This window comes from Sander vitreus, chromosome 10 (assembly GCF_031162955.1).
Source record: "Sander vitreus isolate 19-12246 chromosome 10, sanVit1, whole genome shotgun sequence".
NCBI classification, from domain to species: Eukaryota; Metazoa; Chordata; class Actinopteri; order Perciformes; family Percidae; genus Sander; species Sander vitreus.
The window spans coordinates 16,398,585-16,459,532 of record NC_135864.1 but is presented as its reverse complement, the minus strand read 5'-3'; the positions used below and the strand labels follow the sequence as shown (position 1 = coordinate 16,459,532).

The following is a 60,948-nucleotide window of genomic DNA, read 5'->3' as shown; positions in this document are numbered from 1 at the left end:
CATATGTCGATTTTATGCCGGTCAAATGCACTCGGGCGCCGCATGATTTACATCGCGCAACAGCAACACCACACGTGCACATGCAGGGTTTCCGCTGTATGCATGTAGCAGCAGCGCACTGCCGCTCCATCAGCTGTTTATGAAATGTCATACAGTCGTAATTATACACGGCTCGAACAGTCAACCGCTCTCTCTCTCCCCTCTGAAAAACTGGAACATAAATCGCACTCACGCGGGTCCCGTGAAATCTGACAACTACAGTTTATCGGAAAATAGCGTTGGGCACACTGACCTGAGACGCTGTAAACAAAACAAATAAAAAAGAGACGCTGTAGTCCTCCGACACGCTGTATTAACGTTACCGTTTACGCTTTCCAGGTTAGTGGGGATGCATACCGCTCAAAACCAACATTAAAAACGTAGTAATATTTAAAGAGTTTAGTTTTGTTGTTAAACTGTAAAATGAGCGGTGACGTTAAATCATCTGTTTCAGGTAACGGCACTCTAGGGTACCGTCTATTTGCTGGATTGTTCCGAGGTAACCACAGGTAGCTAACGTTAGCAGAAAAAGCCTGTTGACAGCAACGGTATTGTTCATATTTATGCACAATGACACATGAAGCAAACTTGCTAAAAAATGAATTATACCTACACACTGTTTTCAGGTAACGTTACTGTTGACGTTCAAACAGGCCTGTGTGTGTGTTTTGGGAAATATCTTTATACTGCATTAAGGCAATATTTATTTTATTTTTATTTGTTATTTATATATTATTTTATTGCCATTACCTGTTTTCCCCATTTTCATACATACAGAAGTTTAGTTTGCTAAATGTATCAAATTTTTTTTGTTGGATATTGGATGTGAAAAGAAGGAAATGGTTCTTCCATAACATTGCACTTTAGATGTGTGTGAATTTCCCACACCAGGAGTAATTTATATAGTTGTATTTTATAGCGATCGATTATCTATTTAAAAAATGTTCTATGTTCTATGCAAAATGTAACATTTTCTATTAAAGAAAAGATAAAATATTATTATTATAATATTATGATACTGTTATAGGTGTGCTCCTTGCCAGTGTATGCTCATATAGGCCTATATGTGGCCTACAGATGATCACCTGCACATAAATGTAATAAGATAACATTGTATGTTTCAAGCCATTTGTCATTATTAATATGCATAAATGAATTGTTATCTGCTGCATAGCTAACATATCAGGTAGATTAAATCTGAACCCTAAATGTATCTAAACTTCGTCATAGGTCAAAGTCTAGATGCCAAATATAATCTCATATTCCTCATTTATAAAAAAAACAACAAAAAAACAACTCTTGACTGAGCTATGCTTAGGCTATATATAAACTATTTGGGTATGGTTAAACTTGCATTAACTGTTGCTGTTGTGTTTTTTGGGGACAGGAGAAAACAAGTTGTGAACACAACTAAAACATATCACCTTTTAAATTGATTTGGCAAACTTTAGAAAACAGTTACTTCATATATTCACATATTTGCTCTCCTTTTTACCGGTTTTTGGTCTCTACCAACTTAAAAATATCTGGCCCTTTAGCTGCTAGATGCTCCACTATGTTTACCCGCTGGTCTCCAAAGGTTTCTGTCTGTGTGGTGCTGAGCAGGTAATGTCCAGTGGAGGTTTTTCGCTGAAAACAACTGCCTGCCGCAGATGGATACGACACTATAATGAGAGTGAAACAAAACCATAAAGTTGTGAACCAGACAGCTAAACAATGAGCTGAAACTCACAGTAAATCTCTGTAAAGCCGAGGGAAGCTGCAGATTCAAGTGATTCTCTGTAGGTTCATCACTACGAGTGACCCCTTTCATTGTTATATTGTTTTTAAATTGTCATTTGATAACATTGTTGATTATAGCCGCTTAAAGTAAAGGTGAGGGGCATGGATTAAATTAACATATGGTTACAAGTAACCAACATTGAGTGTAGGTTGTAGACTAGATGTTGAGGTGACACTTTTTAAACCCCACCATGCCCTCCGTTTTATGATGGTTTAACAATGACATGTTACCTCCATCTTTGTGATTTAATTATTCTGAGAATTGCAACAGGTTGCTTGTGAGGAAAACATGTGTTGTGATTAGATAATTACAGTTAGTTGTACAGTTGTGTTATACAACTAGGAAATTATAATACTGCACAGAAGAAAAAAACATGAAATCACTGCATCATTGATGTTTAAATTCACCGGTCTTTACTAGCACAAAACATTATCACATTGTTCACATTACCTACAATGCAGTGCAGCAGTACAACTGAAACAACAGAAATAAATACAGAATCATAGGCTATAGAAAGTAAGAGAAATAAATAATAAGAGGTGCATAAACTAAAATACTATAATACAAAAAAAGAAATACTATACAAGAGTATTTGAAGACAAATGACATGGTAAAGTGAGTAAATGTGGGAATGTAGATAAATAATGGGATTATTTTGGCAAAATATAAATCGTTTTTGGCCCTTTGGAAAGCCTGACCTTTGAAACAAAACTATTGATATGGGTCTTCTTAAGAGAAAATGTTAAATATGCCACCTAGTGGTTGAAATATAATACACCACTACTGTTACAAGGATTTGATAAATACAGTCTTCAAAAGCCTTTTGACTGACTTTTTTTTAACCTGTATTTATTTTATTTAGAGAGGAAGCCTCTATTTTGCAGGAACGCCCTGATCACATTCACACATTCATACCTGGAAGCTGCCCAGTACAACCACACACCGATCTGCAGCAGTGTTTTAGGTTAGAAGTCAAAGAGCAGGACTTGTCTCCTTGCACCTCAGGGGTGGTACTAAGGGGACAAGTGTTGCTATTTCATTTTGCTCACCCAGATTTATCCTGTCTGTCTGGGGGATTGAACCGACGTCCCGGTCACAAGTTGCTTCTCTAACCTTTAGGCCACCCCTGCCCCAATATTGATTATTGATTACTCTTTAAATTACATTATAATTACTTAAACTGTATTTGCAACATGATAGGGCTAGTTTCAGTAATGTTTTTTTCAGGTAGCAGTTTAAGAGATTGCTCACATTAAAACGTATTAACACAAGTGTTACAGAAACATGGCTTGTAGGTTAAGGCTTTGTGAAAGCGGTGTTTTGCCTCAAACACAGGATGTGATCCCACTGTTCCTGGTTGCTTGAATGCAATTGTTGTTGTATTGCAGAGGAAGGAACTTATCAGGAGTTTCCTTTAAAAGAGGAAAGTGCCCCCTTCCTTTCTGGAGAGGCAAACATTTTTGTGCTGAAAGAGTGACACAGGAGAAGAAAATGTTGGAGCAGTCCAGCACAGTTGGGATGTGTAAATTATTGGATTACATGCGGTTCGCCTCGATTGGCCATCCATTTTAGAAGATAATTCCAATGTTTGAATGCTGAGGACTAACAGTTAGAATCGGTTTCTCAGGTAAGAAGAGAACTTACTGATTATTATGTAAATTGACTCGTATGAGGGTATTGCCAGAAAGAGATTTTACTTTAACCAGTAGCATAACTCTGGTCAGTATTCTGGATATGGTATGTCCTTGGTTACGTTCAGATGCGTCTAAATGTTTATGCTATAGATTCAGGAGGTACAGTAACCTTGTCTGCCAGTTCAGCCATAAATGGAACACTAAACGTAATTTCTCATACATTTTCAATTTGTCCCCCCTGACCTCCAAAGTGAGCAACATTTTTGCAAAGCATTTTGTGAGTCGTTTCTGCACTTTGGTCATGGACATATCAGGTCAGGGATGTTACAGCGAGGAATTAGACAGTCTTACATTTGATAATACTAGTCTAGGCCTATTTTATACTGCTCTGAAATTTCAAAATGCCATTTGTGTGTGTACAGTATTTATGAGTTGTACATGCTGTGCAAGTGCCGGTGAGCATCTGTTAGTGTGTGTGGTTGATTTTGTCATTGCATTTTATTTGCTGAGCTATATACTTTTGTTAATTTGTTAGAATGTGGACAATGTTCAATTATATTTGAAATATCACTACCCCCCATCCTAACCCAGCATTAAATTTGACATGCAAGGGCTTTCTTTCATCTTTCCAAGAAGCATTTAGTTGATATTTATGCTAAGATATTTTATTCGTAGCTGAGGGTTGGAGGGTGTTCCCCTTAATGCTTGTATCCCACATACTCCACATAATAACCTTGTCAATAAAATGTAAAATTAGTTTTCTTGGCTTTTTATTGATTTCATATATATATAAGGCTAGCAATCCATATAGTTTATAACAATACAACAGACATTTAACTTACAGCTTGATTGCTTGTGCAAGTAAAAAAATATCTACCTGTCTTGCACACTCAAAGAATGGCCGTCTAGGCACGTAGGTATGTTCACTGGGGAGGCAGATGTTGGATGATAATGTGGTTTACCACACCAATCTGACATCTGACATCTCATGTGTCATGCGGAGTGCAGCCAGATGGTGTCCTTGACTCCTGCAAGAATAAGAGGTTACCCAGTGTAATGGCTTGTTACTATACATTAGATCATATCTCACTCTAATAGGCCTTTATTATTATGATACACCTAGACCTCCTAGACATGAAGATAGTCATTAAAATACACAATTTATTCTATGTATAATAGGAGTTTCATTTAGACTCCATTTTCATGTATTAGTAGATAATGCATTGAAGCTATTTAGGATTTGTATAACATTGTTTAGTTTCTGGGTTTTCACTGATGAGATAAATTTAAGGAAAATCACCCTTTTTGCTTCCTTTCATTTTTCATAATGAATGTGTTTGGGGTATAATGCAGCAAAGATGATTTTTTTGTAAAACTGCTTTCAGATTATATTTGATTTAAAAGGCCTCCTGGACTAAAATAAATGCATTTGGGAGACATGAGATTTTCTCTTCAATGACAAAAACAGGATATTTTAAAGACTCTGCTTTTATCAGTTTACGCATGCAGTTAATGCTACCTGCTGTGGTATTGACTTTTAGTGATTAATGACTGTGTTAAAATATTAGTAGTGGTTAGTAAGGGATAAAACCGAAACCAAGAAACTACATAATTTGATTGTTTAGTCACAAAATTAACCCCAGCCTCAGCAATAACGGGGGCAGTGGTGGCCTAAAGGTTAAATAAGGGAACTTGTGACCGGGAGATTGTCAGTTCAATCGCCAGACCGACAGGATAAAAGATGGGTGGGGAAAGTGAAAGAGCAGTGCTTGTCCCTCTCTCATTACCACCACTGAGGTGCCCTTGAGCAAGGCCCTTAACTCCAACCGCTCCAGTGGAGCTACTCAGTGGCCAGCAGATCAGACTGTGGTTGTACCAGGCAGCTTCCAGGTATGAATGTGGAACTGTGTGAATGTGACAGTTCGTCGGTGCAAATGAGAATTTGTTCTTAATCGGCTTACCTGGATAAATAAAGGTAACAAAATAATAATAATAATATGGACAATAATATTCCTTGTCATGATTCTGTTCAGTCCAATAACATTATTATTTACATATTTATGCCTGTAGTAAAAGGTGTCCCATTCTAGTTGTAGAACAGCAGAGTGTTATTAGTAACACCACAATTGTATGTACATTTAAAGATAATGTATTTCATGTTATTATGGCACTTAGTGGTTATAGCATCATATAGTGCACCACCATAAAAATGAAAAACATACTCAAAATTGTGATCAATAAATACTGTACATCCAAAGGCCTTGCTGCTTTTAAGTAATAGAAAGCATTTATTGATGACATTATAGATGATCACTATGTCCGTCGTGAAACAGGAAATGTCAAAAGGTAAAGGTCTGAGGCACGGCAAATCAAGATGGCTTCCCTTACAGACAAAGGAAACCCTAGAGCCACTAAACCGTTGATGTGGTAGATACACAAAGTCAAAACGTATAGAAACTCCTTTAATTATCAGAATTCCCAGCAGGGACCAGTTGCTTTCCGCTGGTCCTTTTGTGCTAGCTAATAATATAATGCAATGTAAAGTATTTTTATATGCAGAGAAAGCTCTTATTAATAATTCAGTGTTTTGCCTCTTGACTGTGAAATACTATGTGAAGCTCATCCACTCTCATTCTATCATTAGCATAAACATGGATATAAACAAAGGATGATCTACACACTTCATGCAATCTTTCAACTTCCTGTAGTTTCTACCATAGAGTTGATTTGAATGTGTATATCTTAACATTACAGGAGTTGTGGGAAAATCCTTGTCTCTGTAGTAATCATAATCTTAGTCTCTAGTGTGTTGTTTGGCATGTGTGAAGAACACAAAGACTTAAAGTAAAAGTCAGGTTAAAGGCTAGTTTGCTGTAAGACACTTACAGTGTATGACTTTGTCAATGAGGCATAAGCATTTGTGAGTGGAAATAAAAAGTACATTTCATCCTTGGCCTTTAATATGTTATTTATAATTGGAGAATGGAGGCAATGTGCTGTCTGTGAGTGGAAGATATTTAAATATCTTTTAAAGGTCAGATTAATGCCTGTCTCCATCAAATAACATGGGCAGTTATGGTTTAGGTAGCTAGTAATGGACATAATAGCTGGTTGCTTCCACTCATCCAAACCTGCAGTGGGAGGTTTGTGGAGGTGGATGAGAGATTGTACAATATTGAATTCCAGCAGTTTGAGTGCAAGGTCCTCCTCTCACCTTGTCATAGATATGGAAATTAGGAGCGAGTAGCCTACAGAAAGACCGTTCTGAAATTTTATTTTCATCTTTTCACAGGAATAAAAGTTCATTGCAATTTACAGATATAGAATCATGTAAACATAGTGTCAATAGGGAGCTCCGGTGCTGGACATTAACATTGATTGAGTTAATCCAATTTAGAAATCCATAAATCCTGACCAGATGCTATGCAGCATCAGGCAGGTAGGATAAGCCTTGTTGTGTTTTACAATTTTTCATGGTTAACAATCCATTTCTAAATCCAATTACCACCTGCCCTATGGGCATATAGACCTTCCTTTGACAACTGGATCAAAGTAAAGTACTTAAAACACCTAGATCCAATAGTGTAGACATAATACCATACAGCAGGGGTTTTCAACCTTTTTGGATATTGGGACCAGCAATCTGGCAAAGAGTGTTGTGTGGGTGGCGTTCTTTAAAAAAATGAATATTCAAATGTATCAGAGACAAGATTTCTTCCACTTCAAAGTCCATTCTCAGTGTTTGTGCAGGCATTGAATTTCAACATTTTTGGCTTCTAACCTCTCCTGCACAATTTTTTTCTTCAATTTTTACTGTCTTTTTATACTTGTGTAGTGTATATGTGCAATTAATAAACTAATCTGAACATCACTTGCAGAGGTGAGCACAGAGAAAATGTTCCCCTTCATATAGCCTACATCATTCTGCATAGTGAATGATGGCTCTTGTCAGAAAACATCTTTGCAGCCCGGTAACCTACACTATGTGGTCGTGGCCCGGCAGTTGACACACACTGCCCTACAACATACCACCATACTCTTTTCATATGCTGGTGATGTCATCAGCATTGATCAAATGTCCCCAAATTACCTGGTGTGCTGTTCCACTGTCCCTTTGCCTTTGAAGTATTAGTTAAGGTGTGGTATCTGAATTACCTGAAAGTATTAACCTTATGCAGAAGCAGGATCTATTTTTGAAATGCAAAAGGTAGTTTTCTAAAGCCCTGACTGGAGAAGAGGCAGCTTACTGACCTTGAAGGTTCATCAGTATGTAGTTTTTCACTTGTAATTGCACGGGGCTTTCAAGACAGTGACTGAAGGAGAATATTTTTTTCTGCATGGCTACATACACTGAGACATTCCCCCATGGGATTCTGGTTGATGTGAGAATAGCAGACTGCACAGATGTGTGTTAGTGTGGGATAGATTTCACTTGCCTTGAAGAGTGTGTTTTGGTTATTTATGAGAGTTATTAAGGTATCCTGCTTTTTCTTTTTCTTTTTAGATGAACATGCATGTTTATCTACATACATTAATGGATTACATCTTCCTATACAGTAATAGTCCTGATAGTACAGTGTAGTTTGTAGTCTTCCTCTTTCCCTGCTTGAGCAAGCAGTGATTTACTTTGCTAAGGTGTAACCTCATCATCCTGGCTTCATGATATCCCACCTCCCCCTCGCTGCAAGAGCAGGCAGCCCTGTTATCATACGCACAAACATACACAAGGATACAGAACAGCAGCAGAGGGGACTGGGCAGGGCTTGGGAGATTTTCTCATTTTTATTTCTTGAGTATATATGTCTATCTCTCAGATTGTGTGTGTGCAGAGGAGAGACAAGCAGAGAGGGAGAGAGAGAGAAAGCGAAACAGGGGAGACGAAGGGGAGGGAGTGTGGATCATGCATGTGCATTAACTCAGCTCCAGCGGCACAGCAGCAGCAGCAGCAGCAGCAGCAAACAAATACATCAGCAGCACAGGAGGGAAAGAGAGAGAGAAAGACAGAGAGGGAGAGTTGGAGGGAGGGTAGTAGTCTCAGGCACAGTAACAAAAGCTGCAGAGGACTGCTTTCCATCTCCACTAAAAGAACAACGGAGGAGTAATAGAAGGAGGAGGGGGTGGTCATGATAGTAGTGAGACAATAACGGAAGAGAAGAGGCACATTGTAGTCAGTGAGGACTGAAATCAAGGCTCTTATCTTCTCTGCTCTCCATGTTTTTGGGGAGTCAACGTACCATTACCTTCGTCTCCAAACCCAGAGGAGGATGTCTGTGTCAGGGAAGAAGGAATTTGACGTAAAGCAGATCCTCAGGCTCCGCTGGCGCTGGTTCAGCCATTCATCCCAAAGCTCGGCTGGCAGTGGAGGCGGCGGTGGGGTGGGAGGCTACATCCAGCAGGATGGCCTGGACCACAGAGGGACGCCTGTCCAGGGCCGGCTGAAGAGTCACTCAAAGGAAAGAGGCGTTGGAGGACTACGGAAGACTAACAGCCCGGTCCGCAGCATCTTGGCACCAACGCCAGGGCCCACACCCGTCTATGTCAGAGCGGGTCAACAATCATGGCACCACCAGCAGAACACCATCCAGGGTCTCCAGGTCAACGAGGAATTTCCAAAGAGCAGCTCATCACCCGGCACCACAAGGAAAGAGGACGCCATCACTGGCCAGGAAGATGTAAAGAAGAACAGCACAGAGGAACCTGCAGACATTGAGGCCAGAGAGAGGTATGACTGTCTGGAGACATTAGATTCTTAAGAGACACAGATTTATTATGTGGCGTCAAATCAGTCACCTTGCATAGCATATGCTCAATTAGCGGAAACCAGATTATGGGATGCTATTTTGGAAAGGCATGGCACCGTTACGTTTCATAGTGAAATTGTAGCTGCTAGATAAAATCTGCATCAAACTGAGAAAGTCTGACGCCTGAGGCAGCACCCCAGGATTAAAAAGTAAGAATGTTTTGTTGTGATCAGGAAAAATGAGCACAACCCTGATTTAAACAGTGTTGCTTACTTAGCACCTAACACCCATGCTTAAAATCAGTTTTCAACATTTCTGAGACTAAATACATACATATATGAAGAGTGTATATATAGCTTTTTCACTTCATTCAATATTTGTACTTACACCCTGCATGTACATCCTTTTAATTAAGCTAAGATTAAATTATCTGCACAACTATCATATTCCAATTTACCTGACACCATTGCTCACCTGGGGACAGCTCACTCTCATTGTCCACAGCATGTTAGGCAGGATAAGCCAATAAAGCATCCTTTTAATTATTCAGTGGGCCGAAAGCGGAAGGCTTTTTTAGCTCCCTTGTCTGTGTTGTGGTCCAGATTACATGCACTGTATGACTTTGCCTGATTCCTCCAGAGTATTTAGTTTTTACACATTACACTAATGCATTCTTCCATAGAGTTAAAAGTGAATGGCGGGAAAGAACCATCACATCACGTAACACGTACTGGACCTATAAAAAGAGTAAGCAGAGTAATCACATGAATTATCTAGACTGCCACTACAACCACTTTATAAGCCAAAAGCTATCATAGGTAGTGGCTGGCACAGGTTATTTAATTTATTTTCTACTAATATCTTTTCACAAACTCTGATGCAAAACTCAGAACCCAGGTTGTTTTTTTCCCCCTTCAATGTGATGATACGTCTTCCTTCAGGAAAGAATGTGTGTGTGTGTGTGTGTGTGTGTGTGTGTGTGTTTGTGTGTGTTTGTGTGTGTTTGTGTGTGTGCATGCGTGCATGTGTGCTGTTTGGCAGAACACTAAAAGCACCTCACATCAAGGATGAAAAGACCAAGTTTCTCTTTTATCTTGTCTATGACATTCTAAGGTGATTGGTCCTTTCCTGCGTGCTTTTGTTCCATGCACCAGGTGATGAAATGAACAATGAAAGTGAACCTGTCCCTTTGTTTTGAGAAAAAGCTACCATGGTTAAACAGGTAATTCTAAATACACAATCTCTGTCTACAGCCAACAATGTGTCAATGTAGATTAAATGAATGCCACGTGCATTGGCCGGTCAAGTTCCCTGAACAGAACATGAATTATTCTTAAGAGTTAAGATACAGATTTGGAATCAGCTCGACGTTCTGCTCTTCGTGTTGGTATAATTGGCAGATGTTCATGTTTGGGGGTCCCAGAATATGAAAAGTGTATGCATAAAAGATGTGCCTCTCTGGGTCTTAAGGGGGACCTTGAGTTCATGCTGGCCATGTAAAATACAGCACAGCCATCATATTTTGACAATGATACTGAAATATTAAAATGGTTCTGCTCTGGTGGATCGTAAAATATATCCTTGGCTCAGCTGTACTTGGTTGTAGTGATCCATTTATCAAATTGATAATCAGCGATGGAATCTGACATACAACATTTTTAATGATTTTATTATTTTTCCCCCTCAAACTGCGACCACCCAAACGACAAGAACAGTTCCATCACTTCCTCCTTTTATATAAATAAATGAATCCCTGTCAGCACCTGTTGTACATAATTATTAAATCAAGGAATTGTGTTTTCTGATCCTGCAGTGGCTCAAATAGCAAGAAAGGCTGGAAAAATGAGTTTGACCTAAGCAGTTATCAGATAAATACACTTGTGTGTGGCATGGGGCCACTTTTCAATCAAGTTTGTACATAACTCGATAACTGTAAAGGACTAGTTGCTGGAATGTTTGGACAAGCACTGCATCTGTAGCTGTACAAAGTTGCACAATGAATTAGGCCAGTGACTGTGTGACACTTTATGGCTTGCATGTTCTTTGGCGGCTAAACAGATGTGTGGATGTCACTGAGATATGCACATTCATTTACTCCACCAGCTGGGTGGCCTTATTACGTCTCACATCATAAATCCTTGACACGTAATTTGTCACAATCCCTCAGGCTGAATGAAGAACTGAGTTCTGCTTGCTGTGAAAAATACAAAAGTTTTAGCCGTTCCCCTGTAGCTGGAAAATATATGTCAGTCATGTTATGGTACAAGTCCCTCAGTGATTAGTTTCATTCACACAATGTCTACAAAAAATCCTTCCCATCACTTTATTCCATTCTTTCATTGATTTGGTTTCTCACTTTTGTTATTAATATTCAAGATTGCTGTCAAACTAAACTAACTGACAAAGTAGATTTTAAGAATTGATTATTGTTTAGTATTAATATTAATAATACCAATATTAATATTAAAATCATAAATGTATATGTTCACATTATATCATGGGTATGCATGTGTTAGGAAGATTCTTGGAAACATTAACATTGAGCTGATGAAACAGATCTTTGTCTTTATAGTTTATGTAGTTAATGAAGTTTTGTAGTGCATTCTAGAAACCTGCCTGGGTGCCATGAGTACCAAAGATAATTAAAAAAGTCAGTGACTAATTTTTTCTCTCCATTTTATTGAATCTTTTTTTTTTTTAATCAGGAGTAAAAGACTCTTTGAGATCAAAACTCTTTTTTTCAAGAGTGTCCTGGCCACGAGCAGCACAAATAACAGACATAAAATTGCAGGCGTATAACAATTTAAAATTGAGACACAACAAAGTACAGAATTATAAGATATCAAAAGACATTCTTCAATAATCAAAACATCTACAGCCAGATGTGCAGGCTTCTAAGTCTTTTTTCCATCACTTTAAATGTGTTCAATGAAACCAGCCCCTGAAGATTCAGGTGGTTTTGCAACTGATTCCAAATGCTCTTCTTCCCAGTTCAGTATGGACAGTTGGAAGAAAAAAGTCCTGGGAGCGAAGGCAATAGCTGATCTATGTTGGTATGATTATTCTCTTTCTGTTAGCTTTTATTTTGGATTAAGTTAACCTTTCTCTTCTGATTGACTGGTACGAATCTACAGAGTTGTTAAATCAAATGTAGTGAAATAAGTAGCAGATAATACCATGTTGTTTTCCACCCTTGCTCCTAATGCGCTATAGTAATCTATATACTGTATATTTGTTGTGTCCTCATGACTCTCATCCAAATTACCTCTCCCCATCATTGGCAGAGAATATATGACAGAAGTTAACCTGAATGGAATGGAAACCCTGACCTCTCCCACATAAACACTAACAGAGGCTTGAGTCAGCGGGCTGTAAGTTTGAATGATATCTCAATTCCCTCTCCTCCTTGGAAAAGAAATACCACCACCTCTACCCATGTCAACAGCAGTAATTCAGATAGTTGTTGGATGCTTCATAACACCACAAGGCTTATAGGTTCTCGGTCTGCGTGTGACATCCAGCGGAGGCGTCCTTAGGAAGCTGTAAATTGCAAAATACAGTATATCTGTTGTAATCTCAAAATGACGGGTGCAGGAGATTTTGTGATTGCATATAAATGATTCTGAGCGTTCTTTAACTTTGCCAAATCAGCATTCTGTACACAACAAGGCCATCTCAGATGGAAGCCAGAGTTTTTGTTAGCTCCTCCTTATCCTTTTGCAGAAGGCGGCATAAAGAGATACAGCAGCATTATATGCTGGACACATTCCTCATTTCTGTTCAAATTCGGAAATGAACCTAATTCAAAGAAAAATAATCCCTGAGACAGATTTCAATGAATTTTACACGGGCACTATAAGTAGGGGCCATGATTTTGTTCATCAGTGTCCTGAGGCACTCACCTCCAGTAATTTGCTTTAAAAAAGAATCATAGAGGCATGGACAAATATGATCAAGCTCAACATGTGATCTTGTGGAGAAAAAAATAAACCAAATCCTATCCAACAGCAGGAAGTAGGTTTTACTGTAATATGCATGATTAGAATATATAATAACATTTGGGAAAATAAAAACATTTTGCCCTGTTTTAGGGTCCCCCCAATTAACATTAAAATATTACATAAGACTTTTAAGTCTTAAGGTTTTAAGCCCACCAATCTAGATAGGTTGCAAAAGCATATGATATCAAAAGATCTAGATCTATAAATATCTAATATATACAGTAGACCAAATGCAACCCACTGCTTTAATAATGTGGATTAATCTGTTTAACCACTAACATGGTATGTAAATAAATTACAGACATCCCAACAGTCATACACTATGCGAGTTAACCTGCCATCAGCAAAGCAGTGAGGAGCTTTCTGCTAAGATCTGCACATTTTTCACTTACAGGACGCCCCCAACACACACATACACACACAGTTTACACCAAATTCCTCAGAATTACAATGTGGAGCTCAGCATTGTAATCACAGTTAATATATGAACAGGCAAATCTCAACATGGAATTAAGATTTAACACACCATTAAAATATACCATACATGTACCTTTTTTAATGCAGTTGCAGTATTAATATGCTGTGCTTAACAACAGGAAACATGTAATCTCTATTTTGAAATATATTCATCTCCTGGCACATTATTCTTCAGTGGCTCCAAGCAGATATTTCACTTACAGTATGTGCGCGAGTCAATTATGGAGATTTTCATTATTAAACGAACAGATATTTCTACTGATGATTTTCCATTTTCACTGTGCTAGATTTAACTCCTCTTGGTGCAGTTTCTTAATATTCAAAACAGGAATTGGTATGCCACCTGAGATGTTCATTGGCTTTTTGCAGACATTCTGCAAAATGATGACTTCTCCACCATCACTTCTTTACAACGTGTGCGGTTTTGGAGAAAGCTGAGTGGAAAAGCTATAAGGATGCAATATTTCATTTCTGTTACTAGCAGTGGCAATTTTCCACTCCACTCTCTAACATAAAGGGCCCATATTCGGAGCAGATTTCAAAAGACATGGTTCCTGGATGCAGCTCCATTTCCTTCATCATTATCAATATTAAGTATGTCCGGTATAACAATGGCATCAGAAGAAGAATGTCTGTTGCAAGGCCTCGGTGAGATAGTTAAATGCAGAGAGGAAAATCTATTTCTTATCATCTCAGCCTCACTGCCGGGATCAAGTTATTACAGTCAGTGTATATATTTCTCTCTACACAAAGCCGAATGACAGTAATACCGACTGTCAAAGCCGAGGCATAAAGATTTCATGGAATATATAGACTTGGCACGTACTGCATGAGGCTTTGTCGGAGTTGTTGGATTCTCAACCCAACCCAAGCTTCTCAGAAGCCTTCTGGGGCAAATGGCTTTTATAATTCATTTTGAAAGAGACATTTCCCATTTGGCCCAGGCAGGCACGACTTTCCCTCTTGTAGAGGGATGGAGTTGACAGTTGGAATAAGACTGAGATTTTCAGTTAACGTGTCTGACTCATAACCTTTACAGCTAGGGGCTAATCCTGGCTGACGGAAGCACATCTTGAATCGTCCAACCATTCATTTAAGAGGGCAGTTTCTGTTCTATTATTGTTAAAGAGTGTCTTTTATTTAAATCAGCACTGTATCTTGTGCTCAAAAGTCACATATGGACATTTAGTAGGACAGCCTTAAAACAGGCTCCTAACCATACAGCCTCTGCCTTACCTGAATAGCTCGTTAGAGTTTTTTGAATATGGTCCGTCAGTCACATTGTGGTGTGATATCTTTGGGACGGTGTTAGGGGCAAATGACGAGACTTCAGATGATGTGTGCTCACTAAAGAATGACATCATGTGTACTGTAGTATAAGGTGGGATGGGAAAAAGAAGCCCTATATTTTATTCTGTTATATTCTCTTCTTATTCATATAGGCTAATTTACCTTCTTACTGTTCTTCTCAATTCAAGGTGGCACATAAATAGTTTGTAGATCACAAAATAAATCTATAGACCCTGTTAGGGTCTGTGACTCTCGATGAATTGCTTAGTAATATGTGATGTACAGCAATGTCCCTACAGCAGTTTCTCTGGAGTAAGGTGTTCTGGGGCTTTAGTGCCTCAATAAAATTGGGCTTTACCTCTGATGATCCAACCCTCTACTGAAAGCGAAATATACCTCACAGAGAAATTTACTGCTCCCTGGAATGTGATAGCAAAGCAATTAGTGTCGGAGAGATTGGTAGGCATGAAAAATCCTTACAGCATGCCTTGGTGCCAATACAAAGGCAATGCATCTCAGTTTTATGGCCCCATTGCTTATTCAGTCTTGTTTGGTGTTCCTCTCCAAGACTCCAGAGTCAGTGGGGAATTATTGTGACAGGGCAATAAATTACTCTCGCATTTAGCATAAAGTCTCCCAATAAAGATTGGACTGTAGGATACTGCAGTGACCGGAGGGCACTATAAACAATTCCCAGAGGCTAAATGTTGTTGCTTTTGGTAATCAAAGAGGAGAAAGTCACACACTCGGCTAAAAAACTTTCTAATAGTGTGTTAATCAGGACATCGATAAGAGCCATCACCCCCTCCATCCTTCCTGTGTTATCAATCTTAGTATGTGCCAATACATTGTGCTGTCAAGCATTACATAGTTTTCTGTTCATTTGTATTGACAAACCTGAAACTGTACCAGTTTATGCAGCTCTCATATCAGCATATGAGTGGTAATGAGTGGGGATGTAAAGTGTTGATTTAAATAGTGCTGACATTTTTTCTTAAGCACAATCAGTCTTTACACAGCCGCAGGACCGTGAGATGACAGTAAATTCCCTCAGAGAGGCGGTTTGGGTCTGTTTATGTAGCGTAACAAACAACCCTAAATGTCAATGAGTGGACTTGCTCTGTGAAGGACACCAAAGTGTCTGGGATGTATTATATGCCACAAGTCTGAGGGATTACTTGGGTGCCTGTAGAACAGCATGTAATCTAGCAGCCCATGGGGACAGGGACTCAGCCTCGCCACAATGCTGTGAGGAACAGGCTTGTTCACTTGATAAGTCCCTGTCTTTAGAAAACCAACGTGCTCACACAGATATGCAGATGCACACAGGAACAAAGGCATGCACACATACAGACACAGGGAAATTCTGTCTGGAAAGCTGTTGCATAGATTGTGGCGTTCACTTGGCCCAGTTGGACTGCAGCGTTGCGTTATCGACTTATGTACGGAGTTTAGTCCATAACCGTTTTAATTTCAGCTTAGAGTGGCAAGTAAGATGCAGATACACCACAGGGAATAGAGGATTCAGGAGTCTCGTGTGTCCAAATAAGCTTATTTGTGTCCTCAATAATTTGTTGCCTATCTTTCTGTGTGCAGCTTTTTGATTATTTGTATTTCAAACTTATGATAGTGGACAGGGAGAGGCAACAGTTGGGGAAATTACTAAATCAGTTTAATGGGGGTTGCGGTAGCTCCGTCAGTAGGGAGTTGGGTTAGGAAATGGAGGGTTGCTGGTTCAAGTCCACATATGGACCAAAGTGTGGTGGTGGACTGGTAGCTGAAGAGCTGCTACATTAAAATGTCCTGGTTTATTTCACCTGAAGTGTCTAGTTCCATGAAGTCCCCATCAAGTGAAGTTTTTGCTTATGGCTCACAATTTCTTACAAATGTCTATTTCTAAAATATATAGGGGGAAAGCTTAATGCAACAAAACATGGAGTGCTCTTGTGGTTATTTAGAAGAGACTACATGCAATGTTCTGAAGAGCAAATGGCTCCTGGTGCAATGCCCAAATGTTCAGAAAGTGGAAAAGTGCAACAAAGGAATGCTAAGATGCTATAGACATGCAGACATGGTCCTTTGCTTTGGTCATATTTTTAGTCATAGAACATCTCTCCTCTCCTTCACAGGTTGGCTCTGAGCACCTTCTCCAGAATGAACACCAACTCCTCCGATGAGTTCTTTCAGGCCACAAATCATGCAGAACAAACTTTCCGTAAGATGGAGACCTACCTCCAGCACAAGCAGCTGTGTGATGTCCTCTTGATAGCAGGGGATCATAAGATACCTGCTCACAGGTTGGTGTTTGTGCTTCTGTCCTCTTTGATATCATTAATTACCCCTGCATCGGTTTAAGTTAAGACATACAGAAGCTCTTCCAATACAGCTGAGGAATAATCGAATAATCTTTGAAATGCAAAGCAAGATTCTTCTGATTTTTACGTGTCAGGAAAGATATGCAAACTCCATGTTCACTGGTTTGCATCTAAATAATGCACACTGCTCTAATTACACTTCTGCCCTTCCTCATTTCCACATTACATTTGCGCCATGGAAGAACACTGTGACCCAGTACATGGAGGTGTCAATATTTGGGCATGCAGCCCTCGGTTAAATGGTTAAATTGAACAGAGAGGCATGGTGTTCACTTTGTTAGTTCATCCAGACAGACTCATGAAACAGAAACCAGAATGCTCCACAGAGAGAGAAATAAGTATCAGTGACTGACCTAGATGAAATAATCAGCTCTCTGACTGCCTGTTTCAATGTGGCTTTATATTTGCTTTTAGGATACAAGCAAGGAAATCAGGGATGATGCCTAGACAAAATAAATGACACATAATATAATAAGTATATGTATATAAATTAGGGTTGTCAATGGATTAAAATATTTAATTGCGATTAATTGCAAGATTGCCCATAGTTAACTCGCAATTAATTGCAAATTAATCACAAATTTTTTATCTGTTCTAAATGTACTACTACAAACTATCCAGCGTGGCCTGCCTTTGGTGAGGGGGAGGAGGGTTCTCTGCATCAGCCACATGCTTGGCCAGCAAGTGATATTTGAGACTCAACGTACTCCAGAGAACCATATGGAAGAGTTTTAAAACTGAACTTGCCATTCAAAAGACCGTTTTCTTTATCCATTTCTGCTCAAAGAGGTTTGTTTCTGCTAGCCATCCACAACGTTGCTGCTGCATCGCTTCCTGATTTTCAAAACTACGGACCAGCCCGAGGCCCAAATCACAGAACGCGTGTGAGTTAATCTCGCATCAAAAAAATTAGTGGCGATAAAAGGAATTTGCTTTCACTTGTTATTATTGCTTTAATTTTGACAGCCATAATATAAATATTAGAAACCACAACACTATGAAAATATGGGTGTAGACTGTTGGACTGTGTCACTCGATCTCAATTTGTTGTATCGCCATATCTCTCATTTCTTTCATGAATCAACCACTGTGTTATGTGAGCTAGACAAATGAGCTAACATAATTAGAAGTCTGACCAGTGTATCTATTAGCAACATGACGTATGTGGGATGATTACATTTATCATACACCGACAAAGTGAAAGACTGATTGTGACAAAGATTTCCCATAGACATGCAAACTAATGTACGGTACAAGAGCATTAATTCACTGCGTTTTCTTTATGGCAGACTGGTCCTGAGTGCTGTGTCGGACTACTTTGCTGCTATGTTCACCAGCGACGTGAGAGAGGCAAAGCAGGAGGAGATCAAGATGGAGGGAGTCGATCCGGAGGCCCTCAGATCCCTGGTTCATTTCGCATACACTGGTGAGTGCTCGTAAAGACGTTCACTAGCTCTTGTAAGTAGTTATGAAACTTCTGAAATGCAGCATGATTAAAATGAATCAGTAAGGCAATTCATCACCGGGCTGACTGACCGGGCAACACTTCAACGTAATGTTGCTTTATTTTACAGGACAAATCCTCTTTGATAAGTGCTGTTGTTGGAAATATCCACAGTTTTAAGTTAACATAATGATGACTGATCCACTTAGTTTGATTGCAATACTTCTCCAACCACTGTGTTTGCCATTATGGCTACCTCCAGTCGTGACATCAAATATATTTTGCTTGTCCTCCTGACATTGCAGGCATCCTTGAGCTGAAAGAGGAGACCATTGAGAGTTTGTTGGCGGCAGCTTGCCTCCTCCAGCTTTCACAAGTCATCCAGGTTTGCTGTAACTTCCTGATGAAACAGCTTCATCCCTCCAATTGCCTGGGAATACGCTCCTTTGCAGACGCCCAGGGCTGCGTGGACCTGCTCAATGTGGCGCATAACTACACCATGGTAGGAGGGCGAATGTAACATGTAACATTTACATGGCTGTGTGGGCTAAATTATTTATTTTGTAAGAAGAGATTGCACACTCAAAGTGACTCTTCATTGCATGAATACACAAGGGGATCTTCGGTAATGAAAGCTATAACAGTAACACGAGTATTTAAATATTTAGTTTAATTAACACTATATGTACTTTCACTTGAAAGGCAGCCCACACTGTAGTAAATCAAATGAACCTTGCTCCACATAATCTAAAGTGCTGACAGGATTTAATCTGAGCCTTTTTCCTTATATCAACTCTTATTATTGTGAATGCAATATATATATCTCTCTCTCCCTATATATAGGGAATCATGGCTTGGTATACTGTACATAACACATTGAATATGTGTGACCATCCTCTGTTTTGAGGCTAGTTAATTTAAATAACCTGTCATAACCTGTAAGGAATGAAACTGTTAGTGTCTTGGTTTTTTATATCATCTAATTTAAGCAGAGGAATGGGTGACATCCACATTTGAATAGATATTGAACAGTTTCATGCTTTCACTTTATCTAATTTGGTTATGTGGCTGTCAGTACGAGATACCACAATGCTTCACATTGATTAGTGCACTGCCAGACTTGTGAAAATGCAATTTCTATATATTTCTGCAAGGGATATTTGAATTGGATTAAGATTCATGCACGTTTGTCAGATAACGTCTTGCTGGCCATGCAGAAGTGACCACATGAGGCGGGCGTTATCTCCTAGAGGACATCTGCTCAGCTTGTTTACATAGGCCCCTTCCAGGACCAGGAGGTTAATCTAATCATCAAACTGCACAAGAGGGACAACTTCCCGTTCAATCACTTCGGTAATGAGCAGCGAGAGCTGTGGGCTTCCTGGAAGTCTGTCCTCTGGGTTGTGAGTGGAGCGAGTTGTGTTTTGATAAGCTTGTTTTTCCTGGTTGAGCATGGCAGCTGAGATCTGCCTCTGACATCCTTTTCCTATTATGAGAGAGTGGTCCTTTTTATGTTGCAGTAGATAAAAATGTATTGTGTTATTGTTTTGGATGGCAGCTTTTCTTTCCAGCAATAAAACTTTATTTTAGGCACATACATAAATACTACATATTTGATTTTGTGAATGAATCCCAATTTAGAAACAAAACAAAATATAGCAATCTTTCTTTGCCAGCCTTTGCAAATTGGATGATAATCAAAATGTTCTTGAAAGGTAATTCTCCCAGCCTGACTCCCATTACACATCAGCGTTCCTCCTCAGAAAACACTGTTATTACACAATTACTCTTTTGCAGTAGTTAAATCAATTAGTATCCTCTCCCACTGATCTTGTTTTCCAAGCAATTTACCCAGCAATGAGTTTGCCAGTATTTGAAAACATCCTTTTAAATGTTAATGAAACAAACTTGGTTGAGCTTTCAATTTTGTTGTCAGTTGTTCGGGACTGGTAATTACAAATAATTGGTTTAAAGCAACGTCAGAGAGTTGGATGGCATTTCTCCCTCGGTGTTACCACAACAGATCGATAGATGTCCCTCATTTCATTAAGGCTGTCTGTGTTAAGCTTTTAAAACCTTCTAATTGTTGAGCATCCAGTCTAAGATATTCAGGCAGCTTAATAATTAATGCTCAGCTTTCTTGTTCAAAAAGGAATCACGGTGTGATTATGGCCAAGGATTGCTCTGTATGTCTTTCATGTGTTCAAATGTGGGATATAACATACTGTAGAGGTGTAGAGGTGGCAGGGTGTTTTATATAGCATCATCTCTAATGGAACTGCCCAGAGACAATGTCCTTGAAGAGGTAGGTAGCCATGCAGCGCTGTAATATCGCCTGGGCTTCTGGCCAGTTAATGGAAGATCAATCTTAAGAAAGGCAATAGAGAACAGCTTTCACAAAACTTAGAGCTGTACACTGCATTGGTGTGATGGTAATGTTGGTGTGCAGTGCCTTTCTGTTTCTCATTAAAAGGCTTATAATGGTTTAATGGTGCAATGTACGATCAGCAGCAAAAATGTTGTATAAGCTTATGAAGAGGCTTTTTTTTAGATGCTTTATGCCAGATTGATTTGTATCCTGCTGTTGTGTGGATCAACTTATTTAGTGAGCTAAGTAAAACAGATGACAGTTTCATCTGTTCATTCAAGACTTGTGAGAAATGGAGAGTATTCCACCATCAGTTATGTAAGAAATTGTAGATAGAGACTTCTACATTTGCATCCTCTATCTATTTGCCCTGATTTTTCTTTACCTCTCTGTCCTTGTGCCATTTGGTCCTCATAGATATAGAAACACAACCACACACACACACAGCGCTGCACTAAGCGTACTCCTCGGCTAATGACTGATGATTATCTGCCTCCTACATGTCTGCTCTGTGTTCCAGGAACACTTCCTGGAGGTCATTCAAAACCAGGAGTTCCTGCTGCTCCCCACGGCTGAGATTGTTAAGCTGCTTTCCAGCGATGAGATCAACGTCCCCGATGAGGAGACCATCTTCCAGGCTTTGATGATGTGGGTGCGGTACGATGTCCAGCATCGACAACAGGACCTCGGGGTGCTTCTTGCCTTCATCCGCCTGCCTCTTCTTCCTCCACAGGTGAGATAGCGGGTAAAGGGGTAGAGGTGGTGACTGAGGAAAAGGTATGATAAGGATCATATGCTGTGCTCTGGCTTGACTTTGTAGCTGAGGCATAGGCTGTAATAGTGACTCCCGTGTCCTCACTGTCAAAAGAAGGTGTCATTTTTTTTTAACTTTGCTACTGTAAACCTGCAGGGTGGAATTTCCTCGATTTATAGTGCACTTGTTCACAAATGTTTTCTTAATATTTATACAGGTTTTCAGTCGTTTTTGTCTATAAAATGGCAGGGACTGAGGTGAAAAATGCCCAATTCAAATGTCTTGTTTTGTCTAAGCAACAGTCTAAAATCCAAAGACATTCAGTTTATGTTCATATAAGACAAAGGAAAGCAGCAAATCCTCATAGCTGAGATGTTGGAACCAGGGAATATTTAGCACTTTGAGAGAGAGAACCACTCAGTTCACCCTCAGTCTTCCAGTTGACCACTGAAAGGCAATGAACTACTGCATTGTCAATAATCACTTTGTTTAGGTTGGGGGCTGAAGAAAAGAACTCTCCCCTCTCTGTGATAAATCCAACTGACAATATGACAACTACACATGAGTTTTTAAATGCATTGTTAGGCTATAAATAGCTTGCTTATGTTTGAATTATTATTGTTTTAAACACTGCAACTCACGTTTTATGAATGCTGTATTTCAGAGAAAAAAGCATTGTTTTACAACTTTGTCATGTCTAATTTACATAACATCAAACCCAGCTAAGCAATTCTTGGCAGATCTGAATTATGAAAATATCTAAATTAATTTTAATACATTCATATTTTTTAAATCACGTGTATTTTATTTTTCACTGTATACTGGGTGAACAGAAAACAATCCACAACATTCTTGTCTGCAAGCAAAAAGTTTTCATGAATAAAAGAATATGTGGAAAATATGATCTAACAGATAACATAGCTCATCCATTGACTGGAGAGAAATTGTTGGCTGTGAGGCAAATAAACAACAGAAATGAATCATTGTATTCGTCAAAACCGGTACTGTATTGAGTAGAAACTGAAAAGATGAGCAGAGTAGTGCCACTGACATTACTTGCAGGCATAACATGATCAATAGTTATGTACATGAAAATGAAATGTGTGGTGAAATATTCAATAAAACCACGTCAAAAATGTTCTCTTTTAAAAGCAACTGCTTCAATCTGCAGTGTGCAAGTAGTGTACACAGTACACTACACAGTACACAGTAGTGTTTGTGCAAGTATTTTTCAAACGATTTGGTGAGACATTCTCCAAACAGATACAAGATATCACCACTGTGGCTACAAATGGTTATGAAAATGTTCATTTCCTGCATTTAACATAAACCCTATGAAGTATTAATCATGTATTTATTTAAAGACTTGCTGTTACCACATCTAAAGATCTATTTATGTGCAAGGGTCTTTGTGTTACATGAGATTATCTGTTATTTAAAACTTCACTCTTTATTCTACATGAGATTAACCTGGTTTTAGATTAACAGGCATTTCATTACATGTCTTCAAAAGCGATTTGTATAGCTACTGTATACATTTGGCACTTTTTCTACACATTACATTTTATGATGTAGTCTATTAATGTGATTCCTTGAAATGTAGCTCCTTGCAGATCTTGAAAACAACAAGATGTTCTCTGATGACCTGGAATGCCAAAAGCTGCTGATGGAGGCCATGAAGTACCATCTCCTGCCTGAGAGACGTCCCATGTTTCAGAGCCCAAGAACCAAACCTAGAAAGTCCACTGTGGGCGCACTTTATGCTGTAGGAGGGATGGATTCTACCAAAGGTATGGCCCGTATGCAATAGTGTTTAATGCACAGCAACGCAGTTTATTTAAATTGTTAATATTTGCTGTGGTTTTAGGCTCCACCACCATTGAGAAGTATGACCTGCGGACTAACACTTGGGTCCAGGTTGGAGTCATGAACGGACGCCGGCTCCAGTTTGGTGTCGCAGTTATAGACAACAAGCTGTATGTGGTCGGAGGGAGAGATGGACTCAAGACATCCAACATGGTGGAGTGCTACAATCCGATCAATAAAGTGTGGTCCACCATGCCCCCCATGTCAACACACAGACATGGACTTGGTGAGTGATTATTTTGCTTTTGCCAGTGAATCACATAAGAACCACCCTGCCATTCCTAAATATATAGTCACATTTTAAACAATTTTTCTTGGTAAAACTTTCTCTTGAGCAGCTAATATGTCAGTAGGGCTGCAACTAACGCACATAGTCTTCCAATTATTTTCTCAATTCACCGATTAATAGTTTTGTCTATTAGTTCAATATCATGTATAACATAGAAAATCATCAAATCCTCCCATTTGAGAAACTAGGATTAGTGTATCTTTGGTATTTTTGCTTGATAAATGATTAACTGATCATGATTCATTGATTAATCAACTCTACTCTTTTCAGCATGATATGTCATCAATAAAGTTCTCAATCTCATAGTTTCTCTGTCCACATTTGATATGTGATATTTTAGTTCCTTCTTATTTTATTATTATGCTTTCAGAGGATGTTGACCATAAAAACACAATTATTTCAACTGTTTCAAGGTTTGAGGTTTTAGCTCGGTCAGGGTACCTGATGTTATGAAACACTAAAAACTGCCGGATGCATGCTCAGGAGGGTCACAGCTGGTGGCTGTAAAAAAAAAAAGAAAAATCATACATTTCTTTTTAAGATAGATCTTTGATATTTTCCCATTTCCCTATCAAAGCTTGGCAGGCTGTGTTGGCCCTGCTCTTCCTTACCCTTCCCTGCCCAATAAATCTCATATCAGAAGCGTTTTGATTCACAGTTGAAACAGGTCTGGGTAACAGAACAGGGAGATCTTGTCAAAGCATTCAGCTCGCTCACCCAGTGTGGTCGGAGGTATCAGTCGGCCCAGGAGATCACACTGTACAGATTTCTTGTGTTGACTTTGATCTTTCCCATAGCAAATATCTCTTGCTGCTTTGCTTGTGGCGTGCATATTTTGAGTCTGAATATATTTGAGCTTAGTGTCTACCAACATCCCTGCCCAACCATTTCCTGCTGTGTGCATTATGGGTAAGGACAAGAAAAAGGATTTATTTTTTATTCCAAAGCCACCTGTCAGTAATAAAAGGAAGTCTCACTGCGAGAATAGTTTATGTCTGACAGTGTTTATGTCATTTGAGGTGAATGTGGTCTTGCCCTCATGTTCCCACCAAATAATTGAACTCTCACCAAAGGAAATAAGAATGGTAATATAAAAATCCATTGTTAAAACATATTTTTGCAATGTTGCGGGGGAAACTGTTTTCCTCTGTGACTTGGGAATGAGGAATAACAATGCATTTTTATAGTCTTCCTGTTTTCTGCATAGATTTGGTCAGCTCACTCTGCCCAGTTCTGAAATAATAAACGTACCCCTGCCTCAGCGCTCTCTCTAAGAACTGTTGAAAGAAAACAAGAGGTTGATTTGGAAATGTCATTTTGTTTCAATGATTATCCACGATCACCATATACAAATACACATATTAATACACGGGTAGGAAGCACAAATTCTTCTAGGTATCATTAATCATCTAATGGGACAATTTTTATTTTCCTCTTCTTTTACAAAAAAGCAAGCCTATTTTGAGTAACATGTATCGCTTGTTTCTATCTGTGTAGGTATTGCTGTGCTGGAGGGCCCCATGTATGCTGTGGGAGGCCACGACGGCTGGAGCTACCTCAACACAGTGGAGCGCTGGGACCCGCAGGCCAGACAGTGGAACTACGTGGCCAGTATGTCAACTCCACGGAGCACCATGGGGGTCACAGCACTTAATGGAAAGTAAGTTGCTTTATCGAACTTACTGACATTTTAATGTTAAAAATGTGCAACCTTGCACTTTGAGGCAAAGTATATTGTTATATTTCTGCTACTTGGAAATATCATGAGGTCGAGGTCACTGGCATCTGTAAAGCCACAACAGACACTAAGGAGACAGAAGAGTATGAGCAATTAATAGTAAAAATAAAAGGAATGCCATTGTTGGTGCATGAATTTTGAAAGGGCCCCCTCTGCATTAAATATTAGTTTGCTTTTTAAATGCTATAAAGTTAAATATTACAGAGTTACAATGACCACAGTACCAAGGGTCCATGCATTTTTTTGCATGTCTATTACAAAATCACCTTGTTTATAGACTTGAAATCTAAGTATGGACATCATGCCCATGTCTTCTTTTAATAAGATATGCCATCTGTTGTTGCTGTTTTCGTGCAAAAATAATAATAATAAGAAAAATAGAGGAAAGTAGAGATTATGTTTATGTCCAACATTAAATAGTCTGAAAATTGAAATTTACAGACTTTACTGAAATGAATAAAAAATAAATTCAAAAATGTGCTTTGGAAAATGGTCAGCAGTAATGTAACACATGACATGGAATAGAGCATGCAATAACAGACATGGTTATGTAACTCAAAGTGCAGTGGTCCAGGAAAAGCTGAAGTGCAGTAATAGTTTGACACCATTATACTTCTTGAATGCAGAATCGACCTTTGTGGCTGCAGTAGTTAGCAACTCATAGCAAAGGCTGTTCTGATCAGTGTGGTAATTTATACAGTGTAATCTAGACTCTATAAAGCAAAACACTTTGTGTATTTGTATGTATTAAATGCCTAACAACACTATTTGAAAGTAAATTAAGCAAAGAACAGACCGACTCTCAGCCTAATTTAAATATGTTTGTGTGCCAGAGGAGGAAAGAGACTGCTGCTTGGCTACATCCAGCATTCAGTGTTAAAGTCGATGCTGAGTTATTATTGAATCTAGGTCAAAAATAGACAACAAGGAAACTGTTTCCCTAGCCTCTACTTTCTTGCTGTTGGGCCTGTGAGCTACAATCACTTAAAACACTGCTGTGATCTTTCTGGGAGAGAACACTCTCAAGGAAAGGGCATTTGAACAAATGCTATCCATTGCCAACTGCTGCATCTTACAAAATGTGTCACATTTTCACTGTTCTGTCATTATTTTTTTACAAACATCTGACAACTGATGAGAGCTACTCCCACCAGATCCACTAGGACTGTATGTACATGTCAGATGTTTGAGATTTTGAACCCATTTTGTTTAATTTCTCAGATTGTTTGCAGTAGGTGGTCGAGACGGCAGCTCATGTCTGAGGTCGATGGAGTGCTTCGATCCGCACACCAACAAGTGGAGCATGTGTGCTCCCATGGCCAAGAGGCGAGGAGGAGTGGGTGTGGCGACGTACAACAACTTCCTGTATGCTGTAGGCGGACACGATGCCCCCGCCTCCAACCACTGTTCTAGACTCTCCGATTGTGTTGAAAGGTCTGTAAACGCGTCTTCTCTGGAGAAAACACACAAACACAAAAATTTCATCAGCGGTTTTGGATTGCAGTCATGGGTTGGGACGAGGCTGTAAGAACAAAAGGGAGACAAACTCCTCTTCTTCCCCACCCTGCATTTGGAGACATGTCTATTTTATACCTCTATGATACTCAATTGAAGAGATCATACTTTCCACACATGGTTTTATTTTTATAGATCATAGTTTCCAGACATGGTTTTATTTTACAGTATCTGGCTCCATCTGGTGGCCATAATATCATCCTGATTATGAACCTGATGTGACTCACAGTATAGCACCTAACTAATTCACTGCAAAGAATACCTTCTCCAATTTTTTATTGCAAAGTACGCCACATTTTTATGTGCTTCCTATTATTTTGTATGTAAAGAAAACTTTTTTTTGTCAAAGCTTCAAATAATCCATTATTATTTTGTAAGTGGTGGTAATAGAACTAAAACAAGGATACCCCTACAGATTAGTTTGAATATATGTAACTATTTGTTGTAGGATGGAAACAATATATATTTCAGCTTTATATTTTCCACCATTTTTCATTTCAACATCCATTTACTTTCCCAAAAGTTTTCTTAAATAACAGACAGTTAATGTTAACAAATATTCCTTTAGCGCTGTCTGAAATCTTTTGTTCTGGGTTCAGTCAGCATGTGACAGCAGTTCAGTGATCTCTAAAACAATGATTTTACTCACTGGAAAGCATTTTGAATCATTTGAGCTTGTTGTAGTTGATTAGTGTCTTGTATTGTTAATAGAGTAGTCTCCAAGATCACACAGCGTCATGGCTTTCCGTCATGTAGTTGAGCTTAATGGAAGCCCATAGGGACGGACTTGATTGTTGATCTAGTTTGATGCATACGTCATATGGATTCAAAGTATTCAAAATAACTAAATAATAATTAGAAAAAAAACTACAGCGAAAAACAAACTTTTTTTAGCGTATAACTTTCACACTGTCACACCTGTGTTTGTTTCTATTGATGGACGTGATTGCATCATTTAAAACTCAAACACCTTGTACTGTAGTTCTTTTAGAAAACAAATAAAAATGGCTCTAACAGACAATCACAAGTGTTTTACTCACTTTAAGCAATATATATAATAATATATAATTAAATACATAATTGAAAGTATATCTGTGCTTACTAAATCACATATTTGTGAGATTATGGCTGTTTCACATACTAGTATATGGTGTTATTGGTACTGCAGTTGCATCTAGTTTATATACATAATACTTCACAATTCCCTGATTGCAGATCAGATTCTGTCACATCATTATTTGACTTATTTTGCATAAAACTGAAGCGAAAACTGCATGAGGCCACTTTAAACTAGTAGTACCAAGTCTCAGCAAGACATAACTGAATTTCTGAACATGTAAATTACTTTTTTACCTAGAAATCATTGAAAGTAAATCAAATAATGTGACATCATTTTCCTCATCTTAGCAGCAACTTTTGCCTTCACTGATGAGTCCAGCTCTCTTTGCGGACCCAAGCAATTTTTGCTTTTAAGTTTTAATCTGTCTCTCTGTGTGTGCTGAAAGGAGACATCTGTGATTAAAGAGGAGGAACATAACGATGTCTCAGTTAGTGGGGATGGGACACTGTTTTCCTCTTGAGATTCATGCTAATTACTTTTACAAAAAACAATCGAAACATTGCAATTACAGGTATGACCCAAAGACGGATACGTGGACCACTGTGTCCTCACTCAGCATTCCGCGGGACGCTGTGGGTGTCTGCCTGCTGGGTGACAGGCTTTATGCTGTAGGTGGATATGATGGTCAGTCGTATCTGAACACTGTCGAGTCCTACGATGCACAGAACAATGAGTGGACTGAGGTAATCACATCAACCAATCCTTTATCACAGTTACACAACACAGTTTGAATAATATATTAATACTGTTTTAGATATAAATAAAAATAGGGAACATTTGACCTTTTAAAATGGTGAAACTTTTAATGGAATTGTAACTTGTTTTTTGCCAGAACTGGTTACATCTAACATCTAACACCCTCTGGGAGCATAAATCTGCTGAAGTCACTCAATCCTATCAATATTTTATAGCTTGCTTTGTCTTGTCTCTGTAACCCTCATAAAAATGGGATTCTTTTTGAAGACAGCCTCAGATGAGAAGCTGCATGTTAACCTCTCTGTCGTCCTGTAGGAGGTCCCTCTCAACATTGGCAGGGCAGGCGCCTGCGTGGTGGTGGTGAAATTGCCTTGAGCATTTTTTTTCTCACGACAGCATGGGAAACAAATGAGAGAGCAGCGAAGAAGAGTGGACAAACAAAACAACGGATCAAGGACACATCCTTTGAGAGTCATGTTTTTTTTCTTTTTCTTTAACTCAGCTTTCCACATTTTTCAGAGGGAAACAGACAGAGCCTTGCACATTGTTTCTATCATTAGTGGACATGCCTACCCACTGGGGAGGACTTATTCAGAAACTGGACCGCATTGCACATTCTCCACATTCTCAACCGATCAAGAATTTTCACAGACTTGGATAAGCTGTAGCAAGTGCCAAGCCTTTGTTGTACTACTTTGTTTTATGAAATGTTCTGTGGATGTCCGTAAAATACATGTAAAAGTTACATTTTGAGTAAATAGCTTAGTTTACATCTATACAGAGCCTTTTCTTATCAGTGCCATCACATACAGTATATTTTGGGGATTATATTTTACTTAATAGCCACTCAAATGAAAGTTGTAATGATACATACATGTTACCATGTACCTGGGTTCCTTAGTGGGTGGTCTGAACAGATTCTTGCTCTTTAGCGACAAAGACCGCTGTGAACACTGAGTGTGAAGAGTTTGTCCGGGCTGCTTTGAAGAACAGGAATTAAATCAAAATTTTTGCTGAATATTATATTTGAACATTTTCTTTTTTATTGAGCCTGTAGCTACAGAACACCAAAGTAATTTGCTTGTCTTAGAAGTCTTGTTAAGCATTAAATACAAGTTTACAAAATTGTGAATTACAGAAAATATATCATATTGATATTTCACAGTGCTGTACAGATTTTTTTGTGAACTTTCTAAAACTACATTTGTGTTGATAGAATCATGCCTAAACCAGTGCACTCTGGTGACTACAGTTATTATTATTCTTTTGTCTTTATTTCTGGGCATGCTGGCTGAGCGAATGTTTTATTTGATTTATACAATATTATATATTAAGATCACTGTCTGTTCTGTATTTTTAAGGATATGAAGCCTTTTGGGTCATGTAGATGATCTTATTATTCACAACACAACCATTGGATTAACCCAGAAAGATTAGCAAACTATGGCTGAGTGGCACCAGGTTCACCCAAACCAGCTATCTGAGTCTTTTGGCAGCACTCGGAAACCTGATTTCCACAGCACTTCACTAATGTGACTTTGATTGGAATTTTTAGGTTTGTAGTTGGTTGTTTTGCTCATAAAAGTAAAAATGTTACTAACTTTATCAAAATGAGAACCATTTGTAACTGTAATTATGCCATGTTTTTGGGGCCAAATGTTAGTTTTTATCATAATTTTGTACAGCATGCAAACTGATAAATAAAATGACTTCAGTCTTCTCTGCACGTTCATATCCACGTTGGGCATATTTAGATTTTTCTTGTTCTGCTTTAAGTAAACTAAACTGATTCTTTGACTAAACAGACTTGGAAGCTACTTTGATGTTGGCAATAACCTCAATGTTCTTATAATTGCAGCACCCACTTTTTAAATCCAGCAAGCATATTGTTGACAGCGCTCAGCAGATTGAAGACAAACTGCTATTGCTCGTCTTTGTTTTTTTCATTGTTTACCCTCCAAATAGTTTCAAGGCCCCCCCACCCCAACTCCACTTTCCTCTTGCTTGTTTGGGTAGATCTTGATGTTTTTTGCATACAAAATATTGTCCACACGCACAGGTTTAGTCCTTTTCAGAATACATATATCTTTTTTTCATTTTGAGGTATAGCCCTTTTTTGCACAATCCACATCTCAGTTGATGTGAAGATAAATCTCCTCTAACTTTATATTTCTGTTTATCTGTATCTCCTCCTGTCAGATCTTGTAATGGAGATCAATAAATGATAATAGCTTTCACCTTAGTTGACCTCTTCAGAGTATGATATTACTGAAAGCCCCAGAATGTAAAATATCTATCTCAATATATCTCTGTCCAATTAATTCAAACGCATAGTGCAATGGCTGTAGAAGCATGAGCCCATAGTGATGAAAATAACTTTATTCTATTTGTCCCTGCAATGGATATGATTGTTTCAAATGTGCAACATTTTATTCTTCTCCTGAGGGTTGGCGCTAAACTGCTTTGTGTTGGCACCCATAGCTTATCAGTCGCAAAACTATGTTTAAAACATAGAGGGATCTGATCACGGAGCAAGCCAGCGTCACATGATGAGAGTATGACATTACCTTAAAGTCGTCAGGTTTTCCAAGTCTGATTCTGGCTGAAAGGGCCATAACAAAAATGTGTTATATATGTTACAGTACAACATTATTGCAATCACACTTTCACTGGAGTAATTTGACTATTGCTAAATGTTTTGCTTGAACATTTAGTAACAAGTAAGTGCAGCGGTAACTCAAAGCTAGCTGAAGTTGGACAACTCTCAAATAAAAATCCTGATTATCCTTAGGATTCTATTATTTAACCCTTTCAGGTAGGCTATTTAAAGGGGCTGTACTCCAAATACTGACAAAAAACTGTGTGCTGGAATTGCCTCCACATGGTTTTTACAGACTGTTCCCAAATACGTGAAATACCTACGTTTCTTTCGTGGCCACCTGCACGCACGGCTGGACTGGCTATCAAAACAAAGAACAGAGAAACTCGGATTACAACACAGAGGGAGTGTGACTTCATTCTCTGCTCAGGGCGCCATTACTCCACTATATCTTTACAGAGCAAATATTTGTTTGCTGCTATTTTATAGTTCTGAATATTGAGCACAGCACCTTTAACATAAAAAAGCATATGACTTCATATCCTCAGCTCCTCTTTAAATGTGATTCAAAGAATGTAATGTGCTGGCTAAATGCCTCCCTATATTGTACATTTGAGTCACCTTCAATGATGTATTGAGATTATCATAATTATCATTTTACTAATTAAAATCAAAGTATGCCATCACAATACAACACCCCTGAAATTTGTAAATTCACATCAGAAAACAGTCCCAATTCAAAAATAATGAGTAAGTGAATAATTAAAACCCATGTAAAGCCAGAAACATTACAAAGGACAAAGAGAAACAGATGATTTAGGATGATGGATTTTAAGCTTTGAGACAAACAAGATGAGGATTTTGGCATTCATTGTAGAACAAACAATCTAACAAGATACAATGTCAACTCCTAATTCAGGTACTTTTCAATAAGGGTATGTAGACAAAGTATTGAAATATGCATCCATCCATTTTTGGTTGTAAGAGTGTTCAGCTTAGTTCATCTTGAGTTAGTCGGCCTATATTTTCACCAGTATCACACACTCACATACTGTATGCTCCTTCGTAGTGATGTAATCATATCATACATTATCAAGAGAGGGTGCTGTTGCACTGTAGAGAACACACCAAACCACACTTACCCCCGCAAACGGCAAATCAAAGATCTCCAATACCATTACTGTTCATAATAAATGTCAACTGGCATTAAGAATGCCAAGGACAAATACTTGAGCTAATAACCCTGCATAATTATTGAGACACGATGATGAAATGTTGGGAAATTGAATGTTAAGGCGTCTGCTTCTCTTACTTTCAAATGAGCATCTTGCTGAATTTTAAGGGAAGCACTGAGCCTACGAGGATGATGAGTCCTGACTTGAGAGATGATTTGTCAGGTTTTAAAGGGATTTTGGCATCACAAAAGTTGAAACAATCTCCCATAATTGTGTGACAAATGTAGACAGATTGTTCTATTTTTGAGCTCTGCTCCTCGCCTTTTCTGATATTTTTTTCAGGAGTGAGGGAGCAGCTTGCCCTCGTATTTTATTCTTTTTTGTCTGTGACAGTGAACAGAGATGGAAAGTGATGAGAGAAAGATGCAACAGAACAGCGTAAGTTGCAAACATTGTTCCGTTGTTGGTTGTGACGACATACCAGATGTGTACCAGGTTGCTTTCTTAAATAGCATATAATATATATGGATTGAACATTTTCATAAATTAGAAAACCATTGCATTGCAAAAATGACATGTGACAGTCACAGATTTTTGGATTTTACCAAACACATTTTCTTCTGCCAGATAAATGATAACACTGCATAATTGTTTGCTGTCAAAATACAGTCTCAGAACTTCAGTGTGGATCAGTTGGCCTAATGCACACTAAAGAAAGATTGGAAAAAAAAGGATTTGGATGGTTTATTTGACAAAACAGTGTTCTAAGAAAGACAGAATAAAAAACCAGCATGCAAGGGATCATCTTCACCACAGGGACAAAAGACAAGATGGATCCCTCTGCAAGTGCCACAACAAACTGTCAACTTAGAATAAGATTGTCTCGTCAAGCCTGTTTAAATGAGCCTGTTAACATGGCACTTTTGACATCTTGCAATGGAGTGCCATGTCAGGCAAAATGTTGTGTCTTCTCTTCCCAGGTGACGGCAAATTGATGTTACACTGCGACAGTTGTTTTTTTCAAGCAACTGAATTTAGAGAGACAAAGATTTACACACACAACATGCCAGTAACCACAGAGATGTGTGTTCCTGTTCGGCTAACAATCCAGGTGAGCTTGAGAAATCACCTGCTTGAGGAGCTACAGTACAAACTATAGCCTTTCAGTGGCACTGGCAGTGATAAAGTAGTAAGTTGCGCTTTCATGAGTCCAGCACTGATACAAAGAATGACAGTTGCTTTTCTCGTCTGATCAAAGGCTACAGACAAGTGCTGTAGAATGTTTCTCCCTCCGCCCCTCCCACCCCCCAAACCCTGTTTCTATCTAATGATAGTTGAATACATTGTCATCTCATTATCTTTGAAGATGGGAAAGATCCCTCCCGTATGAGTGGGCACTGTGTCTCTTGCCATCAGACGGGCCGTAAGATTGGTGAAGCGCATTCTCGTCTCATTATGTTGAGTGAGAGATATCAGACACATCCCATCTGCCTAACGCCTTCAGCACACATGCCGCCATGCTTGAACCATGCAAGCTGGTACAGAAATACTGCAAGGGGTTTATCTGTAATTCTATAACTCAGCTATGGAGCTTGTATTCTAAGCAGGTTCGGACACTGATATTAACTAAATCACTGCATGGTTATATATCACTATCAGTATTAACAGAATACAGTGGTAACCATCAAAGAGCCCCTGACTCTTTAGACATGCGTCTATCCTACATCTCATACCATCATTAATATTGCAGTATCATGTAGTTTATTTCTTAATGGTTTGTACACACACTCATTTACCCCCTAGCAACTGGCTGCAAGGGTTTTTCTGGTTCCTTCAAACAAATAAAAGGAGAACAAAATCAGCAGTCCCTCCCAGTTTTCCAATTTGCAAATCCTCTCCGGGGTAAAGAAACAGCAGAGATAGGGGGGCGAGGTGAGTGGGAATCCAAAACACATTACAGAATCACACATCTGATGCAACCGCACCTTAAATTGCAAACCCAAATGATCATGAATTATTATGATTAGCTTCATATATAGTGGCAAATGCTTTTCAATTAACTTAGAGTGCAATTACATTCAGGAATAGTTTTGGTACTTGTGTGACCATTCTAATAAGAACGGATAGTGCTCAAAGCCAAAAGCCAACAATAACTTGTGACAGAAATGCCAAATTGGTCCCAGTTTCTCTTGACTGGCTCTAACAGATGTCATGGGCCGATTGCCAAAACATCTTATCTTGGACACAGTACAGTGAAACCACAACACTGATCTACATGATGGATGTCAGATCAAAATGAATCCAGCCATGGTTTTACCAGCTTTGAATTCATGCATGGGGAAGCCTGTCAGGGGCGAGAGATGATGTGGACACTGGCTCTCACTGTTTGTCAAGATTTTACATCCCTCCCCCTCGCTACTCGTTTGAAGCTAGTCATCTGCTGTCTAGCAGCTTGCTGCCAATACGCCTGAGAATCTAGATTCAACATTTGTGGACTTCTTACAGGAATTAATGCAATTAGACTGTTTTGTGGGTGTGAAGCATCCTTTTGCATGCACCATGCAATCTATCATTTTAATGGGCCTCAACTTTCCCAGGAAACACGCTTTAATTTGGTAAAACACTTGTCTATTCCTTATTTTCCGTGTCTAATCCTGACAGTAAACTAGTGACCCATCAATGGTGGCACATTTTTTTCCACAGCAGTTTTGCCTCTTCAGAAGGCTGGGTGGAATATAAAATATATAAAAGCAGACTTTTGAAAGTTGAGCATCAAATGATGTTTTGACATCAAATGGGATAATAAGTGGGCATCAAAACCCGAAGAAAATCACCTATGCAAAGAGCCAGATTCTTAAAATGAGATGTGTTGTTTGTTGTTGACTAATACAGCCATGACAATAAAGTTGCTCTTGTCCAACTTACTTTCTAAGCCTTTGCAGCATCCATAATTCAGTGAGCATCATGTCTACTTCAATAACACACACTCTCGCTCCTCTGAAGGACACACATTATATACATTTTACTGCCTCTTTTTTTCAGATAAATCTTTGCAATGGTAGTGGGGGAAAAATCTAGCGTTGCTTGTGTGCCACTATGTGTCTGCTATGCCTCTTACCCCATGTGATCTTTCTCTCAGCAAGTTAACGGCTGCCCTGCAACGCCCGCTTACGAATTGCCTCCAGAACTAAATCACTTCCTTTGTCAGACACGACTGCCTTTCTTTTCCAGACCTATTGCTTACTGCTATTGTTAGTGAAGATGAACAGCCTACGACAATTAAAGGTGTGGACCATTACTTCTGCTGCAAGGAAGGTTAGGCCTCATGCTTTACAGCTTGAGGGAGAACACCACCATATCTACATCTGTCATCCAGAGCCATAATGGAGAGCCTTGGAATGGATGAAACGCCAACAAATGTCCACTGCCCTGGAAGGCATTGGGTCAGGTTTATGCAGCCATGTCGGAGATCTGAAGGAAGCAGGGTGAGAATATAATGCAAACATAGTGAAACTAAGTTAGAGAAAGAAGCATACTGCAAATACAGAAAACACAAGCATACAGAAATGAACTAATGGATCACAGAGTAAATGTTTTTAACCCTCAAGTCTAAGCCATTTTTTCCAATCTTTGGTACGCCTGGTCTCCTTGTGTAATAATGCTTGTATAACCTCAACCCTGTTATGCACAATCAAGTTATAGATATCATTTCTATCAAGACAACCTGGGCTATGAGGACTTGTATGCTGCAGGGATGTCACATAAATCTATTAATTGTTATATGACTATAAAGACAAAAGAAAAGACTAAACGGAAATGGAGTTTCACAGAAAGGTATTGAAATCACACAGAGAACAATATAAACTAAAACGTTTGGCTTTTGAATATTGTTAATATTGTTATCTATATATTATGTAATATATTGTTAAGTCTTGACAATCATGGGAACCAAAAATAAAATCTGTAACTCACAAAATATGAAACTATTTGGATTTTTTCCCATAAAAGTCCATACGCTTTCATCCAAAAAGTTAGTTGTGTCATTTTTAATACATTTTCTGTCTACTATTTTACATCATTAGGCCAAATCACACTCATTTCAACCTCGCGGCTTCTTTCTGGCATCTCTTTATCTATCTGCCAGGACTCTGCCAGGACCTTCCAATACACACACTCAGACACAGTAAATAAGGCCCTCCTTTCTGGGCTCACTATAGAGCTCAACAGTCCCACCCCTCCTCTGAGAGACCTTGGGTTCTGGAAGTAAATTTCCCATTAATTTCTCCCATTGACATCTGGAAAAATTCGTATATAAAGAGTTTTAGACCATGTCTTAGGCTAACCAGGTGGTACGTGACTCATAAGCATACAACGTGTCATTTCGAGTAAAAAATCGAACAGAAAATCCCAAAAAAGTCAAAGGTACAAGACTGTGTACATATCGTCATCTCAGAGCAAAGGAACTACTCCTCCCATAAACCACCGCGCACCACTGAACAAAGGAAGCTAACGTTAGTTTAGCTAACAGCTAATTCGGCTAACCGCTAGCTGAGACAGCATGTAATAACTTTAAAAGACCCTCAAAATAAAACCTGAAAATAACCGTTAACATATATAACGGCTGTTACGTCAGCTGTAGACGGCTTTACCCAGTGTTAAGTTTGAGTTAACGTTATTTTAGACTGACTCAAGCTGTCAGCTAGCGGTTAGCCGAATTAGCTGTTAGCTAAACTAATGTTAGCTTCCCGGCAGAGGCTAACGTCAGAAGCGTGGAACAGATCGTGATTCGTGCAGTGTCGTAAATCCTCGTGACGGATTGTGCAGGCAATACAGATCAGGTACTGACACCCCCCCTCCTCACCAGCATGAGTTCCACTAATCAGAGGCATCACTGTGGGATTGTGGGATTGTTCAGGATTGTGGGTAATGAAGTACTTATCCAAGACATCGCGAATAAAAGACATTTTTCTCAAAACAAGGATAGTGCCCCATGATTTGTGGTGTCTATATGAGCATATACAATCGCTGAGTCATGTCGGCATGCTGGTTTTAAGTCTACCATCGACGGTTACGATTTTATGGCTTATACTCCAATTTGTCAATGGAGAAATTGCATTGTATTTTTACTTCCGGAACCCGCTGTGGGCGGGACTGTTGAGCTCTATTTGCTGAGCAAACTGATTCCAACCAATGATGTGATTGGTCAACACAGCTGTCAGTCAAGGTGTCACAATCCAAGATGGCATCCGGCTAAAGCCAATACATCAGTTTTTGGTACAAAAGATGACTAAATACAGTAAATAGCCATTCAATTGTGGATATATCGCTCTGAAATTACTTGTGCAAAGACTCCGAAAGTCACTGACATTCCAGGCTGGATTGTTAAGCTTCTGGAAGGCCCACAAAGACAATGTAGGACTTCATTTAAGCTCCAGCTGTTAGCTACAAAGCTAAAAACACGGTGAGAGCCGGGGTTCAAAGGTCATGGGGCAAATTGAAGATGATGTGAGTTGATTTTTGTATTCATAATTATTTATTTATTTATTTTGTAAAGACACTGTCATTCCATGATGTACGGATGGCCTACAATTGTTAGAGGACCTCATTGAAACAGCGCATTTCTCTGCTTCTAAACAAAAAAAAAGAACGTCTCTACGCTGCACTGATCTGGAGATGTTAAATATAACATAAAACACGTAGTTTCAAGGCAGTTTTTGTAATGTAATTAACGTGTTGTTACTGATGTGTGTGAAAGCAGGAACAGTGGAGTCATCGATCCAGAGGGAGAATTCGTGGCAGGATTTTTAAGGGATTTGGGGCTGATGATCAGGATTTCAGATTTGTTGCTGTTGAGTTTGATACAGTTAGCTTGCATCTAGGATTTAATATCCATGAGCCAGTTTATGAGGATGGAGTAAGTGCATCAGTAATGGAGTTGGTGGAGATGTAGAGCTGTGTGTCGTCGGCATAACAGTGGAAATGGAGGCCATGGTGGAGTAGGATGTGACCAAGGGGAAGCATCTAGAGCATGAGGAGGAGGGAATAATAGACCAAAATGCATTTGTGATGAACATTACAGTATTGCATGAAGACTGACTTAGAAAACACTTAATGCATTCCCCCCATTCCTGCATCAAAATTGATATACTGTAGTCATTGTGCCTGTGATAGCACCAGTGTATGTGCTAGTATGGAGAATAGCCAGCAGAGGGCAGTCTGAGTTTAACTATGTCAGCGGCATCACTTAAAGCTAGACCCAGTGGCGGTTCTACATTGAATTACACCCAGGGCAAGACCCCCTTCGAGCGTCCCCCCCCCCAAAAAAAAAACAAAAAAAACTTTTTGCAGAATTGTGTTCATTGTCTTTTGAAAATGTTGGAGGTGGAGATTGTGCATCTGAAAAAGTGTGTTTCCTGTTGTAATTGCAATAGTTAAATAACTGTAATCTCTTAAGTTTGTTTTTCAAATGTTCTAATGAAGGATTTGTGCAATTGTTATGTTTATTATGCAATTATGTTGTTATAATAATAATTATATTTATATATATATATATATATATATATATATATATATATATATATATATATATATATACATGTGTGCCAAAAATATATACAATCAGATATATAAAAAATTTAACAAAAGCAGAGAGCAACAATAATATAAAATATTAAGAATAATATGCAAATAAAATATAGAATAAATATTCTAAATAGCACAAATCCTTCATCACATACATGTGAAAACACACTAAAGATAATGTAATTATTACACTATAGCACTAAGAACAGAAAACACAAACTAAAACTAAAACCTGACCTTTCTGGCTTTCCTTGATGCAAAATCATCAATGATGTTATCATATGAAATCTGCTCCCCTATTGAGTGATTGATACTGACGGAAAGTCCAGTGATCCGTTCCTGGGACATGGTTGACCTAAGGTTTGACTTGATCAACTTTAGCTTTGAAAAGCTCCTCTCTGCTTGAGCCACAGTCACTGGCAGAGTAAGCGCAATCCTGAGAACAGTCCAAAAGTTGGGGTAGATCTCCGATAGATCCCTATCATCCCCCTGTTCCCCCCCTTGTCTGGACCGTTCCATTTGGGAGACCAAGCAACATAGGCGCCAATTTATGTTTTCCTCCGTAGGTGCTCACGGGCGCACGCCCTTTAAAAAAAAAATAGTCAAAAAATGTTGCATTTCAGACGGCCGACACGAACACACACGCCTATCAACTCGATAATAAAGCCGTAAAGTTGTCTATGTTTCAACTCAGGATAGGATTGGAGATGAAAAGTTTAACTGACACATAACCGTGATCAGCTTGGTGGGTGCTCAGTATTAGCGGAGCACCAACGGTGTCGGTGCCTATGCCCAGCAACCTGTTTGACTCAGAGGTGAACTGTCCCCCGCTCCTCCGCTCCCCTTTTCCCTTCTCACAGCTTCTCTGTGCAGTGTGCATGGTACCTTCTCAGCAAGCAGGGGCGCCAACTTGCCAATTCTCCACATGGTGAATTGATAGATAATACGGTAGAAAACTGATTTTTTTTTTTAAGTGGTCGTGCCGCCCCCCATGTGTCATGAAAAAATGCCGCCCCGGGCGGCTGCCCGCTTCGCCCGTGCCAACAACCGCTACTGGCTAGAGCGACAGCAGAGTGGAATGCACGTTGAGTGAACACTGCGGCAATGATATGAACGGTGTTGCTGACTGCCATATATGGTCTTAAATATGTCTTGCACAGGGATATTTCACCAGTCTGGACCAGGGGTTGATGCATAGACCATACTGTGTAAGTGAAGCTAAAACATCTTGATCGCCCCCTGGTGGCTGGCTCCAGTATAGGTCTTAAATCCCCCCCTCTTCCATGTTAGCAGATAGGACATAGACCAAACTAAGAAATCAAAGTAATCTACATGTCAAATACATTTTCCTCAAAGATGGTTTCTGTCATTTAAGGTAGCCTAGTTCTTATCACGCAGTGTTTATTTTTCTAATAAGCTTGGTTTTTATTAGTTATTTGATGCTACAAAAACAGGGTGAAACATCATGATTGACAGGAGTGATTTACTTGTGATTGGTCGGGAGGGCGTACGGATGGGACTTCTATACTGCGGCTCCACCTCCCGATCATTACTGTGAAAACTCCTGCTCTAAAATTACAATATGCCAGCACCCTTAGCTGGGATATTTTGGCTATGACTTTTGTACAGTGGGAGGAAGTGGAGATGCTTCGTCCATCTTTATATACAGTCTATGGTCTGGACCAAGTGTTTAATTCTAAGTATATAACATAAGTAGTTAGGCAGCAACACATTACTCATTAGTGTTACAGTAAGGTTAGTCTATATTCACGATGTTCCACTTCCGGGATTGCTCCGTTGCCACCGGAAAATCCGCTGGATTTCACTCTTTTCGGCTGGATGTGCGTTACCATCTGCATTCTTTGTGTTGGAATTTTAAACTCCGGTCGATTTATGAGGACTATGGTCAACTGCTCCTCAGATCTCTGCAGGGTAAAACATGACAGCTAGCTAGACTATCTGTCCAATCTCAGTTTTCTTCCACCAAAACAAGTTCCTTCCCGAGGCTATTTTGCAGCGGTACCGTGGCTCTGCCCGGTGCTTAACGCCGCCCATGATGATTGTGACTGTGTTTAAAGAAATGCAAATAAACCCCAGCATGTTTTTCTCCCGGAATGCTGTGTGGACTAGCCAGACCCTCCTTTGCTATGGTAAGGTCATTACTACTTGTTCATTTATTGGAGAGACTGGTCTGGGATAAGTTAGCTCGGCACAAGGGATGGAGGTGTGCGGAGGCAGCTAGCCTCAACCAAAGGAGGAGAAATGTCTTACATATTGTGTCTCCTCAGCTGGCATGGTAACGTTAGCCACTGGTAAGCCTACATTTGGGAGTCACCTGGGTTTTGTTCATTGCTGGAAGATGTTTGAACCCTGCAGCTTCATCGTGATGATGGGATTTTGTAGATGGGCTGTAGTTACCTCCTAACTGTAGGCTGGATGCTTGTTGAACCATATGTCTTGTTTTGTATTTCTACAAGTGTTAAATACAGAAGGCGTGATGTGTGGGTGTGGAGCCTTTGGAGTTGCTGAGCTCAGTATCAAAAGTAAAGTAACGCGTAATGAAAGTAAATGCTTAGACAAAAGCATCAAAACCTTAACTTTTATAACCATGCCTTTAAAAGGCACAACAGTACAATCACATTTTCTGCTTTGCACTTTGTTTGCAATTCTGTAACACACTACTTGCAAAACACTACACACTTTTTCAGAATCAGAATCAGAATCAGAAAAGCTTTATTGCCAAGTACGTTTTTTACACATACAAGGAATTTCTTTTGGTGTTGTAGGTGCACGTCACACATTCTCTAAAATAAGTTAAACAAACAGGTTAAACAGAAGAAACAATATACATATAAATATATGTATATATATACACACACAGAATGTATTAAAAATAAGAGAGTAAGAATTAAGAGTAAAAGAGCAGATTAAGTACAGTGGCATGTAGAGCCAGAGGTGGGGTGTGGAGAGAGTCAGGGTGGTTTCCGGGCCTTGTTAATAAGGCTAGTGGCAGAGGGAAAAAAACTGTCCTTGTGACGTGAGATTTTGGTCCTGATGGACCTCAGCCTCCTGCCAGAGGGGAGTGGCTCAAAGAGTTTGTTGCCGGGGTGGGAGGGGTCGGCCACAATCTTTTCAGCACGCTTCAGAGTCCTGGTGGCGTAAAGGTCTTGGAGCGGCAGCAGATTGCAGCCAATCACCTTCTCTGCAGACCGAATGACATGCTGCAGTCTGCCCTTGTCCTTGGCAGTGGCAGCAGCATACCAGATGGTGATGGAGGATGTGAGGATGGACTCAATGATGGCTGTGTAGAAGTGCACCATCATTGTCTTTGGCAGGTTGAATTTCTTCAGCTGCCGCAGGAAGTACATCCTCTGTTGTGCTTTCTTGACGAGGGAGCTGATGTTCAGCTCCCACTTGAGGTCCTGGGAGATGATAGTTCCCAGGAAGCGGAAAGACTCCACCATGTTAATTGTGGAACCACAGAGGGTGATGGGGGCAGGTGGGGCTGAGTTCCTCCTGAAGTCCACAACCATCTCCACTGTCTTTAGAGCATTGAGCTCTAGGTTGTTTTGCTTGCACCACTTCACCAGGTGGTCAGCATCCGACCTGTAGGCGGACTCGTCTCCATCAGAGATGAGTCCAATGAGGGAGGTGTCGTCCGCAAACTTCAGAAGCTTGACAGACTGGTGACTGGAGGTGCCACTGTTGGTGTACAGGGAGAAAAGCAGAGGAGAAAGAACACAGCCCTGAGGGGATCCGGTGCTGATGGTCTGTGAATCGGAGTCTTTCCCCAGCTTCACATGCTGCTTCCTGTCAGACTGGAAGTCAGTGATCCACCTGCAGGTGGAGTCAGGCACACCAGGCTGGGAGAGTTTCTCCTGAAGCAGAGCGGGGATGATGGTGTTAAAGGCAGAGCTGAAGTCCACAAACAGGATCCTGGCGTAGGTTCCTGGATAGGTAGGATAGGTAGGTAGTGTAGGGCCAGGTTGACTGCATCGTCTACAGACCTATTGGTTCTGTAGGCAAACTGCAGGGGATCCAGGAGGTGGTCGGTGATAGCTTTGAGGTGAGAAAGCACAAGGCGCTCAAAGGACTTCATAACCACAGAGGTCAGGGCGACAGGTCTGAAGTCATTCAGTCCTGTGGTCCTTGGCTTCTTGGGGACAGGGATTATGGTTGACGTCTTGAAGCAGGCTGGCACGTGGCACGGCGTAAATTTCTTACATTAGACACTTTGTTTAAGAATGAAAACTCTTGCAATCATTGGGAAAACACGTCTCTTCAAAATGCAAAACATCTGAAATTGGGGAAATATCACCTTGTGTGCTGCCAATAGTCTGTACCTATATTGCTTTTTATTTGTTTATTCTGTCTGAGTTCAGGTACAATTTCCTGTGTAATGTGCCGGACTGCTTTAAGGCACACAGATAGATCCTCAACCAAAACAGAAAAAAGAAGAGAAAATATTATAGTAATCTGTTTTTGCTATTGCATAAAATCAACAGAAGCCTTACAAACCCAATAACAAATCCATTCATTAAATAATAATGGTAAAATGGAAATGTTAAATCTGGTTTTAATTAAACAAAAAATGCAATATAATTCATTGATTGGTTACTGAAGTTTTGAAACAAATATAATCAGAGAAGTATTTTGCATTTTGTAAACCTAATGTTATCTGCTTTGCTGCTTTATCTCGGTGTGTTTCTAACTGATATATTTTCAGGAAAATGTCATAACTATAAAACCAAGTGAAATTCATGTAATATATGGTGAGACAGCTGTTTGACTCATTGAAACACTGAATTACCTGTTGATTAGCTTCTAAAATCATATATTGTGCCAAGTTACCTTTGTTATAAAATGTACTGCAGTTTAGTGGATTTATTTTCTGGCATCATCTTTGGTATCAGTATGTTGTGTTGTACAGTACATCACTTCCAAGAAATGCTACTTTTGATGATGAGTTTTGTCATAGATGTAAAAGCTTGTGCTGTTTTCTTTGTCTTTCAGCCATAGCGTACGGTGGCAGACAGGGGCAAACGCCCTGCAACTTAAGAAAACACACGCAAATAGACAAAACACAAGCAAATTAAGAAAACAACTTCATTAATTTGACAACACATGTGCAGCATTCAGCAAACGCGGTGCAAATACACACAACACAACCAAATACATAAACTCGCTGCAAATACACACAACACAACCAAATACATAAACGTGCTGCAAATATGAAACGATGCAAAAAGAAAAGCACACAAACCCAGAAAACAAATGCAACAAAAAAAACGCAGCATCCAGATTAGACAACGGAAGTTCTCCAGACCTCTAGAGGGAGCAGCTAGTGGAACAGCTTGATTTTCGACCCCATGGGGAGAGAGAGAGAGAGAGAGAGAGAGAGAGAGAGAGAGAGAGAGAGAGAGAACTGAACAGAAGAACTGCACAGACTGTAAATATTAAGTCTATGTTTGAGATATGTTTTCTCTTGTTTGGTGGGTGTGTCTCGGCTCAGGTCACAGGTGATACCCAATCAGCAGAGACATCTGTAAACTCGTGGTGATAAAACATTTAAAACTGCATCAGCGTTTAACATTGACGTTTGTTTAAGCCATATTACATGAGAGGGTTTAATTTCGAGGTCCGAAAGGCGCATTACTGAAGTATAGGCCTCCTCAAGTGTAATATTGTGATTATACAACGGTTACCAACAAAATAAGTGATCAATCTGTATTCATATTGTGGAGCAATTCACTTTTGAAATACAAAAACCAGACAGGATTTATAGTCCCTCCCTGTTTAGTAAACCAGCCGATTTACCGTGGGATTTATCAATCTGAATAAATCCAGCTCGCACATATAAACACAAAACTGCTTTGCTAACTCCAACGTGTTGTAAGTAAGACATCTGCTGAAAAAGTTATTGTATTCATTAGCATGATTGCCTACTGTTTAGTTCACAAACATCCAACACACCAAAGTACAAAGACATAGCGGACCAGACGCAAGCTTTTATTTTGAAAAGCCGAAGCTCGGGGACGGCACCAGCCGGGAGGGCATGAGACAGGAGCATAGACTGTATATTATTAATATATTATGTTATTAATAATAATAATAATATGAATTTAATATACAGTCTATGGAGTTCTCCAGGCTGCAGCCATACCCGACCGAACCCAAACTTCCGTTGTGTAATCTGGATGCTGTGTTTTTTTGTTGCATTTGTTTTCTGAGTTTGTGTGCTTTTCTTTTTGCATCGTTTCATCTGGTCGTGTTGTGTGTATTTGCAGCGCGTTTATGTATTTGGTTGTGTTGTGTGCATTTGCACCGCGTTTGCTGAATGATGCACATGTGTTGTCAAATTAATGAAGTTGTTTTCTTAATTTGCGTGTATTTTCTTAAGTTGCAGGGCGTTTGCCCCTGACGGCCACCGTAATAGTGGCCAAAACAATTGTGCAACCCAATTATCTTTCCCCTCAGTTTACAGTAAACAAATCCCAAAAAGTAAAATATATTACTTTCTGTGCAGCAAGGGATTTCTCCCAGAAAAGTCCTACCATACATAAGTAATTAGAGTAACAAAAAGAAAATTCATTAATGTAAAAACACAACAGATTACTTTAATCTTTATATCACTTTTAAATCCTTCATATATATCTTACAGTATTATGTTCTTAATTCAAAACCCCATAGAGACAGACAGGTTAAGTCAAACCTACTTTATATCACTGAAGACAATACAGACGTAACACTAGACACGCACAGGAATAAAATGACGTTATGTGAACGCAACAAGGAAATTAAAGTTTTAAAGAAATAATAATGTGCAAGTACTATGCCGTGATATTACAAAACCGAACACTTCTGCTACTGTATTTCAGCTGTAGACAATAGTCTGTGACTGCCTACAGATGGGATCTGAACAGAGGCACACCACGGTTGATTTAGTCAATTTAGAACATTTTGTTTCTTGCTTAACCCCAGGCAATCAGCATCGAACAGGCAAAACCCACACGGCATATTGCCAGGAGGATTGCCCACGGTGGACGAAAGCTGAACCTTTCTTATCCTCCTATAGCCTGGTATCTATCTATCAGCTTAATTCTCATCTTACTACACAATTCTTTTGCAGGAAAGTCTCTTGTACTCGGAGTAGCCTCAGTGTTTTTTTACATAGCCTTTAGCTTGGTAAAGAACTTTTCTTTCAAATTCATCCTGAGGCTCCTGTTTGACGTGTAGTGGTGTTAAATTATTTAGGTTGAATCTGTATCCTGTTATTGAATGGAGTTGGATGGAATACTCAAACACATCAAGTTACCACCTATAAAGGCTGCTTTGTGTGAATTAAACACAATATATTGACCTTGTAAATAGTGGGCCTGTACACCTGATCATTACATAACTCAATGTTTCCCCTCACTGCCTCTATGGGACTGTTCGTTATTTATTTAAGGGGCCACCGGAAGAGTTTTGGGACCTTTAGCCAAAAAAGACATGACCCTCCCCTCGCCAGTAAAAAAATTTCTATGACCCTCCAAAACGATTTGGAAAAAAGGCATGACCCTCCCCCAACAATTTATCAATTAGTTCTGTACTGGTTTGCGTTTGGCAACTACATACAGATTTCCATTGTTTTTTTTTACAGCCACGACATACGAGACTAAACCTCTGCATTCTGATCTGACGCATCACACTCCTCTGTTATTGTGTGGTGGCCTCCAGTAAACTAGTATTCACATGAAATAAAACAATAAAATATTGAGACCATTCAGCAAGGCACTAATATTCAACACACAAACTGGTTGCTATGGACTCGTCACTAGGCTTTCTCCACTTCGCCGTTTAAACAAAGTGGAATAAACGTATAAAAGTCCACATCTACACAAAACCCGCAATCAATTAGTAAGCTGACATCAAATGTGGCATTTAGGAAACCTTTATTGCAAGCTTGGCACAGTAAGATGTCCAGACATAGTACAACAGTCATTGTCGTTTTTTGCGTCCTGCTGCTCCCATCGTCAGCTTTTTTACTAAAGCAGTATATGAAATCTGATGTATTACCTACCACCATTTAGTTGTTTTGTGTTATTTAAGATATTTATAAAATATCTGATCATGCCAGAATTATTCCACTCATTTTTTAAACAATGCAATTATCCGTTTCAGCCACCAGGGGGGCAGCTCCCCCTGCCCCATATGTCTATGCCCTGCCCCACAGCAAACTCATGGGTCAGACCCATCTGGTAGCAAAGGAGGGCAGAGACTGAGAGAGCTACATGGAGTTACATGGAAAAATATGCACCAAACAAGCCACTTTGAAATTTTGCTGTTTCATGAATGCAAAAGTTGGGTGACCCCCCCCCCCTCCTGGACTGAAAAATGTTGGATGACCCTCCCCTCAGCAAAGAATAAAAAGACACGACCCTACCCTATTTTCCTCCGGTGGTCCATTCCATAAATACCGAACGGTCCCTAAGCATATCACATTTTAGCAATTGAAAGTGTTCTCAAGAAAAGGTTCTTGAGGGAATTCTGCATGTGAGCTGTTTTTTAATCACTATAATCTCAATAGACAATGCATATGCAACATTTTCATTAAAATGAATGAATTAGTCTAAGTTAAGTAAATTATTACGTCAGTATGCAATGTAACACCACATACAGGCTTTGCAAAAATAATACAATAAAGGCATTAGAAACTAAAACCAAAAATAAATAAATGAAATAAAAATATGAATATAGTATTAGGGCAAACAGTTAATATTACATTTTTTAAATATATATTTAATCTGCCCATTTTTTTCTCTTGTGCTGTACTGTAAGTCATATGTCCTTCACAGCATAGGAAACCATGCATAAAGACCAGACTTCCCAGCATGCCTCAGGCTTTCAAACATAGTTGCCAGCAGGATGCATCACCATGAAAGGTGCTGCCTCTTTAAGTTTCCTGCGTGGCATGTTAAGCAATGGTAATCTGCCGCAGTGCAGACAATAAATTCCACTGCATAACTAAGCGTCGCCTGACATCGTACCTGGATGGAATATCATTTGGGCAGATGGAGGGATAGATGGATGGAGGCCATGCCCCTTGCAGAATAAATATCTGTCCTCAGTGTTGACACAAAAGGGCCAAAATCTGACAACTAGTCACAGTGTCACCACTTGTCCATGCGCTGTATTAGAGTAAATAAAAGAGGACTGACATTCATTATTTCCCAGAGCTTAGTGCTGGTATGGTCAGCATGCGATTCATCTGTTCAGTGCAACAATGGAGCTCAATGCTATGACAAATCTGAAGGCTTTGGTTGTCTTCCCAGCTCCCGGAAGCTTAATAGTGTGCCATGTGGAATGATGTAATGCTAAAACACTGCAAAACTTGAGTGCTCACCAGCTTTAGTGAGGGCAGGGGAAAGAGGGAGAGACAGACTGGAAAGAGAGTGAGAAAGGGAGAGAGACAGAAGGAGACTCAAAGGGCCTGATTACTGCATATCATCTAGAATACAACTTGTACCACACAAATCTCCAGTGAGATCCCCATACTGTTGGAGTATGATAACAGAAATGAAAAGCTAGTTTGTGTTGGGGCTCTCTTAATGCAGCCGCCTCGCAGTGTTGAGGAAAGTGATCTTCGAATGTTCACTGCATGACTTAGACAGCAACTCTGCGGTATTTGACAAACTGAAAGCCATTTCAGACTGTCACAAGCAAAATTATTTGAAACACCCTATAGCAAGGACCTATAATCCCCAACAAAGAAATGTTATTATTCACAACAGTGTGAAAAGAGACACACCAAAGCTGCCCTGCACTAAGTGTGGGTTTTGCTACAGGGTTTTGATCTTTTTTCTTTCTCAATTTTTTCATGAAAGATATTAGACTGGCTTTTTATTCTTTTCACTTCTTTTAACTACAGAATATTAAATGGTGGTACTCTATAGAATACACAGTAACACTTGATAACACAGCTTTTTGCATAGATATTCTTACATAAAGGAAACCAGTCAATGCATTTGTGTGTGTGACAGCATGCTGTCAAATGTAATGAGAAATGCTAAATCGGAGGTAATGAAATATAGAGATTATTGCTAAATTTTTCGAATCCATTCGTATGATCTCTTCCATAAATGTGAATACCAAACCTCAGCATGTAGTACTACTTATCCAGATTGTTTAAAGGCTGGACTACATGTATACATTGCTTAAAAGTCAACGTTTTGGGGAAAACATTAAACTTGAGATATTATACCACAATGTATACCATATAATTTTACTCTGTTAAAATTGAGACCAAATCAGGAGAATGAATTTCTATCAACAATACTGAGATATTACAATAATAAAATGATCTCCCAATAAGTTAATGCAATACACATCACTGTGGAATTGAAATCACTTGAAATTAAAATCTGATATTATTATTTGTATCTACCACTGCAGTCTGTGGGCATGTTTCAGTCTCATCTCACACTGAGCTAAATATGCAAAAGGAATACATATCAGATCTCAATCAGACAATTACAGAGATTAATCGTCATAAGCAGTGTTTTTTTATTACATTACCAACCAAATTACATTATATCATTAGGCAACATAATTGCAGTTTGTATTTTATATCATGATTTAGAGAAAAACATTTGATCGGAGGTGTAATGAGGTCTGGTTCTTGAAAGGTCTCATAAGAGTAGTTTCCTCATGGTAAGTCTTTATTATTGCATGGTACAGAAATCAATTACAGTTTTATAGAGAATCTTGATCCCTTTACAGGGAACCCAGCAAGGAACACTTTGCATTTTTACAGGTCTTCAGGATTTAAACAGCAGAGAAATTGATGACATATTTAAGGTGTTTCAAAGCCTAATCCATGCTGGGACAAGCTTAATAATAATAATAATAATAATAATAATAATAATAATAATAATAATAATAATAATAATAATAATGAAAACCAACTCCAGTACAATTCCTTCATCCAATCAAACGCCATCCAATAGTACATTTTGACATTTTGTGGCTTTTTGGTGACTGTATGACAAACATGGTATCTTAGCATTCATGGTCGATTTTCTATTTCATTTCAGATCCCAGACCAATTTGTTGCAGCCCGTAGAAACACGCTTTTTACTATGCATGGCGTGCTAATACCCTTAGCCATTTTTGGACAAAAGGCAGAGCAGAGAGCCAGGGGCATTTCATTTCATGCTCTGCCTCCTCAACCCCAGATGTTCACCTCGAAAACAGCTCCACTGATACAGGTAGAAGCTTAATGGCCTGCAAATTGCCCCGAGCTCAGGTAATGAAATGCAACCTCTGTATAATTTTAATTGAGAACTCTGGATGGAAATCAAATGATAATGTGCTCCTTGCATGGAAAGTTTTCAAGTAACAGTGAAATTTGTGTCTGGTATGTAAGTGCAGCTTGGGCTAAGGTAAATGGCTTTTTCTTTGTGAGCCTCTCTCCATTTTAATTGTGGATTGCACGGTGTAATAAACGGGTTGGTCATGACTTAGGATCTGGTAAATGAAGCAGAGGATGTACACACCTCTGAATGCACAATGGTGCTACATATTTACAATTCAATCCGACAGGGTGCCTATTAGAAGCCATAAAGCTGCTCAACTGTTAAATAAGATATACTCAATAACCCCACCCCTCCCACTCCTCCCCCGCTACACAGACACACAGACACTCAATTTCTGCACTTTACAGTGTTCAGTCAATGTGTCGTCATTGTATTACATGTTTTCTCTAGGTTGGATATTTCAGGTGTCTGTTGTACTTGATTAAGACCAGCACAAAGCAGTGCCCTTATATGTAATCACCTGTTCTTGTTTCAACAGGGCCGCAGTGCAGCAACCCAAATAGCTGACAGCTGCAAAGAAAGAGGAAGGCAGAGGCTTGAGTGAATGTCGGCCTCCGAGCTTCATGAAAGTGAGTGACTAAGATTTATTTTAGCAAGCTCAAATCAGCTACTGTTAGTTAGCCTGTGAAATTGTCTTGATTTGAGTCTGTTTTATTCTAAAACTACACTGCAGTTTTCACTGAGAGTGATTAAGACATCTTGCATAATAATATAATGGAAGATGTTTTGGAACAAGGAGGAAGCTTTGAGAGACAAAACATACCTGATAACATATAATAAAACCAAAGATTCCCAGAGTGTCCTTGTCTGAGGGCTTATCACTATGTTGAAAGAAGTTCTCAAAAACGTTAACGGTTACTTAAACCTGCGGTAAAAATGTGTTTGGCCACTTGAGGGCAGCACAACAATCTGTAAACTCAACACTAAAATATTACTTATTAAGTTGATATGGCAAACGGTTGTCTAATTACACATCCAGCAGAAATGTAGAGCAATATAAGCATTCAACAAGGAGTCGTGTTTCAGATACCTGACAAATATAAGTCCAATATTCACTCTCCTTTTGTCTCTGTTTTGGTCTCCACCAACACCTTAGGGAAATATTTGGATTTTTAGCTGCTAAACGCTCCGCTATATTCATCAGCTAGTCACTTACTTTACTTTACTTAGTAAACACTTCATTTTCTGCATTCTGGTGAATTTGTCTGCATCAATTTATGGTGCAAATGTCTTTATTTATGTAAAGAAAATTATAATAGGTTTTTGGGGTGGGTTGCACTGGCCGGTTTTGATTATTGGGGGGGTTGTAATTAGGGGTTCATGATATATCGACTCAATATCGTTATCGCAATATCACTTTGCGCAATATTATATCGAAAGGGGTTGCAATATTTTGTTTATATTGTGGAGCGCTGCGTCCCGTCTGTTGGCTGTGTGGCTTAGTTGTGTTTGATTTAGAGCCCGCTTGAAACACTATAATGATCATCATTTCACTGGCCAGTTACTGTGCCACTTGCACGTTAGTTCAGCGCACAGGTCCACTACGTGACAAACCCTATGTAGCGTACCACGTGTGTGCATATATCGCAATATCACATTTTGTCAATATCGTGGAACACTAGTTGTAATCCCCCCATCCCCCCTGTAAATTACGCCTATGGTACTGTGTGTTTATCAGAGCTTTTTCTCTGAAAACCTACTGCTGGAAACAGGGGTGATTGGAGTGTTAAGACTCAACCAAAACAAGTGGCAGGCACAGGACTTCATCCTCCTCAAAGCTGTAATAAATTAGATTTACACTTAAAGTTTGTTGATTGAAAGCAGGTCACAGTCGACAGAGGTCAGCGATGCAGAGATGCTGTGAGCTGCACTGCACTGTGGGACGGGCTGGGAGGACTCAGGGCAAACCAGATGTTGTCAAACTGTCAAATGAACCCCCATCATTGCGACAAATATAGTATTTGAACCAAAACTTCAGTGACAATGACATGATTTAAAAAAAAGGTGCGGATGTTGAGATACCGCTCAAGTGTTTTAAATAGCACGGAGAGCCAGGATTGCGAACAGTTCACCAAAAGGCAATTTATATACAGCAAATTATATGTCTTCTTGGCTGTGTCATTTGACATAAGGTGCCAAAGTGCAACCTAACTGAAGTGCTGGTTTCACCTCCAGACAGTACTGCTTATTTGTCACCTGTCTCATCTCTTCAAGATGTACTTCTTCAGGACAAGGATGAAAAAAAGTGTGCTCTGCCTGAAGTTGACTCTCAAGTATGATGCACATACAAACAAACATACGCAGACATAGATACATACACTGAGGGCATGGATGGACCATATTCAAAAGCCTTCTGACAGGCAGCAGGTGATGGCGCCATGGCCAGCTGCTCCTGCCCCACCTCTGCTCAGCTGTCCGAGCCCAGAGCAGCCTTTGAACAGCCTATTACCCCGACACAGCACCGGGGGAAAGCAATCAGCTCCAGAGGTACACCGCTCTCACACCAGATGGTGTGGGAGATGAATCGAGCCATTATATTAGTGCTGGATAATTCCTCAGATGAAGCTAATTAAAAAGAAAAATAAGTGCTATCCTCCCTCTTTTTACCTCCTTTGCAATCTGAATGGAAACTCCACTGACACTCTTTCTCTTCATGTAAAAAGCAAAATAGGCTTCTTTCATTTTTATTTAGTTTCCCTCCCATTCTTTCCTTCAAAAAAATACAATGCAGTCACATAGCCAGTACGAAAATAATTGACAGCACAATATGATGTTTCTTTTTTAGCCAATAAACAACGCTGCTGACAAAGTAGACACACTTTACAGACTGGAACCTGTGCATTTTAATTAAACTGAGTAAGTTCATAATCTGATGAGATCAACAGCTCATGATAGTTGTTAACCCAATATGTTAATAATGCTTTGGGATTTAATACTTCGACTGTCTGAGCATTTACATTATATGGAGATGTTTTTATAAAGATATTAAGCACATTAGGAAAATGGAAGCTTTCTACAGTCTCTTAACAGTACAGATTTTACAATAATCTTGTTTCCATTCACACTCAATGTCAAAAGAACTCAGTCAAGTACAAAATAGAGGCACAGCATCTTTGTATATGCATATTTCTTATTTCTTAAGTTTACAAGGCCAGCTATGAAATTAACTGTGTCCCTGCTATTGTTTGGAGTCACACCTTGAAAAATGCAGCTGAAAATGTATGTCAAAGAGCTCTGTAAATATGGTACCTGCATTGGCTTAAGCCCAAGCAGGTAGAGACAGGTGACACCAGAATGTGAATCTCAGTTAGCTTTAAAGGATTTAGGTAAACTCTGAAACAGTGCTTATTGCTCTCTTATCCACTTTTGTGTTAATGAAAAGCATGTCCTGAATCTGTCAAGGGAGATTAGGTGAATATCATTACTATTGTCCTTTTGCCAATGTAGATTCACTGTATCCACAGGGATTATAGTCCAAACCATCCCAGTGTGTATTACCTCTCTCTGCCAAGGGAACTTAAGAAAGGTTGAGCTGATGATAAGGACTAGAAATCGTGTTACAGGAAGTTCCAACTGCATCAAATTCAAAAAGGTGGATCCTATTTTTGACTACACCAGTAAACCCCAAATAAAGTACTGAACTTTAGATGGAAGACAGGACTTCTTGACCTTGATGGTTGTGCATTGGTTGTCAAACACAGCCATCTGCTAAACTGAATTTTTGTAATGAAAGTCAGATTTCAATTTAATTTTTTTTTTCACAGGGCCGTATGTCTTTAAATTAAATCACATGATCAACAACAGAAACAACACACACATTTTTGATGTTTTAAAAAAACAACAGATCAGTGATTCAAAGACGATAGAGCATAAGTGCAGACATATGTAGTACGTATTAAATACATTTACTGATATCAGTATGTTATCTAACCCTATAGTAGGGGAGAAATCAATGCTATTGTCTTGTAAGGTCAAAGTCAAATCAGGTCTGTAATCAACAGACAATAAAGCAGATTTCAAAAAGAAATGTCCTATTCTAATCTTTATTAATGGACAACACTTTGTCATGCTTTAATCCATACATTACACTTTATGTATATTGTTTCCTTTAGGCAAACAATATCAGAAGTTGATTTCATTTTATAAAGACAATACCATACACTTTGAGATTGATTTCCCACCCAGGTGTCAGACATCAGTTTTACAATACACAGTGTGTACTGAACCTGCTTTTGTCAGTCGTTGGTGTAAAAAACTTTTCAATCTCAGCTCCCAAAAGTAAGGCTTTTCCAAACTCAGTCTTTCAGCTGCTCAGGAAATTCTTCTCTCGCTCTCTGTGGCCCAACACCACAAAACAGACTTCCTGTGTTGATGTTTCCTTTAAATGCCACCAAAATCCATATCAAGGCCAAATGTATTATTCATATTCAGAACCGAGCTGTGCTGGAGCTTAACTCTCAACTTGGGCACAGCATCAGAAATATTTAAATCACTTATCTCTCACTTTTGCACCATAGCTTTTGAAATCAGGGGCAAAAAGCTCTTGGCCTTAATTCCAAGAAAATGGACAGGCTCACCTGCCAATGCCTGAAGGTAGCTTGAGGGCTTTTCCATAGCTGAATTATATAACTAAATTATATTTTCAATCTAATTAATTAAATTAACTTCATCTTTATATTTTACATTTACACAGAACATCATGAGATGAAGACATATCTTGACTACACATTTAACACATTTGTAGTTTAATAATTTGATGTATTTGAAATTTTCCATGGATGAAAAATGCTGTAACAAATTCATATCCTTTTGAAAACTTTTTAGAATAAAGTCAATCTTAATCATTCTGATTATACCCACACTGAAAGATTTATAGGATTAAAGCAATCTGAAGTCTCATCTCTTGTTGCGTTTTTCAGAACTGAATTAAACTGAACTTCATTCACAGCAGCAGTAAGTAATGGCACATGTCAGTTCAGAGAAGTGAATCCCAGTTATCAAAGGTCAAATGGCTTAGTTGAACACTTCCACTGCCGCCAGTGCAATGTTTAGAGTTGAGAGCGATGTTCTCCGCACATGTTCAGCATTTTTAAAAAACTCAACAAAAAGAGTCAGCTGAAGATGTCAGCTCGAAATAGAAAAAAGTCGAACACATCCAGAAAATGCAAAGCAGCCAATTATTTAGTCTGTGTAAGTTGGGGTTAGTTGAAAACGCATCACAGGCATGCCAGTAGCTGTCTGTGAACTGTTACACCACATAAGCTCTATTTTAAGGCACATGTGCAGTGGTCAGCTTTGAAAAGGATTCAACAGAACAGCTAACCTCAAGTCCGTTATTGAAATCCTACCCTATTCTGCAAAGCTTGAACCTGAAATGGATTAAAATGAAACAATGTAAAAATGAATCAAGGCCTCATTTTTCTCTCACTGACAGAAGAGCTACAACTTCTTTACAGATCTATCACTGGCACTGAAGTTTTAGTCTAAACACAGCCCAGAGCTGAGGGAAGTTAAATGTGTGCAGTAGATGTTCCCATCTACAGAATGCAATTTTGTTTTAAGTCAGCAATGAAGTGAGAAAATGGTCTTTTAAAATAAAATAATTTGTCTCAAATGTCTAAGAATTTGAACACTGTTTCCAATTATAATTTTGATATTATTGCTGGGCAGATCAAGGATCACCTGCCTGTGTCTCGTCAAGGTAAGTTTGGTACTTAGATTGTCAGTGGCACGGGTTACAGGCTATCCCCGAAGCTAAGATGCGCTTATAAAATTCATAGAGTATTGATCCTTACACTGGAGCAAAGTAAAATACCACATATAAAGGCAATATTGATGTATATAGTACTTGAAGTATAATATTTAAGATACAAGTTCAGGAGACTACATATTGTAGGTACAAGAGGTCTGCTCAGGTCCTAGCTATTACTCATGTGATGCGTATGTCTTTACCTTTGTGCAGCATGGCTTTTTTAGTTGACACAGGAAAAACAGAGGAAAGTTGAGGTATAAGGCCGAATAGAACAAAGATTGAGGACTATTGAAGTGGCTCTAGATAACAAAAAACAACAACAACTAAGCTTATTGTAAATAGGGACAGATTAGCTGTTTACAGAAATACAAGTCGTGTTACTGAGATTTGGTTTCTTTGGTGTTCAAAAAATCCATCAAGCTGGTCATTTCCTTCTGTAATTTCAGGCCAGTGCTCAGCCCTGTTTAGCAATAACAACTAATCATGCAAATGGCATCAAGAGTGCCACTTCTGGTGACACTCTGTGCCCACACATCACAGGCATTTACACAAGTACACATACATTACTCAAAACCAGCACAAGCTTTCACTTAAAATACACACTGCGGACAAACATGAAATTTCCATACAGTTGTCGTTAACAGCAATTCCATCATGCAGAACCTGTCGTACTACATGAGTGGTATACAATCAGTGGCAAAAGTAATCCATAAAATAGCCATGCACTTCACCAAGGTGTAATTTCCATTTCAAGATGTGATTGCATGCAGTTGCTGAATGAAGTGATTTAGAATACTGTTTAAATTTCTTTTCTCAATTGATTTTCTTATCACCAGCTGGATGCTGCATAATTTTGAATGTTTTTCTTGCATCCTAACACATAAGATGCCAAGTTATGGACTGTTTCTATCTAGTATTTAAGGCTGTGTTTGTTTCTCAGTCTCAAAACTGACATTATTGCTTTTTAATGGCCAAGTAATTGCATGCCTAAACTCTCAATGCTTTAGCTTTGGTCAGAGACATAAGCAACCATAAACCATAAATTAAAAACAAACAAAAATAGTATATGCAAAATAGATATGAACATAGTGTAAATGCAACCTTGAAATGCTAATATTTTGCAAGTCTCAAGAGTTTCCCTGACAGATATTCAGAAGAATAGTTTGATGTTTATGTAAATCATATCTTGCTGACAGATGTAATGCTGTCTTTGGAAGTGCAAACAAAGAAAAACGGGGAAGGGGAAAGTAAGTACTGAAGAGCATGTCTATTGTTTCGACAGCTTGTGTCCCCAGCATCTGGCATCAAGCAGGAACAGCATGTCAAGATTAATGAAATGTTACTTTTATTGATCTACAGCATGCAGTATATAAATATATACTTATTTAGAAACTGCAGGCAGTCATGTAGTACCCAGCAGTGAATGTAAGCTCAGTTTGCAAAGTTTCTGAAGTTTTAGGGCTGAAAACTCAAAAGACAAGGTTTCAGCCATACTGTACCGCAATTTAAAAACAAATGTTCGGTGCAAGGTTTAGGGGATAGATAATCTTAATGTCTTCCTTGCTATATTCCGGGGCTTTAAATTCCAATCAATGAAGTGAAATTAAAGACCATGTGAATGACTTTCAGCGTGAGTCGACTGAGCGGACTTGTTAGTGGGAGCAGGGCACGGTGACAAGAGCGTGGCAGAGACTGCTCTCTCACTCTCCTCTCCCCATTTAATTTTCCAATCCACTTCCTCCACATAGTTAGGAGAAGTGAGTTTTGTTCTGGTTTGATACACCATCTAATGAGAGCTACTAAGAGCCTGTTGAAATCATTCCCTAATAACACATTCTGAAGGCTGCGAATAAGGAATATTTTCCCTCCATCTCTCCATTCAGGGCTTAATATATTCTTTCACTCACCTCTGTTCCTTTTCCCTTCCTCCACTGTGTTTCTCCACTTTCATTAACTGTATTTCAGGGCGAAAAAAGATTTGGAACAATCATTTCACTTTGATACGATTTTAACAAGCGCTGCATTTTGGTTTTACAGTATGCAGTCACTGGCTGTTGATACACTCCAATAAAACCTAGAAAGAAGTATCTAAAACAGCACAGGACCACGAAATGAGAAGCACAGGGTTTTGAGATTTTCTGTGCAGAGATTCACAGATACAAGTGTTGATGTAAGCATTACTTCTTATCTCAATACGGCCATAGGCTTTACCATGCAACCTTGATTTGATCCGAATTTGGTCACACATCTACCATGAAAATGTGTTAAGATCTTGTTTATCAGGCATATACTGTTGACGCATGTGATGCTTTCTACAAATAATTAATTGTTGAACACTATACATACACAGATGCCCTATTGAACTGGGCGGTACATGACAGCCTAACTTGTCCACTGTTAATCCATTCTACTTGCTTGGCACACTGCAACTGTAACAAGAACAAGTGACCTGACCTGTGCTGCTATATGCCGTCTGCTTAAAACTCCTCTGTGGTTTAAATGTTATCTGTTCCAAAGATAAGGCGCCCTCCCCACCACTTCCTTGGGCTGTGGATATTAGTTACAGCTGAAACACTGGTTGGTATTCCGCCTTTGAATCCTGGAATTGTGTCGGCACCTTGACGTTTGATTGGATTTGCGCAAAATGCATGTATATGCAAATGTGCCAGATATCGGTTCTTGCTCTGGGTGAAATGGGAAACAGTGGTTGCATTCTGACGAGCTTCCTGCATGGACCTTTCCTCTCTTTCTCCTCAGAGAGCAGCATTTGGTGATCTATAAATTCCCAGTAAATTTCAGAGCCTGGTTGCCTTCCCTGACATTTCCCCGCTCCCACATAGCATATTCTTTAGAAGGTAAAATCCATAATCTGTGTCAATGGTATCACACGGTGTATTTGCAGGGGCCCTGGATGCACTAAACTGGCCAAGGATGCAGTGCAGAAGCTCATAGGAGGTTGAAATGTTTGTTCTTACCTCTGTTGTCATACTCGTGCCTCAGGGCCTACACTCAGGGCCTACACCATACCTCTGCAGAGACAATCCAATAATCTGCAAAGACTAAATGTAACCGTATTACAACCCTCACTACACATGTACTGTATGCTCCAAAAGGAAAGTATGGTAGTGTAGATCATTTTATGAGTAATTCAGTTGATTATAAATAGAGAGCTGAAATACCCCACCAGCGTCCCATTATTCTGTAATGACAGCTCAAAGTCTAAACGTTCTAATCATTTGTGGTATTTGGGTTTGGATGCGTTGCTACTTTGACATTCATTCTCGCAGAGAAGAACAGATAATTGTATACGATATCCACTAAAAGGCGATTACACTGCTATGTCTGCGCATTTATGCATTCTGACAGTGGTAATGATAAGTCTTTCAGCGATCTTTGCAATGAATCGATCTTGACATGATAATTTGCGTCAGTTCTATTTGAGGTGTTTTTGTGAACCTTTGCTCGGCTGGGTGACACGGCGGTGTGCTTCTGTAGAAGAAACAAGAGGCAGATGCATTCAGTGTTCCAGTCTGCCAACACGACATCAGAACAGGCCTTCCAGGTTTTGTTCATTGTGTCACCAAATTGCACCTGGCAAGTGGAGGGAAAATTGCTTGATTGATGAACAAAGTAATTCTCTACATGTAATTAATACACTACTAATGGCTATCCATTTGTCTTCCATACTGCGCAGTAAAACCTGAGGAAAGGCAGGGAAACATATGAGATGAAAGCTCCAAACTGACCGCCCTGTGATGTGAAAGACTGTGTTTCCTTTACAAGATTTTGTTACCTAATGGCTTGTCGGGAAACCGTAGGGACAATGTAATGGAGCATGTAATGGATAAAGGACTGTGTTGATGGGCATGTGTTGACTTAACAATATTGATCTGGAGAATTTATATTGATAAATGCAAAAACCTTTTCCAGTGGAACTCTAATGCAGTTTTTGTGATTTACACAATAGAATAGTTCAGAGCTTTGGCATCCACATAAAGTAATAATCTGTGACATGTTCATAAAAACAAATGTGTCTTTTGATACCCGTTATCAGTACATAATATTAGATAACGTTGTGAAAGCTTTTACATGTTCTGCTCTAAAGACAAAGGTCTATAGAAGGTGATGCTTTGCATTTCCATCAACAGAAACATTTGTTTGGAAGAAATGACAAGAAAAACTGAAGAACAAAGTTACTATAATGAGCAGATATGTCGACTTAAGGTTGAGCAGACCAAAAAAAAAAGAACACCAGATACAAATACTCTTATAAATGGGAAATCAAAGTAAAAAGATGCAACAGTGCCTAACACTGTTTGATTGAAAGGATATCCCCAGGGAGCTTAGTTCAGG

General features: G+C 39.2%; 1 protein-coding gene across 2 annotated transcripts; it reads left to right on the top strand.

The window, feature by feature from the left end:
• Window positions 1–2,706: 2,706 nt before the first annotated feature.
• Window positions 2,707–29,708, top strand: klhl4 (kelch-like family member 4). Of its 2 annotated transcripts, XM_078260525.1 has the most exons (12): window positions 2,707–3,449; window positions 8,715–9,178; window positions 17,095–17,262; window positions 18,630–18,766; window positions 19,090–19,286; window positions 21,673–21,885; window positions 23,510–23,696; window positions 23,774–23,998; window positions 25,559–25,721; window positions 27,021–27,233; window positions 28,946–29,117; window positions 29,446–29,708. In XM_078260525.1, exons 2-12 carry the CDS (start codon window positions 8,721–8,723, stop codon window positions 29,503–29,505), a joined length of 2,193 nt encoding a protein of 730 aa, XP_078116651.1. In that variant the 5' UTR covers window positions 2,707–3,449; window positions 8,715–8,720; the 3' UTR covers window positions 29,506–29,708. The 2 variants fall into 2 exon arrangements, with proteins under 2 accessions (XP_078116651.1, XP_078116652.1); XM_078260526.1 differs by lacking the exon at window positions 8,715–9,178 and having other exon boundaries at window positions 2,731–3,449.
• Window positions 29,709–60,948: the final 31,240 nt, after the last annotated feature.

Coding starts and splice junctions, on each gene's coding strand:
- klhl4 (XM_078260525.1), top strand. CDS start 8,721: ATGTCTGTGTCAGGGAAGAAGGAATTTGACGTAAAGCAGATCCTCAGG. Junction 17,263..18,629: donor CATAAGATACCTGCTCACAG/GTTGGTGTTTGT, acceptor TCTTTATGGCAG/ACTGGTCCTGAGTGCTGTGT. Junction 18,767..19,089: donor GGTTCATTTCGCATACACTG/GTGAGTGCTCGT, acceptor CTGACATTGCAG/GCATCCTTGAGCTGAAAGAG.